We start from the raw sequence: 67,418 nt of genomic DNA on the forward strand, positions 1-67,418 counted from the left end.
CTGAATCTCCCGTTTGTGATGTTTTCAGGCAACCGAATGTGCTGCACCAGGACACCTCATGTTTCAGCCGCTACGATATTCGAGATATTGCGATACATGTGAAAAATATCCCCAAATGAGACCATAACTCGCCTCTCGCACTCAACTCACACTCAACATTATGAATTCTTCCAGAAACTGGTTGTTTTTTCTTGACCTGTTGCTCACATTCACGACATCCCGTTTTATTGCCGTTAACTGAATAAAATAACGCTCAAAAGTTTCATCACATGCATCTATTCATGTGCAGAAAGCTACTAAAAATCGCGGAATACACTCATTCCCACACCAGACTCAGTTCAATCATCGCTGAATCGCTCGTTTGTGATATTCTTCAATTTACTGTGCTGTGCAAAGACCGTTTCACGTTCCATACATAACAAACGGGCATAACGCAAGTGACCATAGTTCGCTAATTTCGTGCATTTTGGATTCAAGTAGAACATAAGGTTGACGGAGACACGGGGACTGCGCCTACCTGATCAGTCCCAGGAAGGGCGAAACCGGTCGTGGGCTGTGGATGGATTTTCAGAAACATTATGAGTAGTACATTACAAAGATAAAACTTGTGAATAGTTTCCTTTGTGAAAATATACTGCGATATCTCGAATATCGTGTTAAATGAATCATGAGTCGGCCTGTGTGCAGCACATTCAGCTGGAGGACATCATAAACGAGAGATTCATTTAAGTCTCCCGTGAAAACCAAATTGATTTGCAAATGAGTGTATTTCTCGAAAACAGTGCAATTTGGGTTCAAGTAGATCATAAGTTTGACGGAAACTCGGGAACTACGCCTACCTGATGAGCCCCAAGAAGGGCGAAACCGGTTGTGGGCTGTTGAAGAGTTTTCAGTAACCTTGTGAGTAGTGTCCTTTAGGAACGTCACTTACCTCATTTTCAATATGGCCTGGGTGGTCGCTTAGATGGCTAGGGATCTTTTCTTTGAAAGCTTACTGGAGTTTGACTGAGTCCCTCAACTACTGTCAACTTTTCGTTCTCTCCTGTGGTCATTCACGCATCACCTTTGACGGGTTGCACTAGTATTCGCTCATGTGTTTGATGTGACGTATATTTGGGGAGGGGGGAATCGGACTTCAGTGGAAGCCAGGTGCGAATATCTGCTTTACCTGGTACGATTGGGCCACATACAAACAACGGAATATTGTACCGGTCAGTCACTATTTTTCTCAGCTGAAATCTCTCCCATTCATTGTTTATTCGACCTGAGGCATGTATCGAAATTAAAAAAAATGATGTATATTCGTAATGCACTACCCAGAAGGTTGTGAAGGCCCTTCGACGGCCCATGACTGGTTTCAATCTTCTTGAGGCTCATCAGGTAGGCGCAATCCCCGAGTTTCCTTATGTTCTACTTGAAACCCAACCGCAAGAAATTAGTGAAATGCACTCATTTGCAAACAAATTTGGTTCTGCGAGAGACTCGCCTGTAAGCCAGCTGAATCTCTCCTTTGTGATGTTTCCGAGCTGGGTTCCGGGTGAGTCTCTCGCAAAAACCAAATTTGTTTGCAAATGAGTGTAGTTCGGTAAAAAAAAGAGATGTCCACTAGCCCAAAATGGAACTTTGTCGTCAATAGAAATTTCTGACGCTAACGTCGTGGCTAGCAAGCCTCCGTCTAAGCAGATGACCATTCGAAATGAAGAAGTTGTCATCGCCACCTACAGGTGCCGTGGTTCGAACTTCAACATTGGTTTACGCTGTCCCGTTATATGGCTGTCCACTACTGAGGTTGTATCAATTTAGCCTTCTTAGTGACCTCATTGTTATTCATAGAGTCCCGCAAAATGCCCTCTGGATCAAACTTATTATGATTTGTGCTACTTCCACCAGACGGCGCCTCACAGTGTGACTGTCTTCTAGGAAAGTTTTCCTCCCCGATCAAACTGTTCCATCCCCCTTAATCGATAGTCACCAGTATCAAGTACCGTTTCACGTACTGACCCACTGTTGCCGAAGACCTACGCCTTACAAGCTCATTGTTGCGAAACAGCGAGTCCAGGATACACTCCATAAGTATACCGTGTGACCGTCTAGCAGCCTTTGGACTTTACCATTCCACATGGCTTCAAAGTCTCTGGAGACTAGCCCCTATGTGGCAAGAGCCAACATCTTAATACTACAACAAATATTCATGCTTTAATATGCACTGTGACTGCCTGTACCGTCTTCAGCAAGGTCGACCTTGTGCTCGCTCAGTAAGGTGTTGACAAGACCGCGGTTCCCCTCAATCCAACTCATTCAAATTTCTCGAAATCACTTTTAGGTTTTAAGGTGCTTCACAAGCCTTCCAACGTCTCATCAAAGAAATAACCAGCAGTCTGATTTCTAGATCCTCCCTAAAGCAACATCTCCTCTTCTCAACCACACAGCATTTTTTTAGGTGCAAGCCACTGTGGGGTGGTTTGCTATTTTTGTCCATCACGTAAGGTTCCGGAAAGAGGTTATGTAGCGCATGAACGTGAGCTGAACATTTCTGTTCCACCCGACTAGCTTTTTTTCTTTTTTGTGCATCCATGTACTTGATCGTGGAAACCCACGTGTCTGTACGTACTTTCCGCAGTCTGAAGCCCACTTTATACATTTTCACTTGACAGTACATTTCCCAAAACGGTCACCGTTGTTCTATCTGTAAACTCCTGCCATATTCGTACGAATATTTGTCAACGCTTAGGAATTAGATTAACAAATGCTCAGGTCCCCAGCGGTGTACACAGCTACAAACGTCCATGACTCCGTGATGCGCTGACGAAGATTCGACTGTCAAAATGTCGCCCACAGAATTCCTCAAAATGACCGAAACTCGACCAACCTGGACGGTTAGTCCTTTGGTCTGACGAAGCTATTGTGTTAAAAAGTGAAATATTGCCCAGTTAGAAACCCGCCGACTGTTTACCAAGCCCCCCGGAAACAATGGCTCCTCAGTCGGTTGCAAATTGAGGAAAATATCGGTTTCACAAATGCACGTTCAAAGATTGCACAATTCCTCAGACGTCCAGATTTAGACGCTTATGTGAATAAGACCTAAAAAAAAGTTAACTTGCACTCTATTGATTGATTCCCCGGATAATTAGATGCTATCAAAGGTGTTTCTTCATAGAATCATGTCGAAAAAGAGACCATAACGTTGTAGGTACTGATTGTGGCGTGAAGCTGTGGTTTTTTGTGGTGCTTGGCAAGTGCCGAAACTGCGCATTTCATTATGCGTTGTTTGTCACAAGGTCAGTTCATTGAAACTTTGGAGTGGAAAACTTGTGTACCACAAACAATAGATCCTGAACTGGCGCTATGGTTTAGGACACCGATCACTTGAGGTATTGTTAGCAAACGTTTTTGTAGCGCTAATCTCAGGAGTCACATGTGAATCTATTCACCAGATTCACCATAGAAATATGATAAATATTTATGGACGTAATACACTACTCTTAAGGTCGCTGAAGTCTCTTCGATAATCCACAACTGGTTTCACCCTTCTTGGGGACCGTCAGGTAGGCGCAGTCCCCAAGTTTTTGTCAAGTTTATGTTCTACTTGAATATGTTGTTTTGAAAAATTGAAGGTTGAATGTAGTCAGCATGCGCTACAATTCATTTTATCTATGGAGACTTCTCCAGCGTGGAAGGATCTTTCCTAGGGAGAAGATTTCATAGTTTTAGGACAGTATAGAACCCACGAAAGCTATTCATCTAACCTGTACACTAATTACATCTTCATAACTTGTGACAAGACAGTTGTAAGTTAGTAGGCTTGTACGAAATTAGTGAACTACACTCATTTGCGGACAGATTTGGTTTTGCGGAAGACTCTCCTAGAACCCAGCTGAATCTCTCGTTTATGATGCCTTTAAGCAACTGAATGTGCTTCACTAGGCCGCCTCATGTTTCAGTCGCTACGATATTGGAGATGTCGCGATCCATGTGAAGCACTACTCATAAGACTGCTAAAAACTCCGACAGTACAAATAAGTAGCCATAAGAATCAGATTTGAACAGCTATCTAGTCAACACCTAAAAGCCGAGGGTTCTCAGACTCTAGAGTATGCTATATGGATCACTGGAGCATATGACTTGGTGGCTATTGGTCTTCTTCTTTATGAGTGTTTGTCTTCTTGCTACATTCCTACGATACGATGGACTGGTTATCCGAAGTTTCCAAGTGGAAACAGCGTGCATCCGTTTCAGCTCTAAGCGGGAAAGTTTTATGACATTTCTAGACATCCACTTTATTGAGAACTGACTTGAACTCTACGTATTCGGAAATGCTTGGGAACCTACCGATTGTTACCAAATGAAACGAAAACGATGACTACCCAAGCGTTTTCAGCTGAGTGGCTTCCACTGAGAAAAAGTTGTATTTGTTACTCCTGACTTGAAAAGGTCAGTTCGAGTCGGACATCATCGAAGTGCGCAGGTTGTGGGTCTTAGACTGAAAGCACAGTATGGGGGAGCTAAATTTGGAAAATCTCTTTTAGAAAAAGGTCGTATTATTGTTTGCTGCCTTCACCAGGGCCACCTTTGTATTCGTTTGTGAAGTCCAGCAAGAAGAGGCCAACCAAGAGACCCAACTAAACCTTTTTCGGTGAACTTGGGAAGGTTCACAGGTGACGCCTGATATCAGCATTCTAAATCACGATGTTGTGTATGTAGGTTCTTCCTCTCGAGATTGTGTACTTGGGACAGGTCACTACATAGAAAAGTTCCTTGAAAGTTGCTTCAGCAGAAGTCAGACAAGCGTGCTAACTAGTCGATCACATACGTTGAAAAGTGCTGCTTGTTAGCTTGCTTAGCTGTCACATTCCTTTGATGCCTAATTGTCATGCCATCCGAAATGACCGACACATTTTGTTGACTCAACCAAGCTGATGAGACCTCACAGTGGTACTCCCTTTGTGAAGGAAGGATTAAGGGCTGTGACTGACCTCCTTACATTTGAATTACAAATGAATACAGGAACCAAAACCGGTGAACAATTATCAGTCAAAATCGAATGAGACAATCGATACAAGACGCAGAACAATTGTGTTGTAAAAAATAAGAGCGTAATCGATACGCACGGGGTTTCGAACCGGTTGGAATAAGGAGGAAAGTTCTGCTAGCCGTAATGGCACCTGCCCTGTCTAAATAAAACTTTTTGGGGATTTAGACTTACCCATATGAAACAAAGGTGGTTAGGGTTGCAGCCCACTGCTTACTGTGGATTCCATGATCACTGTTCAATTGTGCAAATATTGCCAAATATGACCATATCCTGTCATTTTGAGATAAGCACTCGTTTGGAAATTAACTTTGTGTTGATGTGAGACTAAGTTGGATACACTTCGACTGCATAAAGGCCACCTCATGTTTCAACCGGGAAGATATTCAAGACAGTGAATACTACTCAGGTTGACGAAAACTCTGGAATAGCATAGACGACAGATTCAGCTGAATTTCGGTTGAGTTCCCCTTTAACGACAGTATAATTTGCCAGTGAGAGCTCACCACAACTTACGTACACACTGGTTTTCAAGGAAGAAATACGTTTGGTGAAGATTTGGAAGAACGAAACCGGTGATGTTCTGTCCACAATTTCCAACTACGTTACATTCGGCCTATTGGATGATGTACGGTTGCGTGGCTCCTTGTTGTCACATCGCCGTTTTACTCCACAAGCTGACTAGGATCTCTGTTTCTGAAGTCTACACAGACTTCCGTCAGTAGGCACTGGTTCCCTCTGGTTAATGGCATGCCGATCCTGTAAGTGTTCCGTAATTGAGCTGTTGGATTTCCCCCACATCTTTGCTCACTCCAGAAGCTGCTGTAAAAAACGTTTCTTCTGTCTCAACTACTGTTGTAACGATTTTTTTAAAAGTAAAAATGGCTTCAACGTCGCTTATATAACTAGGTTTTTGCCGGGAGGGCAGAAACACTTTTGAGCCAGACGATGTCACTTTCCAATGTTAGCGAGAGTACGCAAGCTCTGAAGGACAACAGCAGATTAATCTAGTTTCAGTAGTTGCGCTTCTCGTCGTTCGTGAGCGACTGTCATATAAAAAAGGTAATTCCTGAATGATAGTGGAAACTATCAGTAGTTGTAGTTGGCTTTCTGTTTGATTTTTCACTAACGGAGAATCATCGACTCGGATAGTGTGACGTGTACTCTAATTCGTTTTGTGACAGAATGCCGGATAAAGCCGAAATGACCACGTTAGTTGTACTTGTCGTATTTTCAGTTGAACACTTTACGTTTTTTTACAAGTCTTCCCCACGAGGTTGATCTCGAGATTGCTTGCTGGTTAAGGTGCCTACTTACTGATCAGAAGTTTCATGGTTCGAACCCAACATTGAAATATCAGTTGATCCAGCGTAGGCTAAGGTAACCTGGCCAGATCTCGGCCCTCGTGGTTCCTTTGGGTAGCGTGCCAGCTAGATTGAACAATTATTATTACTATTATTATTAGTAGTAGTAGCAGTAGTATTGGTGACTACTAGCCTACCACCTTACTTGAACATCATAACTGTGAGACAGATGGAAATACCCCGATCGGCTTAATAATCACAGGGCCTACTCTGCTGTTGTATGTTCACAGCAATACGACACACCGAATCGCGTCCACTTGCTCTGTCGATTTTTATTCAGTCCCGGCTTTTCGAATTCCACCAAACAATCGTGTTCCATATGAACACGATTGCCATTTTACCAGCGTTGCTGCTTTCGTGGCAGTCAATCACGCACTTGGTGAACTTTTCCCCCGGGGGAGATCAGCGAACTGAATCGAGCTGTGATAGAAAAATGAAATCTACAGTTGGTTAAGCTGACTACTGCGATGCAAACGTGTTGGTGGGAGTGAAATTAAATGGGCGCGTCTCTTCCGCAAAGTTCACGATGGTTTTACTTTTCTCTCCCCTGTATGTATGTATGTATGTATGTGTGTGTGTGTGTGTGTGTGCGTTCAAAAGGTAACAAGGTGGATGCTTTTAAAATGCTGGCAAGGAAACATGGATGCCAGATACTTCACATTCATCTATGAGTTGGGTAGGAAGTTCACACTAGCCTACTGCTCTGTTGAACTTCATCCTGATTGTTTCCAAGCCAAGTGCCGAAAGTGACAGTCTGGAATCGTCGAGGTTCTGAAAAAGTTCAACAGCATGGAGTGTGTTTTATATGACTTGACAGAAAATGCTGGGGTAGACTGCATTGAGTGATACAGAATAAAGACACTCCACTGAATCCTGCCAAATACCTCATTCTATAAATCGCAAATTTGCCAGAACTTTTACTTAGTATGTGTGTGCTGTGTATATGTGAAACGTAATCACGAAATACGCTACTCCTGAGGTTGCTGAAAACTTTCCGATAGCCCACGTGCCGTTTAGCCCTTCTTGGGGCTCATCACGTAGGCGCAGTTCACGAGTTTCCGTCTACCCTGAACCCAAATTGCACGAAATTGGTGAACTACACTCATTTGCGGACTAATTTGGCTCTGCGAGAGACTCAACTGGAACCCAGCTGAATCTCTCGTTTATGATGTTCTCATGCAACTGAATGTGCTGCACCAGGCCGCCTGATGTTTCAGTCGCTACGATATTCGAGATATCCCGATCCATATGATGCACTACTCATAAAATTGCTGAAAACTCCGACAGTACAAATAGGTGACCATAAGGGTCAGCTCTGAAATTTGACCAACTTGCCATTGGCATATTAGCGCATACTTATCAACTTGAGAGTGGGGACTGGAGTCTGTTACATATGAATTTGTTAATACAGGGTGCCACGTGTCTATGCGTTGCGAACACTCAGTGTCCCAGCAACCAGACAAATAGCTTTGATTCTACAAAGAGGCATACGGTTTTGCGTGCAGATGAGGAGTGTTCAAAAACGAGAGATTCAGTTCCAGGTGAGTCTCCTGTCAAAACCTAATTGGTGTATAAATGAGTAGTATATTTATCGAAATCTGTCCAATTTGGTTTCAAGTAGAACATAAGGTTGACAGAAACTCGGGGACCGCGCCTACCTGATGAGCCCCAAGAATGGCAAATCCAGTAGTGGACTGTCGAAGGGTTTTCAGCAACCTTGTGAGTAGTGCATCACATCTATACATGTATCGAGATTTCTCGAATATCGTACCTACTGCAACATGATGCAACATGGTGCAGCACATTCAGTTGCTTAGAAACATCATAAGCGAGAGATTCAGCTGGGTTCCAGGTGAGTCTTTCGAAAAAACCAAATTAATCTGCAGATGAATTGTATTCAACTTACAGTTTTAAGGATCGCAAATGATATTGAACAGTTGAACACCACGTTTGACGTTGGATAACTTGAACCCGCTAGCAGGTTGGTAGCCAATTCAAGGAGTGAGATTAGTGGGCGTCAACCGACGTTTCTAACCATAGATAGATCAATGGTAGCGCGAAGAAGTTTCGTAATTTTCGGTTAAGCTATCTTCCTATCAGTGAAGCCAATCTACACTGAAAAGCCTAGAAGCCCCACACAACGGATTCATCCTTATTGGAGTCATCGTCAGTGTGCATCTAACGAAATCCGGAGAGTTTCGAACCCAAGACACTCAACAATTTGGCCACGAGAGGCTGTGATTGGCTCTTGCTCAAACAGGGCAAAGTGTCATTCACTCTGAGTTTCGTGAACTGCACACTGCTGAGGATCTGCAACAAGCGTGAAACAGAGGTACAGTGATTCTCAGATTCTTATAAAGGACCGTATTTGCGTATAGGACGAAACCTCGACTGAAATTGTGTAGAGCAGTCAGGTAGATGCAGTACTCTTGAACATGTTGTACATTGGCAAAAGTTACCAAGGCTTGAACACAGTATATAGATAGTCTGCCATTCATCGTCATACGTATTTTGTCCCAGTTTCTTCGCGCAGGTAGCTCACACAGACTTTTACAAGTTGCAAGAACTCTATCACTACTGCTGAGTTATATGGTTCTCTAGAAGTTTCCATGCTTCCATACTGTGTATATTAACCAACGTCTTCAGCGACCAACTACCGCGTGTCCCTTCTCGGGTGCAGCAAATTCGCTACAATTTCGCTTCTCGCTCGCGTCATTCATTCTTCAATAACATCCAAGTTTGATTCCATCCTACAGGGACCTCACAGAGACCCATAAAATAGACTTATTCTTCTCAAGCACTCATGGAGATTAAAAGAATTATGATGACTTTCGTCACTTTTCTATTGTTTACTTAGGAAAATCGATAAAAAATAAGACTGCTTTCATCAGGAACCACTGTCTACCTATACCGGGGATATCGAACGCGCAGACCTTACTTCGATTTATACACTTACCTGCACACCGATTCGGTTTTGATGAGAGACTAGTCTGGAACTAACCTTACTACTGATCACGAAACCAGCATTTCACATTTATCCGGCACACCGTCAAGTCAGATGTCGTTCGGTTGCTTCACTTGCTTCGTCAAGTGATTGTGTCAACTGTCTCTTTGTAACAATGAGAGTGCAAGTCCGTTGCTTCTTGTTACACACATCAAACCTAGGGACGAATTTGAGTGGTCCGCTAGAGGTTCACATTCTTCGCATTCCGGAGGCATGTTCTCAGACATAATGCTCCATATTCTTTACAATCAAAGCTCGAATGTGTAGATGATTCATTACAGAATGAGGCAGCAAATTAGGACAGTATGGACAGAGGATTGCTCTTTCAGAATTTCTCACAATTGCAAACCGAATGGGCCTTGTGGATTTTCGTGTGCTGGATATTTACTGTGCACGCACTGGTTACACAGCGACAGTAACCGAGCCAAATGTGCCCACAGAAGATGTCCTGATGGCTGTGACAAAAGTGCTCACACAATAATGTGACTTCCTAATACGACAGCGAAGGGCTAAACCAATGTTCACAGCTTGCCTCAAACTCGACAGACTTCTTTCCATTTCGGCCAGCAGTTATTTTATATTATGTGGTGATACCGCTGGGAAAATTAAGCAAAGTACTATTGTATAGCTTTGTAATGCATTACTGGTAAGGCTGCTGAAAACTCCTCGACAGCCCACGACCGGTTTCGCCCTTCTTGGGGCTCATCAGGTAGGCGCAGTCCCCGGGTTTCCGTCAACCCTGTGTTCTACTTGAAACCAAATTGCGCGAAATTAGCGAATATACACTCATTTGCAAACTAATTTGGTTCCTTCGAGAGACTCAACTGGAAGCCAGCTGAATCTCCCGTTTGTGATGTTTTCAGGCAACCGAATGTGCTGCATCAGGCCGCCCCATGTTTCAGTCTCTACGATATTCGAGATATCGCGATGCATGTATATTTTGTATTGTATATTGTATTGTATGTTGTATTGTATATTGTATTGTATATTGTATTGTATTGTATTGTATTGTGTTGTATTGTATTGTATTGTATTGTATTTTATTGTATTGTGTTGTATTGTATAGACCTAACACTGAAAACTAACCTACAACAAACCAATGAGTGATTTCCTTCAATAAAACATACCACGATATCTCCAATGTCATACCAACTGAATATCATGGCAATGTCGTGCACGATGCGAGCACATTCAGGTGAAGAATATCATAAACGAGAGATTCAGCTGGGGCTCGGTTCGGTCGCGCGTTAAGACTCAATTCGTCAAACGGCCAGATTATTCATTGTACCGCACCAACATCCTATTTCATTCACATATTGCCCAATTTTTGCTTCCCCGCTTCGTTATTAGCTCTGGCATATATGCCGATTCAGGTCACCATTTCACGTCTGTTTCAGGTGATAGACCTAACAACTAGGATGGGGTCAGGTGGCATCTGAACTAATCCACTGAAGAATATATAAACGAGAGATTCAGCTGGGGCTCGGTTCGGTCGCGCGTTAAGACTCAATTCGTCAAACGGCCAGATTATTCATTGTACCGCACCAACATCCTATTTCATTCACATATTGCCCAATTTTTGCTTCCCCGCTTCGTTATTAGCTCTGGCATATATGCCGATTCAGGTCACCATTTCACGTCTGTTTCAGGTGATAGACCTAACAACTAGGATGGGGTCAGGTGGCATCTGAACTAATCCACTAGGGAATCAAATAACCTGGTCGATATCTGCTTGGCTCACTGGTTAAGGCGCGAACTTACTGACCGGAAGGCTCGTGGTTCAAACTCGGCCTCTGCATCTCGACTCCCCCTGTCTAGGGTTGCGTAACCCGACAGTATCTCGGCCCAGGTGCATCCTCTGGGTGGCGTGGCAGCTAGGCACCGTAAGCTGGACCCTTATATTGCGCCAACTGATTAGTCTTTGGGTAAACCCGTATTTCCGAACTGACGAAAAAGCGAGTGAACATGGCCTTGAAGGTTGATCGACCAATCTGATGGCGTGAGTTTATGTGACAAAGTGCCCCACCTCATGGAAGTCGTTTCACTGCTTACTGTTACCTCGGTTACTATGGCGGAAGTGTTTACAAGTGCGGTTTTAACTTTGAAGTGTGGGCCCGCTTGAGTCTGCACTTTTTGTCTGTATGGTCTCCTTTCTGAATAGAAATTTTCAGAACAGCAACAATGATGGACGTATGTTGGTGGGGCGATCGATCAGTCGGTTGGCGTATCAACGAGCTCCTATAATGGTTGAGACAAAATTCCTCTGTCAAGTCTAACCAAACCACCTAACTGAAGCTCATCACTGTGTGCGCGTGATAGCATTTGATCTGTCAAAGTCCCACGTTTTCAGGCTCTTCATTGGTGCATATCATAGGGAATCACTTAACAATCGCTGGTTCTCAAAGCACAAGTGTCTCACAGTCTAACTATAGCACATAAGCCGAAAGAGCTCCAGAGAGGGAAATATAATCTGATTCTGGAGTATCGTACCAAGTGAAACATGAAACATTCAGTCGAATATTGCTGTGCACGAAAAATTCAAGTCAACACCAAATGTGCAGACGAGTGTGTTTCGCAAACTGCACCGAATTTCGTTTCAGGTAGAATATAAGGTTGACGGAAACTTGGGGACTGCGCCTACCTGATGAGCCTCAAGAAAAGGTAAATCATTTGTGGGTTGTCGGCGAATAGTGTTCCGTTACAAGAATACACCTCTAATCTTGTTAGTAGTTTCATCGCATTGCACTGCTATCACGTCATTACCTCAACGCATTGTTGGCCAACTTCTGCCATTCTGACACGTCTGATGCAATGCGTGTCATATCGCAACGGTAGCAGTTTGATACGAAGGGCTCATCTGCATTACATCAGCTATGAATCGAACCATGGAACAACAGATTGGTTAGCGTTGAAAATCCGAACTTGGAACAGAGTGAGTTGCCAGGAAACGACGACTAGGGCATGAAGATGAACTTGCTGTGTATTCCCGTGAATATGAATTCATAAGCACTCGTGTTAGATCAGTATCGATCGGCTTCTGGGCTCGATACAAATGCGCATCGATTGGGGATAGAACAGATTTGTTGTTCGTGGCTGGCAGGGTAGCACAGTTCCAGTGGCCATTCTGAGCCATTTTTGAACCGAACTGGTGAAGACAATCACTCATTGGTAATCGATAAGTTTTGAATCAGAAGTACACCAAGACAGTTCAATCAAACGTTCGAACAGTGTAATACATTAGTAGGCATATTCCGTAGAATGATAGACATTTGTTGTGACATCTAACTGTGGATTCTTAGAACAGCAGTGTTCAGTTCCCTCATTGTTTACTATTATGAACCTGTAATCCTTGGCTTACAACATCCCGCAATTTGATGGTATTGGAAATTCAGGGACCAAAAAACTTTCAGAGAGTTAGTTGCAGTAAAGTATTCAGCTTAAAGTTTCATCGGAGCCTACTGTAACGTTCACCGAGCAGAACATTAACAACGCACGCGTAGCCGACCCAGCCCATACCACAAAACCCAAAAAGGACTGCGAATTCTGCGGCATCGTTGTGAGAGTACAGCTGACGAACGTTGGCTTTCGTGGGGGCAGATGGAATGGCCAAACCATCCACCAGGGTGCATACGAGAGGTAGCAACACGGCAGTCAAAAGGAAACTCAATGGATACCTTTGTAATGTACTACTCATAAGGTTGCTGAAAATCCATCGACATCCCACCACTCATTTGCAGACTAATTTGGTTCTTTCGAGACTCACCTGGAACCCAGCTGAATCTCTCACTTATGGTGTTCTCAACCTTATGAGTAGTACAGTATAAAGATATACATGTATCGCGATATTCCAAATATCGTAGCGACTGAAACATGAGGCGGCCTGGTGCAGCACATTCAGTTGCCTGAGAACATCATAAACCGAGAGACTCGCTGGGTTCCAGGTCACCCGTTGAGAGATTTCCCCATTGCCTAACCGGAGCTCTTCGCAAGAGGCGTAGTTAGGTTGCCAATCTCATGGACAGTCTTGATCGGGTTGGGCTGCGGGACATACTGCGCTAGCCGTCAGTTAGCTTCCTTGGAAAGGAGCGTACTATATTGGGAGGAACGACCGTCAAGTCCATATACCAGAAACTAAATTACAGATTGCGGAACAAAATAAAACGGATCAAACTGAACTGGTTTGCTGACAGGATGGTTGTTGACGCCTAAATCTGAATAGACCGACACATCCATGGTTACCTGGACGAGTGATGAGTACGGTTTTGTGGACGACATGGCTAATGGCTGGTCAATTTGGCGATGTGGGAGGTCACATCGTGGCCTAGTTTGTGGTCAGTGGGAGACTAAGGCCTGGTTTGTCTCTGTGTGTGCTTTATCTTTCCGAATTCGAGTGATGTGAACATACATACATACATACATACATACACACACACACGACAGGGCGTATACCAACCAGACAAAGTTGGTTTGGGTTTCGCTGCTTTGCCTTCGCGTCAGTCACACACACACAACACGAAACCTATTCATAGTTTGTTTCAAATATTCCGCTGATGATCATTCGGTATTATCTCTTGTTACAGGTACGTAGATTCGATAACCTGAGGTACACGGGCCATTCGGTCCAAGCTATGAACAGTTGAGTTTTCGCACGTTTGTACAGAGACGTTAGTCTGTATCGGAAAAGGTCCTTTAGTCACCCAGTCACTTTAAACAACGAGCACTTTTGGACTGTGTATTTTGGGCATTTCTAATCGACCCCACCGTACGCTTCAAAGCTCACTTCAACCCAGTGTAGTATCGTTCAGATGTAGCACCCTTTTGGTGCCTAGCTGCCATGCCACCCGAAGGTTTCACGAGGGCTGCCAGGTTGCCCAAGCCTATACGGGAAGTTGAGAGCCAGAGGTCGGCTTCGAACCACGGACCTTCCGGTCAGCAAATTCGCGCTCTAACCACTTGGACCATCTCGCCCCCTCCCAATGTAGTATGCCATTTCTCACCATGCCACCTAACCGCGTTCCTCCACTAGCAAGACATAAAAAACAAGAATCAATTTACCTGCCTGAACACCATTCATGAGGTCAATTAAAACTACTGTTTTTTCCTTCTTAGGACTCATTGGGCAGACAAGGTTTCGAGGAGTTTCCGTCAATTTTATGTTTTACTTCATCACCGAGTTGTACGCAAGTGGAGAAATACAGTCGCTTTCAAGATAAGTTGATGTCAGCGGGAAACGGGGTTAGCTGAATCCCAATGGAGTCGATCGTTTTTGATACTCTTCACTCTATTGTGTTGCACAATGACTGTTTCATGTCTTCTGAAAAAGAGCGCACTGCCGAAGAGTTTCCATCAAGCCTGGGAATAATGTTGGGCTAAGGAACATCCATCGATGGTTTGTGAATGAATGAGAAAATTCACTCCGATACAGTTCGGCTTTCGATTGGGAACTAAGGTTGGTGGGGCTACGCCTACCGGATGGGACTCATTGAGGACAGAACCAGCAGTAGACTGTTGAGGAGTCTTCAGCAACCTTGCATATATAATAACGACACCCTTTTGGATGCCTAGCTGGCATGCCACCATAAGGAAGCTAAGACACTGCCAGCTTATCCAAGCCTAGACGAGCGCACTCTAGATGGGATGGGAACGCGGACATTCTGGTCAGTAGGCTCGGGCCTCAACTACTGAGCTCTGTCTCTCAAGTTCAGCAACCTTATAGGTGATGTCAGGTGATAAAAAAGAGATTTATTTCCCCTGTTCCGTTTAATTTCCACCTGGAAATTTTTAAGAACCAATATCTGGCTTGCTAGCGTCCTGCTACATCATACAATTGCCCGTAGTGTTTCCGTGTTCTCAAATAAAAGCGCACTGGTTCTATTTACTTCTCTAATGGATGTGGAAAAATCTCATCCAGTCTGTCCCTTTGGTGCCAAACTGGCTTCGTTTCGTAATGAAAAGAACTAGCTAGTGTCTAAGGCGAACATATTGTACCGGATGCAAATCGTATCCTGGCCAGCGTGTGTGTGTGTGTGTTTGCTCGTATGCTTCGCTTTGCAAAGAGAAAAATAGTTTTCCAGTTGACTGACAGTGGAACTGTGACTCTGCCACTCACACGCTGTTCGCACAGTAGGGGGCTGGCCAGCAGGGGTTGTCCCACACCGTTTTGACTCTTCTCTGATTGGGAATCAGTCGTACAAGTTTGACGCGATGCGAACATTGTCAGATGGATGGACGGATGGATGTGTGCACACATTCACACGTAATGGGCGATATGCACGTAAAATGAATGATGCGAATACGATAGCATCGTTCAACGTGTGTACGCGTATGCGGACAAGCGTGTGTGCTGTGAGCTATCGGACGGGGAGTGAGAGAGCAACCGAACAGAGAGGTAAGCAGTCAAGCTGTCATGGGCTTAGCAACCTCACCAAAAACATCAGTAATCGAGCTGTGGTTGTAATTTGGCCACGAACACTGAGAAGACCTGTGCCAGTTTGGGGGGTGTTGGTGTCCAAAGTTGACTAATGATTAATGTTGATCACGAAAATCAGTCTCGGCGCCAGCTGGTGGTTGGCCACACGCAAGATCATTAATCATCTTATGTCCTCTATATAGTGCCTGATCAATGCCATAGTCATATTATCGTTCGAGGTCAATAGGAATACTTTTGGATAGACATTAGATTGGCATTAGAGTGAACAACCGATCAATCAAGATTCGGGTATATATGGAACGGGATCCAAAACATGAACGGTGATCTGCGGGACTAACTAGACACATCCTACGTTCAGCATATAATGTACTTTCCTGATAGGGTTACCTGAGGTAAAGCCTTTATTGGATCACAGAACTGTTTGGTGCTCCATAATACAACCAGACAACTCAGAAGTGAGTTATCACGCAGCTCGTTTTCGTTCTGAAAAGCACTACAACATGCGCGACACTAGGTTATGTCTAGGCCGATAAGATGGTGGAGTCAAAACTAATTAAGCAGATATTTTGTCCGTTTCCATTTTCTTCTAACGACAAGCGAATGTGACTTGAGTGGCAATAGAGCTTTCCCGGATGACTTACTAACTCGATTCTCCGGAGGAGCCACACAACGCTAGCCGAACTGCATGAATATAGAAGGCAAGTGGGATCCTCAGCTCATGGACTATGCGCCTGTAGCCTAAGAACATGATTTGATAAGAAAACTACTCTAGGAAGCCAGGAAAATCACGCACCATAGTTGGGGAAGGAAGGCTTGCGGATGGAGGCACTCGTGGGAGCACTTGCCCACCCCCATCCATAAAGCTAGGGGGTCACAGGAACCGAAAAATGTAGTTGTCAAAATGAAGGTGTTTCTGCATTCGCGGTTCAAGAGGGTTAGCAAACCAAGTGAACCTTGAACTAACCTTGCCTCGCTGCACAGTTCAGGCTCGTCTCAACCAGTAAGTGTCACATACGAGGCCAGCTTTCACAAGGTGTTCAGTCATTCTATCTCCTATGTATTTGGTACAAAAACACCAGGAGAAAAAGTCCTTAGTGTGATTGACTGGTAGATGAGTGGGACGACAAAAAGTGAGCATCGTTGGTTATTGATCAGGTGGTTATTGGCTTGTTCACCGACCTTGGCAACTGGCTTGCAGATATTTCTTCACCTTTCGATGAAACATAATCATTGCGCCATCGGATGGGTCACCTGAATGCCACCGAGCTACCAATCATCATCATCGTCATCATCAAAGACGGCAACATCAGTGTTGGCATTGATGCTTCACTGCCGTACAACCATAATGTTCGTCTAGTTATATATGTATATAAATACAAATATAAATATATATAGTTATGTTAATAGCCCTGCAGTGAAAAAAAGAGAAGGAGTGGGTGGGGAGGGGACATAGTGCTAGCCTATGACAAGCATTATGGGGTGCCTACACTTTTAACCACTCAGTCAGATAACCTGGAAAGAAACTGACAGCACGAACACCACTGACATCGATTAGCAACCATTTCTTGCAACGTCTCCAGCCAACCACAAACGGGGTCACGGTGACCCCATCCTGGAAAACGTACAACACCAACAACACCCAAACTCTTCGTGATCTCTTTGACGCCTTTCCGCCATGACAGCTACCAATATTCCAACACGTTACCAAATAGTTAGCACAGAGCACAGATACCACAAACTCGTCCATACTGACTGAGCTACCAAGCTAGTAAGTCTAACCGGCCTGGGGTCATCGGCTGTAAGGAACGTGATGGGTTAAGAGACACAGAAATTACGCACGTTCTGGTTGGCCGTAGCCCGGGGCCTCATGAGTGGAAGAAGCGAACCAATGAGGGTTAGTGTGAGTGGAATGACCTCTGCTAGAATTGATTCACGTGCTGACAAATATAAACTTCGGTCACGGATTGTCATTGTGCAGGCCATCACGAACAGCCATCACACAACGGCCGACTAACAGAAGACAACGGAATAGGTCACTTCTGTGACCCTAGATCATAATCGATCTCGTTGTGAAAATCAAACACACAAGATTCATAGCATTCAGTTAATGGGTTCTGATTAGATCCGGACGATCGGTGCGTCCAAACCCGATGATCACGTTGTCGCTGACCTAAACTTGCCATCCTGACGTGTTGCTCCGGCTTGAGTACTACAATGATTCCGCGGGCTACACTGGTCGAAACTTGGTTCCACAATGTGAAATCTTGACAGGAAAGCAAAAGGTGAACAATCAGGCTAAGAGCAGTGAGATTATGTACCACAAGTAATCATGCTACCAGGCAGTCTGGGGGTAAAGTCATCTGTAATGGGAATGTAAAGGCAGTAAGGTGTTCCCCCTGGGCAACCAGCATGTCTACATTCATAGAAGCAGCGAAGCTGCCTCCCCCCCCCTCCCCGAGGAAGGACGGGATAGAAAATGTCGACCATAAAAACCACCCACTTCGATCACCCAACGATTGACTGTGACCATCGGCGCATTATTCGATACGGTCGAAATACTCTTAAAACCAAAAAGTCTGATGCTGCTCACAGGTTACCCCTTGTGCGCAGCCACATCAGTATCCCTAATCCATCATCATCATCGTCATCGTCATCATCATCATCATTATCATCATCATCATCATCATCATCATCATCATCATCATCATCATCATCATCATCATCCTCATCATCATCATCATCATCAACGGCAGCAGCATCTTCATCATTGTCAACAAGAACACCAACACTACCACCAGCGGCTGCATCAGGAATCGTGGTGCTTATTAACTAAACAAACCATAAGAAACATCAACAGACCGGCGACTTCAAAATTTATTGTGTTAAACCTCTCCATAATGAAGCTTTAGAGTGATCAGGAAATCGATTTTGAGGCAATTTTGTCATTATTCATGGAACGAGCAAAACCAGGACTGGCCGAATCCGTCGTTGCATGTAGTTGTCGGCTTTTTGGACGGGATAATCTACTTCGGTTAGTAAGACACATGAATCTAGAATTCGAGATCATTCGTATAAACAATCCATTGCGCGTCTCTTCAACTCTTCGCTGCCGTCAAGAAGGAATGGTATATAGCGGTGCTCAGACGGCACTTGTGCCTCCTAGCATTTCTGCCAGTTGTGCTGGAAATCTATCTACTTATTTCGCTTTTGCGCACTATGACTGTCGGTCTCCTTTCACAGCCCTTTGAAACAGATTTACTAATTAGGAACAATAGTCTCGGGCGCCTCAAGGACCATTCCTTCATTATTTCATGGTAGACAATTCGGCCGACGATAGTGTGTGGATAGGTCGTAGACCGCGACGGAAACGACCCTGTCATATACAGACATACAAACGCGTATACACTGCACAAAAACTGGTATCAGCACACCAAGCGCTGTCTAAAAGCGCATACTAATGAGGCAAGGGATGCTGACAGACAAAAATTAAGATTTATGCATACAAAGTAACGAGAAAATTGATGAATAGTGGAGTTGGTGTATTACTCACTTTCTCTGTGCGTGTGTCCTTGTTGCATGGGAGGTACGCTGTGTGTATTAGAAATCACGCGACTCGCGTAATTTGTTGTTTTTCAGATAAGATGAGGGTATTTTTAAGTTTTTTTTGAACATTCAACCTGATTACATCTGACATGTAGATCTGCCTTATGTTCCACTGTTTAGATGGAACATTTGACCCAGTATGCTTACGGACGGGTACTGGGATGTTGTCCCAGTTACGAATTTTTATTGAAATGTGCACAGATGATTTCCCATTCATGCAGCTTGCGTCCAGGAGAGAGGCTTTTCATCAAAGTTTCGGACAAAGTGGGGGCTTTGGTCGGTTCACCAGACGGTCTAGTAGACTCAGATTTCGAACTATCAACGGACAGTATGTAGAACAATCTAAGCTTGTAACCGCAGACATGCAATGGGATAATAAAGGGAGATATTGCATACCGGCGGAAGCTTGGTCGGGGGTGTACTGGGTGAGCTGAATTGTGGACATCCATCTGAAGGGCAAATGAACCGGACTCAGTCACCAGCTGCAAGCAGACTGCGGATACCGTCCGTCTCGAACACCCCATTGAGTTCCCTGGCCAAAGTTGGTCAAGCTGTTCTGTTGACCCGTCAGCTTAATCATTCGGACAAGAGTCGAAAGTATACCAATTAACGGCAGTGAGGTTAGCAGGACCCGGCAAGTTGAACCACTACCGAGACAGCAGATTTTGCTTAGTTATGACTTCGGTCCACGCATCCAGTAATAACAGCTCCGAGGCAGTCAAGGACACAGTACACCTTCGAACCAGTGACCTCTCCTAACCAGTGCCACGGAAGAATATTGAAACAATTGCCGAAGATCTGGACGAAAACTTCTTCTTCTGAGATCAAAACTTACCGTAAGACTGCCTTTTGGAAAGGGTTGTAAGAACCGAATTCATTAGACTTGATAACCAGCCTTCGGCGTCCGTCTTCATATTTCGCTATCTCTCCTCAAATTCGTTGCGAACAATAGCATGAAAAGAACAGTAGATGTAGCAACTGGTGATTACGTGGAACTTGGAACCATGTTATCGCGCTGGGCTGGGATCTTCTGGTAATTTGAGCAAATTTTTAAATGTTTTATCGACTGAATCTAATCACATCGGTTTGTGCGGTCCATCATTTAGGTGTGAATTACCTGTGCAGGTCAGTCTTTCAGAGCTACCTCTGCTTGCTTTCACCGACGAACAGGTAGACATTGTGAGTTACTCCAAACTTGGAAGCCACAAGGGACCGTGACTGCGGAGTGAACTTTTGGATTGCGGAACCAAAGGCGGTTATCTTCAGCTTTCGACATGTCTGGCGACGGCCCGACATTGGCCTTCTTTAAAAGGACTACCATGTTGTGCAAATGTTGACCATTCTACATGAGGGAACTACGACGGCTAGCTGCATCGGATCATTACTGCTTAAGAAGCATTTTCTTCAGAAACAGTTTGCAAGTAAGATGTCACGTTTTACATGAGAGTAGCGGGTCACAACGCTACCGTTTAATGCTTCACAGCCAACTGCGTTGCCTGGGCCATGCCTTAAGAATCCAATCTCATTAGCCACTCAGAAGTGATCTACTCGGCTAATTTGACACAGGACAGAAGAGGAATCGTGTGGACAGCCACCAAAATAATGAAACGGCATAGCGAGAAGTACGAAGGTTAAGTTGTCTTCGGCCCAATCAACTCGCCCTTCATGCTCGGGGCGGAAAGATCGTGCATTTTTGTAGTTATAAACATCGGTGGATCTGAAGCAGAACCGAGCCTACTAGTGCGCTTGTTTTTTTTATTTTTAACATAGTGGACTTCGCCCTTTTGAATTCGGTCGCAATGATCCCGGAGGGCGTCGGTGGCTGGAACTCGATCCTGTGTAGTTCACTCTTGCCAGAATTTCTAACGGGAAACAGTGTCACGAAGAGCACCGACTCCGCGTACATTGAGAACCGCATCAGGAAACAGTCTGTGGGTAAGGTCGTACTTTTCGCTGCGACAGGACTTGCGAACGGTAGGGTGATTCTACAAGGTGATCAGAACCGCCATAATTATCGGAGCAGCCATGATGCCAACTTCCGAGGAAGGACAGGTTTGAAAAGGACAACCATGAAAACTGCATACCCCTATAACCTCGCAGCTGACCGGGCTATGGGAGTACTACTCATTACGGTCGAAATATTTTAAAAAATCAAGAAGTCACGTCGAGAAGCACACTTATTTGCAAATCAGTTTGGTTTTCGCGAGAGACTCAACTGAATCTCTCTCGTTTACGATATTCTACGACTGAATGTGCTGCACACAGGCCACCTGATGATTCAGTTGGCACGATATTCAAGATATCGCAGTATATTTTCATGAGGGAAATTAGTGTATTTCTCGAAAACAGTGCAATTTGGGTTCAAGTAGAACACAAGGTTGACGGAAACTCAGAGACTGCGCCTACCTGATGAGCCCCAAGAAGGGCGAAGCCGGCCGTGGGGTGTCGAAGAGTTTTCAGCAACCTTGTGAGTAGTTTCCTTTACAAGAAGTCACCTATTGTGTTCGTTATTGTTAGGAATCAAACTGCTGTTCCCCTCGGGTTAACCCTATCCCTAGCGCTCTGTGATTCAGGCTCTGAGGATAAAGGCCTCGGGGCATTGATAATAAACTTCAATTTCAGGTCAAAACAGTCCTAAAGGCATCAATTTATCTCCAGCTGCACAGATAAACAGGAAAAGAAGTTAGACGCGTGTTCCTTGACTTAGAATCAGGGACATCTGAATGCTTCTGTCCTGGCCTGAAGCTACTATTCTTGCGAAAGAACTTCAACCTCACACCGGAGAGACCTTGATACCCTAATTGGAACGCTTGTGACTGACACAAGGGAGACTGGTTCTCGCCATGCTTTCCACTAAAGTGGAACAGTACGAGGAAACCGACATAAACACAGAGTTGCAGATCACAGGAATCAAAGAAAGATGGATTTATCAAACTGCATCAATCTGAGGATGATGGCCATCCGATTCTGGCAATCAGCTGTAAGATTTGAAACATTTCTTAGTGTTTTTGACCCGCAAACAAGGAACAGAATAAACTCTATGTTGAACCGTCAGGCCTCGTCAGATCTTCTCCCTTAAATGATCCACCTCCTGTTCGCCGATTTCAATTCTCAGGTTGGCATGAACCAGAAATGTTGGAAGAAGGTACCAGGACATCGTGGGATCGGATCGGTGGATGACATAGGTGGATGATTACTCATCATGTGTGCAACACTCGGACTTCTGGCAACAAACGTCTAACTTGGGTCGGATACCGATTGCCATGTGAAGCCGTTTGGGAATAGGACATGGATACTGTGTACGGTGAAGGGAACTGGGCAATGCACCGATCATAAAATGGTGCCTGGGGCTGACCACTAAACGGATTCCCCTTGGGTATGGGCCGGAGTAATTGTCACACTTGGAAATCTATCAGTTTGTGGACCAAAAGTGGCCCATTCAGACTGGAAGTGAGAAAACTGAAGAACTATAGAACTGTATCTGAATTCTGTGAAGTGCTAAGGTTGGTGACTAAACAAGTCTCAAACACAACCAAAGGCCAGCGAATCCAAATACGCACTCATATTCAAGAAGCTGCTATGCATAAAACTGGAGTAAAGCAAGAATTTAGGCAAGGTCGATTTGAAGAGAATGGCCATCGGTATCCACTTTGGCTCGAGAGAAGACTTTGGCGAGTACCAAAACAATTCACTATCCGATAAGTATAACAACCCAACAAAGACAATTCAGGAAGCTCCAGGAGCATGCTCATGAAACAAACAGAAAAAAACTAGAAAATGAATGGGAGACCAAACGAAGCAAAATGCTGTTGTCATGAGAAATATTTGTACCAGACTGAAGATTCATTTTCTTCAATCAAACTGACGGAAAACCCGAGAAGTTTGATTAAATTCTGATAGCTTGGAAACACTGCTTTCCAGTGCTATTCAATGACCTGACGTTGATTTGGTTCACCTACCTGACCGATTTGCCTGAATCCTCAGAAGTGCTGAGGAAGAGTGAAGGGACTGGGATGGTTGTCAGAAAAGATTATGGTCCGTATCGTTTACAATCAGCTAATGGCTAGCATTTTGGGGAACGATACTACTGAACGGCAGCGTGAATACGCTCGCCTCAAATGTCAGGCGCTCAGAGTTCGAACCTCAAAGCGGCCGAGGAATACACGCTGATAAGCTCTAAGAAAAGTGAAGTTCGAATCATATGCACCTTTCTTTTGATGAGGACTCACCAGGACAAGAAGAGGACGCTTCAATCGAGAGTGATGTGCATGTGAACTGTAATTAACTATTGTTTCAAGGGACTGTAAGTCCATGCTGCAAGTTTACTTTTTTTGGCAGCTTGCTTGGGGTAAATTTCGAAAATACATACTAAAGTAGGACAGTCTAGAAGATGAGACTCAAACCGCGCACTGCTAAACAGAGAAAGCAGTTTGCCCGTCCTTTCATGGGGTCTTGTTCAATACTGGTATTGCAGTGGGAGTGAGTCATTCACCGGAAGTGAACAGCAATCTCGTCCCCTGTTTTTTTTCTCCACGTCGTCGTCCCACTCTATTGTCTTCGGCTGCAGTGACGCATCCGAAGCTGGACTCAGCCAACTGTCTCGTTACCGAGTAACAGCAGACAGTCATCATACGACGGGGTGACGACGGTGCATATGAATAAGTGTTTGTTCCCTGTGGAGGTGACACGAATATTCATCCTGGATTCATCGATCTGGAGGATAGGTATTCCTTTTGTGCGTACATGATTGTGTGTGCGTAAGTACAGAATGGCTTGGTCAGAATAAACATGGAACACCCGACGAGAACTAACTACTGTTTCGGATGAGACCGGGAATCCAGAGGCAGATGAATTGGGACATACGTCACCCTATCAAAACCAGGGTAGGACCCTATGACCAGCTAGAGAGATTCAGTGTTGCGTGACTTCAGTCAGAAATAAGTAAACGTGTCTTCCAAGTATTTTTTTCTCGTTTAGATCAGCAAGGCCACTACTTTGTAGTGGACTGATCCAAGTTTTACAACACCATCATCGATCTAAAAGGGTATGGAACGTGTACGAGTGCAAAACTACACCCGACTGGACGGCAAAATTGTCCGCTTTTCCCTGGTATTTCCCAGGGGTCTGGCTATTTGGCTGAATTTCAAGTTGCCTCAACAACGACTCGCAGTTTGGCTTGGCTCGTGATGACATCAAGTGTGGCTTTAGGAGTAAGTATCCCGACAAACTACTCTTTTCAAGGGCTGGGAGAAACAAAGAAGCTGAATTTTTAGCCGGCCAAATGCCAAGAAATCCAAAACAGCTGGACTCATTCAACACCCATTCTTGATCTCGGATTGTCTGCTAACTAAATCTGTTGTAGAGACCACAGATGTTCTATTGGAAACTGACGGTAGACTCGTCACATCCAGACTTATACAGTGTTCTCGCCGAACAGTGTGCACCCCGGGGAACCGGCCTCTATATTTGTGGCAGAGGCATAGAATAACACACTTGCAGTTTTCGTCACACAACTTTACTCATAGGGTGATAAAAAGTCGTCAACAGCCCACTACTGGTCTCCCCTTTCTCAAGGCTCAACAGCTAATCTCAGTCTCCGGGTTTCCATCGGTCTTATTTTTCGCTTGGACACTAAACTGTATCGGAGTTCTACACCTGTTTGAAAAATAAGTTAGTATTATTTCAGAAGAGCTTGGTAAACAATCGGTAGTTTTTATTTGGGCAACGTTTCGCTTTTGACACAAAAGCTTCATCAGGCCAAGAGTTAGAGTCAGCGGGATCGAAACTGAATCAGTAGTTTAGGATAACCTGATAGTCAGATAGTCTGATAACTGAATGTGTTGTACACAGCCCGCCTAATGTTTAATTTGGTACGATAATCGGGACATCGCCATATATTTCCTTGAATGAATACTATTCGTAATGCCGCCGGAAACCTTTCGACAGCTCACGACCGGTTTCGTCCTTCTTCGAGCCCGTCAGCTAGCCCAATCTTCCAGTTCCCATCAACCTTATGTTCTACTTGAACCCAAAATGCACGAACCTAGCGAACTATGGTCACTTGCGCTATGCCCGTTTGTTATGTATGGAACATGAAACGGTCTCTGTACAGCACAGTAAATTGAAGAATATCACAAACGAGCGATTCAGCGATGATTGAACTGAGTCTGGTGTGGGAATGAGTGTATTCCGCGATTTTTAGTAGCTTTCTGTACATGAATAGATGCATGTGATGAAAATTTTGAGCGTTATTTTATTCAGTTAACGGCAATAAAACGGGATGTCGTGAATGTGAGCAACAGGTCAAGAAAAAACAACCAGTTTCTGGAAGAATTCATAATGTTGAGTGTGAGTTGAGTGCGAGAGGCGAGTTATGGTCTCATTTGGGGATATTTTTCACATGTATCGCAATATCTCGAATATCGTAGTGACTGAAACATGAGGTGTCCTGGTGCAGCACCTTCGGTTGCCTGAAAACATCACAAACGGGAGATTCAGATGAGTCTCTCGAAAAACCAAATTAGTTTGCAAATGAGTGTATATTCGCGAATTTCGTGCAATCTTGGTTTCAAGTAGAACATAAGGTTGACGGAAACCCGGGGAATGCGCCTACCTGATGAGCCCCAAGAAGGGCGAAACCGGCCGTAGGCTATTGAAGAGTTTTCAGCAACCTTATGAATAGTACATTACAAAGATATACGAATGTAAAGCCCTTTAGAAGCAGACAATCTCGAAAGTATCCCTCTCTCGGGTTACGCCCGAAATGACACCATTCTTGGGCTAGTACATTTGGGTCAACTGAACCATAACGTTGCAAGCGATCTCCCAGGAACGGCGGTTTTCACTCCGTGTTATCGTCTGCACCTCGTTTTTCTACATATTCCCTTCCCGGAAATCTGCTTACGACCTACCCAGGCAGTCATAACAGTACAAGTCCAACAAACCAACTTTCTTCGCATGATATGAGTTGCACTTATCCAATATCACTACTGAATCTTTGTTCTAGATACGCCTATTTACAAATAGTAGGATCAGTAACCGGGTTCTTCATACCTGGATTATATAGGTCGCGGCTTCGGGGCCTGTTGGTAAGTCAAATCAGTTTGACTGAGCGCAACAAATAGTTGTTCATTCTTTTCAATCCAATGGAGACTCCTGTTGTGCCCATTTAGAGAACTCAAATAGAACATGAGTTTGAGGGAAACTGGGCTCGAGCAAGGTCAAAGATTCTTCAGCAAACTTAAAAAAAATAAATCGTTCAGCTGTAACACCCTTTCGGGTGCCTAGCTACCATGCCACCCGAAGGAAACACGAGGGCTGGGATACTGCCAGGTTGCCCAAGCCTAGACAGGGGAAGTAGAGAGGTGGAGGTCGGATTCGAACCACGGACCTTCCGGTCAGTAAATTCGCGCTCTAACCACTTGGGCCATCTCGCCCCAGCAAACTTACGAATAGTGTATTGCGATATGTCTAATATCGTACGAACTGGGAGAACCGAAACATGTTAAATGAGAGATTCAGCTTGATTCAGTTGTCGAATTCTGTCTTGTTTGGGTTCAGGTGGAACAACAGTTTGAAGGATACTCATGGGCTGCGTCTGCTGGAGGGGGGGGGCGAAACCGGCGATGAAAGGTGAGTAGTGTGTTACGTTTAGATACTGAATCCTACCTGTCGAAAAGAAAACAGGTGCGTTTGGATAGTACTGTGACGTACGATGCAAACGCATCAAGTGAGGGTCTACGGTTTGCCTAGTCACCCAAAATTGGCGTGATTCATCACAACGGATCAATCCCCCGCCACCGAGCTTTACTTTCACCGCAAGTTTTATGAATCTGGTAAGTCAGCTGCCGGAAAAGACGATGAGTGATGTGATGCGACAGCCGCCGGTGTTGTGAGGTTTTTGAGCAGATAGCGTCGGTTCCAAATGACGTTCCTTAAAATGTTTTCCAGGAGATAAAAAATCTCATTTGGTGCTCGTTTGAGTGATGTAATGTATTCAGTTCTGAACAAGAAATCGGCAGACAAAATGTTCTTCCCGACACAAAATGAAATATATGTTTGCAAATGAACAACAAGGGTTGAGGCGGGTTTAGTATTTTTTTTATCCTTCGGTAAAAGTTCACCCGAAACATCACGAAATTTGCCATTTTTCAGACGCATTTTGGTGTCAGAATTGTTACTCTGTTTTCACGGACTAGGATCCCTCATTGTACCGAACATCGACTAGAACTGACCTGTGCCAGCTGAAACAATGAAAAAAAGCTGACCAGCCAGAGTCTAGCGAGGTTTTAGCTGGATAACTTTTTGTGACTCTTTTTTACTGATACGGTGAGTTTTGTATTGACGTAGAGGGCCCTGGAAATGACTGTGGTCGACCTTGTTCAAGTTGATTTCCAATTAAATAAGTGTGATTCTGGTACCAAAATTTGTCCTCTTCCCCCAGTATAGAGCTTGAAATCGTACTTCATGAAGTTTTGCCGTAATATGTATTCACTGAACCAAACCTGTCCGCTTATTTTTATCGATCCGGAGGATCTGGTCTTATGTAGACAGTAACTTGCCTGTCTGTATATTACTCCGGCGACAGAAAATGAGGCCCTATTGGGCTAAGCTGGTAATTAACTGACATTGTATGATCACGCTGTATGTATTATGGGACTTTGAAAGAAAAAATTGCAAGCAATCACGTCAGAGGAAGTCCAATATCCCAGCCTTTTGAAGTCTTATTTGGACACCCCCCCAAAGCCCCTGATTGGGCTGACAGGCTTTTGTTCAATCGCACTTACGTTTTCCAACTGAATAATTTAAGTGCTGAGGTTGTCATGACAACGTGGATTACGCTTCCCTGTAATCTCACTTGTGTGATTAAAAGCATTTGGGATGATAAAATGCAATGGAAAAACGTCCTAATACTACTTTTGGTACCTAATTAGAACAACAGGTGCACAGGCAGTCAAGTTGAAGATGTGCTTGAGACGGTGATCATGCGTAATCGATGCAACTGACCGCGATCTGGGTGACTGTGCGTCTTTCCATAAACCCACCTAAGCTAGGATGAGGTCAACAGTGCGAAGTGTTCGTCTGAACCATGGGCGCTGAGGTTACTCACACTGGATTGAAAACACACACATATCAGTAAAATGTATATCATAAGACTTAAAAATGTGCCTGTCGGTTCATCGTTTGTATACCGTACTTCAGGAATCAGTCCATCTTTTGCCAAATAAGTCAATGGGAGTGCTAGAATCTCGGGTAATTAGCATAGTTCGGAACTCAACAGTGCATTCTGTTGTATGGGGGGTAGTTTCGTAGCATGTGATTCGAAAAAGTCAGTGGTTTTTTTGGTTGGCATGGACAGGGCCCTCCGTTATAGTGATGATGATGATAGGACCATCAGTTACGGAGTCGTCATAACACGGACTAACTGACGGATTTCGTGCATCAGTAACCCTACTGGCTTCCAACAAGGTGACCTATCGCTTACTTGGCAGAAGTGGCCTCTAGCTAAGAATTCTCCAGTTTGATTCCCATTGTTGATCTGTGTTCTATATACAGACCAAAAGTGGGAGAACGAGTCGGGAAGAAGTCGCTAGGTTTTTGTAGCTCCGGCACATGCGTTGTTTCAGTGTGTGTGTGTGTGCCGGTACTAGGCCAGTCACTAAACCAATCTTGAGCAATGTTTTCCCAACCATTCTGAATGATGTAGGGATGAACCGAAAGACAGATTCTACCGTACAAGGAACGGTGGCAGGCACCCACCGCAAACAAAAGAATTATGGGACTACGGCACATGCGTGTTTCAGTGTGTGTGTGTGTGCCGGTACTAGGCCAGTCACTAAACCAATCTTGAGCAATGTTTTCCCAACCATTCTGAATGATGTAGGGATGAACCGAAAGACAGATTCTACCGTACAAGGAACGGTGGCAGGCACCCACCGCAAACAAAAGAATTATGGGACTACATAACGCAAAGGCAGACAAAGAAAAAAGAAACAAACAATCAAGCTGAAGCAAGGAAACTACCAAAAATAGAAGACACCGTCACAACCAAGCAGAATCAAGGAAGGAAGACCACAACGAAACACAAACCGGAAACGGACCAACTGCAAACAGACCCGAAGCACCCCAAAACAACCATCCAACACTTCAATGGAATAAGAGGCACACAGACCACAACGCAGCAAAACACAATCACAGTCTGTCCTACCATGATGCAACGGAAGGCATACACCAACTAACCAACCACATGAGAGGATATTAAATAGTCTACAAAAAACTACATAAACGCAGCTAGGCACTGAGGAAGCACCCATTCAACTGCGCACTGACGATGTCTCCTCGACTGGGGACGAAATGTTTGCAAGCCACTTGCCAAGCTTGGCGAACAGATCAACTGCCATCCGATCAACCACCAGGCACCCACCACTTTCCTCTTTAGCCGCTAACCTTGGGCTATCAACGCACAAATTTTCCCCAAGTTGGTGCGAGTAAATCGACCACCAACAAATGACTGTCAAAGTTGGACACCTTTCCAACCAACCATATAGGCTTATGGCGTTCAAAAAGTTCATGGAATTCGGTCTATATTATCATATCGTTATATTATGGTCGTTACTATCAGTATTATTAGTATCATTAGGATAGAATCTGCTAGTGAGCGGCTTGTACTGTCGATAATTTGTAGACTGTGGTAATACCCAGAACCGAGTGAGTTATATGGATACACTCATACACCTCATTTTTATATCTTTTATCCACACGTGCATACCGACTAAACGAGTATACTTCCGATGCGGTGTTACTAAACTGGGGACCATGCTCAGAGTTGTCATTTCACTACTTGGGACTTTCTAAGAGCACGTCCCATCAGGACCGGATGGAAACACTTGCTCCTCCGTTGAAATATCTCCTCAAAATACTGATTACAGAACGGGTTGATGTATGATACTGTGGTCCTACCCTTTAAATTGGTTTCCGGATGCAAAAATAGCCTTATAAGATAATGGTTTTTGAGTGGAGAGTCATATTGTTCTAACTAACTTATCGATCGTCAGTCCTAGACTTTCGGGAACAGTCCTCAACTGGGGGAACGGCGATATCTTTTCGGGAAGAGAGGGACCTACCACATCAGTAGTATGAAGCAGGTTCTTATGCCTGCAACACATCTCATGAGGGAGCGGTTTCTAGAACAGCTTAACTAGCCGAACGCATCGTCGAACGACACTTTAAAGGTATCGAGTCACAGTTGCATGCGCCAACTTTCAGCTCACTTGTAAAACGTGAACTATATACTGATTTACAAATCCGTTTATACACATTAAGAAAACTACAGTCAAATGGACGGTGTTTTGTTTTGTTTGCTTCGGTTAAATGATCGGTGAAATAGGAATAGTGAAAAACAATGACACCAAGGCGGTGAAGAAACATGCCGACGATGAACGAACTGGTTTTCAGGCGAAGGCTGTAATGCGGACGCAGGGATGCACCTCCCCCTCACACACACAAACTCACGTGTACACAGCCACAAACGTGGAACAAACGTCTTCGTAGGCGTGTGGTCAAAGTGGGATGAACGGTGCGGCACACTTTATCCGCGGTACGACACAGTGTATCCGCTAGGCCAGTCTACTGTCAATCAATTTTACTTGCGCCCACTGCGCAAGTTTGACCTCACTCTTACGACAATGTGCCTTCCGTACATGAACTAGTATTCGCACAATCCATACACAAAGCTGTACTCCTTGCAATTGACACTGGTGTCGACAAAAAGCTCGACTGAATCTCACTTTCATGATATTCTCCAACCGAATATGTTATGTCAAAATTTTGCTTTGGTATTATTTGTTATCGTATTCCGGTAACAACTATCGTGCACCTCGTCGGATTATGTGATCCAACTACTGTGTTTGACATGTTGAGCAGCGGATACACTAAAACAGTAGCAACTAGTCTGAGTTCTCTCGTCATAGCTTCACCACTGTTTGCTTGATGTGCTACAGACAATGTCCGATACGAATATACACTCATTTGCAAACTTATTTGGTTTTTCGAAAGACTCACCTGGAACCCAGCTGAATCTCTCGTTTGTGATGTTTCCGGGCAATGGAATGTGCTGCACCAGGCCGTTTCATGTTTCAATTGGTACGACATTCGAGATATCGCGACACATGTATATATTTGTAATGCACTACTCACAAGGTTGTCGACGGATTTTCAGCAACCTTATGAGTAGTGGATTACGAATGCTCAATACGGTTATTGTGTTAATCGTATGCTTGCCCTCATTCTAGAGGACGGCGTAGCCGGCAGCGTCGGTTCGTGTGGTACCTGTCGTTCTTGGCCGATTTGAATGATCCATCAGCATTTATTCTCGATTCCTGAAGAGACTGGACCTTACCGTAGTTTGACGGTTTGTGTATCTCTGCCACCCACTGAGCTGTATTGGGGGTGTCCCCGCGAGTCTCCCATACCAAGTTGGTCAATGGTTAGAGGTCTGACAAGCACAGTCTCGTGGTCCTCCAGGTTGGTGTTGGCACCCGCCAAACACCGCTACCTTGCGGCTAGGCTTTTGAGCCAAAGGCTTTGGTTGAGGACCCTAATCGTCCTCCTGTCTAGGTGTGGGCGTCCTGACAGCATCTCAGCCCACGTGCAACCATGATTCTTACGTCTAACATTAAACTCATGCCTCGGTGGTGAACATTGATGTCATGCTGCTGATGGTGATGGTCTCCAAATACCATATGTCCGCTCACCCTCACTTACAGTTTTGCCTCCTCCAGGTTATGTGGTTCAGCACACTCATGCTAGCCAAACAGAGTGGATTTGCCCAGGTGGACAGCAGCGGAAAATGAAGCTTAACAGACCTTGCAGAGAAAGGGGGTCTTTGTACTCTGTCAGCGGACTTTCACTGATGTCAGTGAAACCAGCTTTTTGATGCTTTGCTTCAATACAGGACTGAGAACTTGATTGTCCTCCATTTTAGCTTTGATTTCCGTCAGGCGAGTGCAGATTTAGGGCATCTGAGTTCAGCACATGACCTTGTCTAGGTGGTGGAGACAAAACTAATGAAATGTAAGTACTGACCCAATGCAAGACGATAATGGTAACCTGGTGTTCGGATAAGTTTTAGGTCTTCAAAAGCAGTTGAATGTCAGAATTGGAAAGACTACTGTTTGCTGGTGTGGAAAGGTCTGAAAATATCTCCTTACTTCGAGGATTTCTCGGTGGCCGGAGAGCCTACCGAGGATCACTTGAGTACCAAATTTGCTCTGTCTTATAGACTGGCCAACGCAAGATTCCCTAGGACTAAGCCTAGTGAAGTCTTATTAACTGAATCACCAATTTTTTGCCGATATCCAGGAGTACAATCGGTGTAGGTTGGAAATTGTAATATTTCAACACGGCAGGTGAGTTGACTGGTTCTCCGAATACAAAGCCTGGCGAGCAAACAAGTGTACCTGAGTATCGAAATTCGTGTTTCAAATAAGTGTTGAGCTGCAGTATAGACTGCTGGAAATCTTTGACCCGCAGTGCTTGGATCCGTCCGTCCCAGAGCCATCTGTAAACTACCGTATGGCTTGTGCGTACTTTGCAAACGCAGGCCAGAGAGAAACAAGTTTCAATTTCTCGGACTGTGCTTTGGCAACTCTGGAAATTGGAGATAGCCAAGCCATCATCACGATCTTCTGGAACCCTCGAACCCCTACTCAACCGTGCTCGGATTACAGTGCACCATCAAATTGTTTTTTGCGGTAATTAATGAAACACCAGTCTTCAGTCCAATTTATCCATTCATTTGTTTGTTGGCAAACGAAGCTGTTCTTCCCAATCAGGACACCTCACCACATGACTTTAGTGATGCCCTGGCAAAGGAATCATACAGTGTGACCCAGAAAAAGGGGAAGTCGAATCAGGGTCACTTCACTTTCAGCTATGTTATTAGGTGATTTTGGTAACAGCTCTAAACAGCCGGCATTTTCTCTCTTTCTCTCCCTCTTGTCCTGACAACATAATCACAGTTGAATTGCTACAAGGCATGCAATGCTCGAAACCAGTCGGTTACTTGAACGACCGACAAACTCGATCAATAAGTTGGGTCGTATGGTCTAGCCCGTCTCGTCCGTTTCGGTTGTCCCGAGATAAAGCAGTATATTTTCATGAAATTTTGGGGTTACTAAACTCGAGACTTGGGTGTAAACGCATTCCTCGTTGGATAGACAACCAATACGTTCTTAAGTGGTCATTTGTCTTCTTCAGACTGCTGAACCGAAAGACTGCCATTTACCACGCCATCAGTCGTATTTGCCGTGTTGCTTCACTTACTATGACGCACCGCTGGCAACATAGCCTCATACTTCTTACTCACTAGACGAAAAGAACACTTAAAATGATGGTCCTTCTTTTCACTCTGACTCGTACAGTAATTCTAACTTCCCCCTTTCTGAACAAATCTTGGACTGAGCCCACGGGGGGGGGGGGGCTGACCGCACATTGTGCCAGTTAGTTAACGGAGGTTTCAAACGAATATCGAAGCTGACTTTCTAGAATATCCTATCCGTCAATTATTTTATCTGAAGAGACGCCTCTTTCACTAGTGGTATTCGTCTAGCGGTGGACATTTAACACTTCCTTCTTTTCGCCAAGAGCATGCCAGACGATATCAGGCACCACTTGAACTTTGAACCAGTGGAACCGCTGTCACAAACCTGCACGAGTGCATTTTTTTCCACACATCCTAAGGAACCATCTGAAGATCTTCACAATTATTTGGTTGTAACGAAAGAGTCACATGAATCCCGACGGGAATTCTCGTTTATGACACTCGTCAACAGAAACCTTATGAGTAGGTTCAGTGCAAAGACTGGTTTTCCCATGCCTAATGAGGAAACTTTCTTTTCTGTCACGTCATCTTTTTTATGTCTTAAGTCAAAATCTTTAATTCTCTTTGCAAGTGACCAAAATGGACAGCGGCACCGAGCTCACATCATCTTCCAAGACGTAATGACGTAGTAGTGAACCGGATAATTATGTATTCACCTTCATTCTACTTACATTGCAGCATTTGTCTCACACAGGTAATCAGCACCTTTTTCCAGTTAATTAAGGATTCTGAGTGGTCATTCTACTCAATGTTTTTGTGCAGCTGTCTATAGTTTTAGGGAAAATGTTCGTAAAAACGCCACTGTTCGTCAAAAATGCACATCCAGATGGTTTGAATGTTTGTGTGAGAGACTGCCGTATGTACTACCCTAAGTAACTGCTCAACGTAAGCTTTACAGGTATGTTACCGCGTCTGACGTATACTCTTACGGAAGGAAAAGCCAACATACACTCTAATCGATTATTCCATCCGAGCTCATTCCATTTGGGCTGATTCAATAGTAAACTATCTCAGTATGAAGTTGTCAGGCTTACCATGGAACGTAATTATCATATTTCGTGATAGTGCCGGTAACGACCAGGAGGGAGCTCGGATACACAAGCGTCTTGATCAGTTCCACTGCCGAACTAAAACGTTGGGATCTGAGTCATTCCAGTCGACGGCCGTGTGTATCCAACTACACTTAAAAGCTAAATAAAGTTTCGGTTCCATAAAATAATAGTGTGCTTTTAATATTTCCTGCGCCGGGCTCAAATCCAGTGATCTGGTAACCAACAGAAAAGACACCCACGACTGAATCAACGGTTCGTGAACATGGTTGAAGATGAAGTCCATCATGCGATGATGTTGGGATCTCACAAGCGTCTAGGTGTGTTCTGACATTTCGTTTACACCGAATCTGGCAACACTCGGTTTGAATTTTGTTTGGACCAGACGCTGACTTACTCAAACCATTTTGCGACTGAACATGCTTATCGGCTGGCATAGTAGAGTGGCTTGTTTCGATGAGTCCAAAACTAGAATACAACTGTTTTTACGTCACCAACCATGCTCAAGGTGTAAAAAGTAATCCAAATTTAAGAGGAACAAGGACGTCTAAACGACCTCAGACAAACGAATCAGACACAGCCAACTAAAGATACGCGGCGCCCAAGTATCAGCTGTGACCCATGGCCACGGTGATCATGCAAAGTTTGAACAAACCATAAAAGACAGGTGAATAATGTCACAGCAAAACAAGGAAGGTGGACCACAAAAGAACTGAGATGGATAAGAGGGGATACCAAGAAACAGACAACCGGAACCATTCAAAACCAGTCTAACAGTCTAAATGTCATAATTGTGAGAAGCTAATGGTTATCAGTTTTGGTATAGTTTTTGTGTCAGACTGGATTATAGAACAGACGTAATCAGATCCTGATAACTTCCACCACACATGGTTTTTCATCCCCAAATCAGTCACATCAACTGAATGTGAAGAATTCGGCTATGAGGCCATTTTGGTAGCGGTTTCGGGCTACTGACCATGGAAATATGTCGCCACCGACCGGTTCGCGCAACGGAGCGATTCAAATTAGGCAATTGCCGATTACGTACCAAACTTTTCTCAAACACTAGGTACAAATGTTGTCCTAACTATCTATTGACCTAGTCATATTGCGTGTGTGATAAGTCAGACAATTCTGTCTAAGTGGTTATCGATCCTCGTAGAACTGATGACTGCCCAATCAGAGGCTTGGAACACCAGCCAGTATTGGCCGTGCGGTTTGAATGAGCCAACAGCCGATTAGAGATTGGTTCGTGCTTAATTCAAATCCTTTAGGTATTTGAACCATCCGTCGTGCGTCTCGTTTCACAATAGCCTAGGGGGAACAAAAATGGAATCTGAGCCAAATGCCATCTAAAGGTGTGGCCCATTTTCAGTTATTTGAGTAGGTCTTGTCTTCAGAATCCTGGAACCCCACTCAAAGAGCTCCACCTTCTCAAACGTCGGTTTCTGCTTTTGTTTGGGCACTGTGTATTGATGCCTTCACTGTTCTGGTATACTCGGTGAACGTGAGCCTCACACGCAAGAGGCCTTCCTCCCAAAATTCTTCTGTATCCATTTTGTAAATATTACACGTACAATCTCTATAATCAAGTACCACAGTTATGAATTCGCCTACCAGGCTGTCAGAAAGGATTCAGTTACAAAATTACCAATCTCCTCACATCACAACCAGTCAATAAGTAGCTCAGCGGAAGAATAACTTTACAAGATGAGTCAAGTTTCCTCCAGAGAAGTCATCACTCCATGAGTCAGTCACCACGTGACCACACGATGTGGTTTCCCTGATTGAAGAATGAGATATACCATATCCTGTCTGAGTGTCCGTTTACCACAAAGCTGAACAGTCGCTCAAGGTCGAACGAGCTTGAGCTCGAGTTTCGTGAGATGAGTACTGTTGACGATACCGAACAAGAATGAAACAGTGCATCTCGGGTTTTCAGCAGAGCTCAAATTCAATTACAGAACGAAATTTCAATGAAAGATTACAAAATCTCCTCGCATCACCATCGATTAGTGGTTGGAAATGTTTATCAAGGGCTGCGTCTAACGCGAAAATAATTACTACGTCAATAGGTCTCAGTTCTCGGACGAAACGAATTGAATCGTCAAGGCTACAGCACACGTGCGACGATGTACTGCCAATATGCAAGCAAGAAAACAGCTGTTCTGCAGTTTCAGCCAAAATGCAAGTTCAAAGCAGTTTTGGTTGTTTGCGTCTGACTGTCTAGTTGGCTCATGTGCTGCTTTATGGAACGCGGTTGTCCTGTCGACGGGTGTGTTTGTGTGCACACGCGCAAGCAACTGCGCATGGACAGACGCTGTTTCCTCTGTCTTCATTCTTTGTTTTGTCTGCTTGGTCGCGTGCGCCGCTACCTCTGGGAAGTCCCTCTTTGTGCAGTGTGACAAAGATAATCACGCTGAGACAGAAACAGCAAAAAAGAGCGAAAGTACGCTCCGTTTCCGATAAAATCTGTTGACTCGTGGTTCTTGGTACACCTTCGCTTGTGGAAAGAACAGTCGCACACAGTGGAATACGATGAATAATTTATGACCTGCCCATCTTGTGGGGCTTGGGAACGCACAGTAGAACTGCTCAAACATATCTTAGTTCAGTGTGAATTAGTAGTAAGTATCTGCCCCACTTCCAAGCGTTCGCGAGGTTAGCGAGCTTCAACTGAACTGTTCGATTTCAATCGGGACCTAGACTTAGAATGATGATCACCAGTTGAACGCTGAGTTCGTTGATGTCTAGGCTTGTATAACCTGCTATCGTCACAGCTACCATAAGGTCTTCCGACAGCTTGGCAACTCAACCTGTTGATATAATATTGTCTTTTATGTTCCAGCTTATGAGCGCAATGAACGGACTGTTATCGCCGGATGAATAGCATAGAAATACAATTCATTAGCTTACCTCATCGAGTGAACATCCCCCCTCAGACAGGATGACTGTAGTTGGTTCCGATTGCAGTCAACGCCCGGAGATTAAGTAACCCGGCAAAGCTTAACGGGTATGGTAGCTGACCCAGTTACTTGGTGGTTGACATCGTGTAGTTACCTTCGTGCTATATTTTTGACAAGTGATCCCTAGACAAGAAAATCCGAACTTCTGCTGGCAACCTCATTCGCACGAGTCGATAGCAAGGTATATGGTGGGCTGCATTCCGCTTCCGAATTTGCCCGTCATATCGAACTACGTCGGTAGACCCCAGTGTAAATCACTCGTCACGAAGGGACTGGACTTTACGGTCGGGTGACGATTGTGCGCCTTTGTGACCCAGTGAATTATACTGGAGACTGTCCCTGTGACATTCTCAGAGTATCTCACACCATTCTGGCCAATCAGTATAGGTTGGACTAGCCTACTCTTCTGTCCATACAGGCTGATGATTGGAAAATATGTGGTGACATGTTCCATAGGCCAACGATTGATGCATTATAGTCGGGCTTTTGATCCGGTCTTTGGTCGAGGGTCCCAAACGTCATCCTGTCTAGGTTTTAGTACTCTGTCAGCCCAGCTGCAAAGATGAACGGCACGAATACAAATCATTTCGCGCCACATCAGCGGTCGCCGTGTTACCAGCATGGTTATCTCACTTGGTGCATACAGCGGGGCGTGTAGGCGACGACGGGCTACTACTGATACCTCCTATCCTCCTTCTATCCCCATCACATCACTTTTCTGTTCATCTGAGTCACAGATGGGCAAAACCTGTCTTCAAATAAATGAGTAAAGATAAGACAGCGCCCAAGTCTGCTGCGTCGCATCCACTTCTCAGACCTCATAGGCGGTTTTTTCATGACTTTGAATGTGTGAACTCTGTAGCAAATGGGTCAATAAGCTGCTCTGGCGTGCATTCTCAACACTTCATCGACAGAAGTTTGCTGCACTGCCGAAACTCACATACAATATTCATGTATGGCAATCGGTATCTTCGTTATCTAGACGCTACCGTCAATGAACTTCAGGCCTGAATTGTGAATTTACTGCAGCCGGTTATTCTGGCGTTGGTGTGATTCTCAGCTCCACAAACTGGTTGGGGTGTACTCTCCAAAGGAGATCGAATCTGGAGGAAAGTGGGTGGATTTATATTATGCGAATGACATTGTTCTGTTATTATGTGTCCGCACAAACGAAATGGGGGATGCGGCCCCATTTCAGAGACTACCCAATCGGTCCCAAACACTTTCCAATTGACTGAAGTGGTCCCCTGTTTCCGCATGAAGTGTGCACCTTCACAAAGCAAGCTCGTGCATCATGATTGCATATTCAGGTGTAACTCTTTGAAACTTCTGTTGATATGTACCTAATTATCTTGGAGCGAGTGGCTAGAGAGCGAATCTAGTGACCGGAAGGTCCGTGGTTCGAACCCGACCTCTGCCACTCGACTTGCCCTGTCTAGGCCTGGGCGACGTGGCAGTATCACAGCCCTCGTGCTTCATCCGTGTGGCATGGCAGCTAGGCACCGGAAGGGTGTTACAGCTGAACGATTATTATTATTATTATTATTATTATTATTATTATCTTCGCAGCTGCATAAACGGTGGGTGCACTGTGACTGGTGAAGCTGGTGCACATATCACCAAGGGGGAAGCAGTATGTTCCAACCTGCGTCACCTTTGATATCAGAAACAAAACTCACTGAGGTTGATGGACCGCACGTTGAAAACAATCGTTGGAGCGGTCCTCCTCTGTGGCAGGGACATTTTGATTCCCCTGATGGAGGTCTCCGAACGTCTTCCGATTTCTCCTAATCGACGGTCCATAAACAAGCACCATGTTATGAGTTGGATTCGCCCGAGTAGGGGATAGAGCCCATTGGCTGAGGCTGGTTGTGTGTCTACTGTCTACTGAAAAACTCGGAACATCTATTAGCTAAAGGAAAGCGAGGACGGGCCTTGAAGCTGCAACGCGGCTACTGCCATTTCGAGTGCCGTGGTGTCTTCGAGCCTTCTTGGGTAGAGATCACCCGTCTTTCCCTGAACGAGGTTAGCTACCCCACAAGACCATCATGGCCGGTTTGTGGAGCTGGCACTTGTCTGTCGCTGTGTGCTGGGCTTGTGCTGAGTGAGGTTCGCAAAGGAAATTGGGTCAACTCCGCTGGAGGCATCCTGCTCCAACATGACGCTCAGTTAGCTTTAGAAAACTTTGTCACCTCACTGAGCCTTTTTACGACAAGCCCCATCCCTAGTTTACTTTCCCGCACATCACTACGGCCTTCTTCCCCCATAGTTCTGTCAGTTGGGCACTAGTTTCCAGTAGCAGCGTATTACTGATCATGGCGATGACGACGACTGATGTTATTGGCGACGTTTGTGTGCTCAAGTTAGGTGGTCACATAGCTTGCTCTGAGCTGTCTGAAACCGACAGAACGCTCTGTACCTGTTGTGAACTTGAGGGAATAATGCCGAGGAGTGAAAAGAATGGTGAGGTTTTAAGACCAACGGTAGCCCAAAATTTTCAAATCATGCAGAGACAATCGAACATTTGAAACTCACACTGCATCACCGCATCAGCCAAAAGAGGCATCCGCGAGACACACGTCAGACAGAATAGCTAGGCGCCAGCCATCATTTCGCTTTGCCTGTGCGACGATGGTCTCAGACAGTCATCTTTGAAGGATTATCACTCCGAAATATCCTGTTTTAGGGAAGGCAGTTTGCATATGCACGCATGAAATATAATGCATAGAAAATAAGTTTCGGGTAACAAACAGACAACCCACCAACCTGAACTACAGTCGTCCAGCGGTGAATTAGTCAAGGCTCGTGCGAGTAGTCTCCTTTGTGAAAATATACTGCGATATCCTTCCAGCTGAAACATGCGGCGGTCTTTGTGCCGCGCATTTGGGTGAAGAATACCATCAAAACGATAGATTGAGTTGGCGTTCGATCGAGTGGCTCATTAAAAGCAAACTGGTGTACAGATGAGTGCAGCTCGCGAGTTTCGTAAATTTGGGCCGACGTAGGACGTACGGTTGGCGAAAACACGGAGACTGCGCTCACTTGGTGATCTTCAGGAATGGCGAAAGCGGTTGTGGATTGCCGAAGAGTTCTTAACAACCTTCTGAATAATTTTACTTCAAGAAATCTCGTATAGATTTGGGCGGTGCTACTTACCTGGACTACAGTGAGGAATGTCTTTGTAATATACTACTCATATGGCTGCTGAAAATCCGTCGACAGCCCGCGACCGGTTTCGCCCTTTTTGGGACTCAAAATATCACAAACGAGTGATTCAGCTGGGTTCCAGGTGAAAATCAAATTAGTTTGCAAATGAGTGTATACAGTGAGGAATGTTTACGGACAGACATGACAGACTTTGTTCCTTTTCAACACCTGATTATGTCAATGAAAGGCCATCCAAACCAAAAGACGAAATATACAGAATAGGTCGGAAGAATGTATAGTCCAGTTAAGACCTTTAGATGAGTTATGTTTTCTGTAATACACGCGGGGTAGAAACCACGCACTTCCAACGGAGACCCATCCGAAAAGAAGCCATCCTTCTGGAAAACCTGAAACAGCCATCCTCTTCAATCGCAAGTAAGCCTATGATTCCCCCGGACACAGAATATTCAAAATTCGAATCGAAATCCATTAACAGGTAGGTCATCTCTTGTTTACATTTATTACCCGTGATGTAGAAAAGCGATATTCGACAAATACAATTATTTGAAAATGAATTTGGTTTTCACGAAAGATTCAACTGAGTGTCTCGTTTATTATAATATTTTTCAATTGACTGTGCTGCACAAAGGCCACCCCATGATCCATTTGGCACGATATTCGAGATATCGCAGTATATTTTCGTAAAGGAAACTACTCACAAGGTTGCTGAAAACTCTTCGACAGCCCACGACCGGTTTTGCCCTTCTTGGGGCTCATCAGGTAGGCGCAGTGCCCGAGTTTCCGTCAACCTTATGTTCTGTTTGAACCCAAATTGGACTGTTTTCGACAAATACTGCGATATCTCGAATATCGTGCCAACTGAAACATGACGAGGCCTGTGTGCAGCACATTCAGTTGTAGAATATCATAAACGAGGGAGAGATTCAGTTGAGTCTCTCTTGCGAACCGATTTGATTTGCAAATGAGTGTATACAGTGAGGAATGTTTACGGACAGACATGACAGACTTTGTTCCTTTTCAACACCTGATTATGTCAATGAAAGGCCATCCAAACCAAAAGACGAAATATACAGAATAGGTCGGAAGAATGTATAGTCCAGTTAAGACCTTTAGATGAGTTATGTTTTCTGTAATACACGAAAAGCGATAATTTTGTAAACGTCTTACACAATCGCACTTCATCCCTCTCGAGGGCGTGCACACACACACACACACACACACCACTTTCCGAACATCTCGTGTCTTGGTGTTGATTGAAAAAAAATGATAAGGTCAGGGTTTGAACAAACCTGCTCATGGGCTCGAGTAGATTTGGTTCAACCAGACACCGTGTAAATACAGTACGATACAATCAGAGACCGACAGACACGACAGTGCACGAAACTATAACCTCTTGCAAAAACGCCAGGTCGACCATGCTACCAGTGACTGGGGGCGTTCCAATGGAAGAATACTCCATGCTCATTTGCAAACCAATTTGGTTTTGTGGAAGACTCACCTGGAACCAGGTGAGAAACCTCACGGTAAGTGTTGGTGTTTTTTGAGCGAATTTCGTGAGAATGATGATACCTTAAAAAGTTTTGTTACTTTAACAAGTGGAGGAGGACTTGTTAGAAAGGGCACAAGTAGCTTTTTTGATGATTTCTTGGGGAGTCGAACTCAGGTTGTCCGGATACCGATCCATAATTCCAGTGATTCGAGCAGCCTTGTCGGAAACGATAGGTCTGCTAACTTTCCGTAAGCTTGGGTGATTTGTAGATATTTTTGGATTGATACGGCTTGTCCACCTGTAAATTGGAGAGGGTGTGCGAGTCCAAAAAACTGTTAGAGGCCTCAGAACAATAAGACAAAGTTAGCGTCTGAATGTCGATGTAGTGAGACATTGCGCATCAATCAAAACCGAGCAAAATCTTTTGCGTTTGTGATGCTCAATTAAAAGTTCTCAACTTTTTTGGAATACTCAGTCGGTATGTCCTCCTGTAATCTCTCGTTTCATTTGACGAATCGGCTTACGAAAGTATTGGAGATCGACGAACTTAGTGCTCGAAAAGACGAGGACTCTGACGGCCAAGTGCGCTTTCCGAATGTGCCATCGCTTTGTGTTCGCTTGTGTGGGAGGGGCATAGAGTGATTACCACATTTGTAAGTGGACGTCAGTAAATCGGTTTCAAACTAGCAATGATGAATGAAGACACTCATCATCATCATGTTTGCCAGATATCCACAGCGGCAACCCGAGGGCGTACGATTTTTAAATTCATCTTTAAATTAGCCATTATACACTTATTTGCAAACTAATTCGGATTTTTTCGAGAGACTCACCTGGAACTCAGCTGGATTTCTCATTTGTGATGTTTTCAGGCAACCGAATGTGCTGCACCAGGCCGCCCCATGTTTCAGTCGCTACGATATTCGAGATATCGCGATACATGTATATCTTTGTAATGTACTACTCATAAGGTTGTCGACGGATTTTCAGCAACCTTGTGAGTAGTGCATTACAAAGATATTCATCTTTAAATTCATTTCGTGATCAGCTTACTTACTTTACCTTAAAGTATTGATTGTTTTCAGCAATCAGGTTCATGGACCACGTTGAGTTAAGCGGAATACTCCAGAAGTTAAATCGCTCAAACAGAAATTTATTGACAAGTTCGGTACTATGAGTATAACAACAAAATAATAAAATTGTGCACAGTTCGAACCGTATGGGATTATCCCGGGTTCTATATGCCGGTTAGGGAACTGCTGATTTCAGATGGGATCTTGCAAAAATAGGTAGGTAGGAGACACTAAGTTTACCCGAATTTCACACCGGCTCAAGGCAAAGTAGCCACGTGGTTGACGTGCCTCGACAAGGTCAAAGAGCAGTTTACGTTCAGATTCAAACTAGGAAGGCGGTACATGTGTAAAACAAGAGAAACCGGGGAATCACGTTGTACACGATAAGAATGGAAGAAAAGAATCAACATAAGGTGCATTGGATCCATGGGCTCCATAAGGTATCTCAGCAAAGGATTAATCCTATTGTGGTGCCAAAGCGTACTCAGTATTGCGGGAGTCGGTTCTCGGCCATCGGTGATCACTTTAGATCAAACGGTAACTGGATATTAGGTGACCACTACTCCCCTACAGAGAATTATGGGCCATGGACAGCTATAGAGTCGAATAATCTGCGTCCAAAACTCGAGATTCGCGTCTGGAGCACTATGTCCCACCTATGTATTGGCTTGGATCTTTCAAAATCGCCTCTGGCACAGAGGATCGCCTTCCTGTATGCTAGTAGCCAAGGTGATCAACTAGAGCTTCTTCTGTCACAAATACCACTCACTGACTCATGTTTTATGGTAGACCTGAATCTAATCGATCAATAACAAACGTATTGTTGAGTAACCTTTCTGTCAAAGGCTATGTGAACCACTGATCTACGGACTGCTGGTTGCAGTGTTGGACATGTGAATACCCGCATGCACGCATATCATCAGCTGATTACCAAATTAAAACCTATCACTGGAGCTGGCATATTCCCACATAAAGGTTGTCTGTTACTAGAAACTTTGGCCAACATCGTGTGTATGAATTGATTCTCTAGAGTCGGTATTGATCTTTTGAGGTTCATTACCAGTGACGCAAAGGTAATCTTTCCGAATGGGATGATTGCTCATCTCACAGGTTGATCGATGAGGGTAGTGGTCAGACCATATGGATAATTAATCCAGGATGGATCATCTCTCACCAGGTGTGTTAAGGACCACCATCCAGGTGCTATTCTTTACACTTAATACACAGGAACCCAGGTCCTCTTGCACTTAGAAATGGCAACAATCCCATTGTGGTTTTTGGGCACCTTGTAGGTCTGACGATGTACGCTAATGTCTCAAAATAACCGCATCTCTTCCCCCACTCCTGCGCATAAGATGCCTTCATTCGACTAAAATTAAAAGTTTCAAACACCTTCCCAGTCTCCCTAACTGACCAACTGTCGAACAGCGAAATAGCCTTGTGTCTCAGAGGAACGCTGCATTTTACTGGTGAAAACGATTGACAGGATAATCCACACCACTGTCCAGGAGGAACCAATTTCCGTTTGTGACAAATGAACCACCTGCATTCTAAATATCTTACCCTAAGACCTAGTCTAATAGCTGAAGCACAGTCATGCACAAGCCAGTACCTGGCCTTCGATCTTTTCACAAGGGACTTTTGAACTAGCTGTGTGAACGTGGACAAACACTCAGAGGGGGGTCTCAACATTCAGTTGCTCCTGAATAGTACGTCATCATCGAGGAAATGTGTTTATAAGGTTCCGTTTCTGACTACGGTGCAGCACAAAGACATGAAAGCCAAGTAGGAGTCACCCTCACGTTTCGCTATGTCTTGGGGAGCTGATTTAGGAATAGGAAACATGTGAAAGAAGTGAACCTACTTTGAAAAACGATAATTATATGCTCCTCTCCCTATCACTTGCGATTGCGTCGTTACCAGAAGCCGGAGTATCGGAATTATCGATTAGGCGAGCTCAAATGGTCAATTTCGCGCCCTGTAATTAACAAACCGTGTGTTGTTTCGTGCTTGATATATTTTTTTATCAAAGTTTTTGCTTCTTGTTTGTAGCGCAAAGCTTTGGACTGAGTTCACTCATTCCTTACCCACTCTTTGGCGCTCAAGACGACTGATATTCTGGTGGAATTGGTCCTTCCAAAAACCGCTTTCGGACCGTGGAAACCGGGTAATTTCGCTGGCTGTTTATTGAATGTCAGAAAGTTCTACCGGGCGAAGTGAACTCAAAATCACATCACTTTAAAATAATTTGAAGATATGGCTGTGCCTGCTGCACTTTTCCGAAAAATTAAGATGCAAATGCACTGCACCCAGTAAAACTTCGTTGTAAAAGAACGTTCCAGAACAGGATGCCTCGAAATTAGGCAGTGTTTATGCTCCCCACTACCACTGACAAGGATGGCGGACTTTTACAATCCACTTTAAAGAGCGAGACCCAGGAGGGCAGAGGTCATCGGTCGGGAAATTGCGCGAAGTGGATCAGATCGAAAGCCTGGAAAAATACTTTTCCAGGACTAAGACGTTTCTTATCTAGTCATCGCAGTTTTCAGAAAATGGAAAGCCTTTAAAAGTGAAGTTGGCTTAGAACAGTATGGTAGGCATGCTGAACAGTTAAACCACGGAACATAATCGAGGTGGATAGACCAGTCCTGTCCGCTTAGTGGTGATGAGCTGAGATGTTTCTGGACTACTGACCTAAACAAAAATCTAGCAATTCGCTTAGGTATGGAACGAATATATTAAATGCGTGGTCTTCAAATCTTACTGTGTTGCTCATCCTCTACTCATCATCTTTGAGGTTTCGTTTGGAAGAAGACTGTCAAAATGGACTGCGGTCCTCCCACTTTGTAAGAAAATACGGGAAATGCTAACGGGACATCTTCACAACAGTGAGTATTCTTTGTAGGGGTCTGTTTTGGAGAAATACCGCAATATTTCAGCTTCATGTAGATGAGAAGCATTTTTGAAAAACTCGACCATGTTAGGAGCAGACTTGCACGGGTACCTGTGTATCTGCTGTGTGCCAAAACACGAATTTCCCATTTTAGGCTTTGCTGGGCAAACAGGGAGTAGTCTCCGTTTGGAGTTGAGAGGACGAACGCTCAGAAAGTGTCAGTTACACACCTTATTTCACCGGATCTGCCTAAACTGGTCGTAAATGGGAGGTGTGTAGTCTCGGATGAACTCATTAAGGGGACTGCTGTATAGGCCAAGTGAATTTATCTGTTTTTCCTGAGACTATCACTTTTCTGGTCTCCACAGTAATTCCCAGTTTTGATGCGGGCGATCTAACATCCCAGTCACACACAGGCAAGTTTGGTTCACTCTGTCTTCACATCAACGTGACAACGCCGTAGCAACACCTCGGGGCACGCTGTTTAGCCGTCGAAGCTCAAAAACGGCTTTCCATCTGTTGCTAGCTTGCTTCGCATGCCGGGCTCGTAATATTTTTTTTGCGGTTTGACGTCACGACTGTTCCTATAGCTTACATAGTGCTGGGCGCTACATTACTGCAATGGAAGTCACGTGAGCACGGGTCGGCCACACAAGGACTACAGGATTCACTGAAGCGTACCAATACCGACAGCCTGGAAGCTCGGCGGTGTTTGGTGACGCGGATTGGTGCAAGGCGTTAAGACAATGATGGTAATGTGATACCAAGCTCAGCGAGACTAGATCAAACTTTTCGGTGACCCGGATACGCACCTATCGCTGGGGTTATGTTCCTAGTCCGTTATCGTGGTTTAATCAGTCGTTATCAAAAGTCCGCGTCAAAAGAATGGAGAGAGGTGGGCTTATCGTAGCACGCTGATGTAATCTACGACATTTTTAGCTACCAACGTTGTCAATGGTCGGCGCATTTATTCACATGCTTCTGTCCGTAAGCTATTATTACAGCGGCTTACTATCTGAACCCATAAATGTAGGATCTCCAGCTCGTAAGTTTTCCGAGGACTGTCTGGGGCACTGAAAACGGCCAACCTACTGTGTCCAATGCAGTGGAGGTGGAAGATGGTCCAATCTAAAAAACTATCTTAAAGAGCTTTAGTCGTGCATACCATAGTGGAATCTACTCAGAAACTGTGATGACTCCTGGTTCCGACTCCGCTCGAATTCTTCCGAGTAAGCAAAATGACCTGCAAGGCAACAAGGTAGATATGGACATGTTCGGGAATTATAGCCCCATCTGCTCAACCCCATTGATTTATTTTTATGTGAACTCATTGTTAAGCCTTACAAGTCTCGGACACCATCAGCGGATCGGATACACCTGGTGGAGCAGAACCGCTGTGGCCACGATTCCCATCTGGGACTCAGGTGGAGACAAAAATCGAGTTTTCTGTTTCGCACCCTTTTATTTCAAATGAACCCAGGATACTCTCTTGGGTAGAACAGTTTTCCTGATGTTCTTAACTAGCGAGAACGTCATAGATTGTGCAGTTGCCTAGGTCACGTTGTCTATACCTCAGTCAGAGAACAGGCACCAGTGATCCAGTCTACAAGATCGAGTTAATCAGCACACCAAAGCAAAATGAATATTCTCTGATTCGGGTGTATTCGTGTTACAAAATCATGCTAACATTCACCTACAAGTAGCTAGCCATATTTTATCGCTGTGGTGTGGTTGAAGGTGCACTTGCGCACATGTATGGTTGTGCTGTTTACCACTGCCGTATGCCTGCGCATACACAAATTTTATGCTCTACCCTTCAGTGACCCTAATGACTCGACATTGCTTGCTGCTACCAGGGTTGCCTTCTTTGTTACTTTGTTTGGTCTGTTTGTCGGGTAACGAGTTGCACATTCAGTGGATGTGATTAGAATGCACGCGAATACACGCACGTAATCCAAACTGTTCCAATCAACCTGCTACTGAGGAACAGTTTAGACAGTTATGAAGAGAAGAGCGCTAAAAAAACCCACCAATTTAGTCCGTTTTGGTTTTGCTTCGTTCATCTTGGAAATATCATCATACGTGAATTGTAGTCAGTCGAGTGAATTGAGTTCATACTGAGTAAATCTTGTGAGGATCAGAAGGACCACATTACAAAAATTGCACTCTGTTGGATTAGGCTGGATGCTTGCGGTTGCTATTCTAAGGAGAATCCGCTCATGGCAAAGAGTACTACTCAAAAGGTCGCTGAAAACTCTTTGGTAACCCATGACTTGCTTCTGTGTGGGGAGCACTTTCCGAGTTCCCGCTAACGGTATGTTCTGCTTGAAAACCAAATTGCATGCAAGTGATGAAGTACGCTCATTTGCAGCGTAAGTTAGTGGTACGGAAGGAGGTTCAGCTGAATCCGGCTGAATCTCTCGTTTATGGTATTCTGCAACTGAAAGTTCTGCACAAAGGCAACACATTCAGTTAGGACTATATGCTAGTTATTGTTTTATGTATTATTAAGAGAATATAGTATCTTACGCAGCCCACACAGTTGAAGAGCATCATAGACGCGACCTTCAGTGGGGTCACCCGTCAACATGGGTTCTGTTTTAAATGTTGGAAGGAGAGCAGTCTTGTCGAAGTTCAGAATCATCCCTGCTGTGAAAAGTCAGGTTACGGGTATCCTGCAGGTAATGAGTACTTTCATAGACTGTATCAGGGTAGGTTGACCACACTACTGAGTAACCATTCGTGGCACGATCCTTTCCAGTGGCTACAGGTTCTAACTAATATTCGTGAGATGTACCATTTCGATGAGTCCTAAAGACTTTGGCATCACTAGGCCGATAAAGCACTACACTGAGCCTATCAACCACAGAAGTGAAGAGGTCCATATGGAACCGAGCCATCTAATACCTCGGCTGCCAGGAAGGGGGTTCGCCTGCAAATTCGTCCCACGTTATGAAAATCCCTTTTGAGCATAAAGAAACCTCAGCACTTCAAATTTTTTGCCACTGGTTGACCGTAGTTCCAGTATATAATCCGGCTTTGGAGCGCGAAAGTTATTCGTGAGTTACAAAAACTTATCTACTCATCAACGAAAGCTTTTGACAGGCCGTACAGCCTTTTCCCAGAAAAGTTGTCAACCTGAGGGAGGCAGTCAACAATAAACTGCGTGATGTGTACTGCTCGGATGAAAGACAGTGGTGCTCGGACAAATATACTCACTTGTAAACCAATTGGTTTTCACAGGAAACTCGCCTGAATCCGGCTGACCCTTTCGTTCATGGTGCTTTTCAGCTGAATGTGCTGCACCAGGCTGCCTGATGTTGAGGTTCGCACGATATTGCAGTGCATTCATGGACGTAGCAAACTGCCCATAAGGCTTCTGACAACCCTTCGGCAACCCACGGCTCTTTCGTCCGTCTGCTTCGGGCTCATCAAGTATGCGCAGTCCCCAAGTTTCCGTTGGGCAGTTTTCACGCGCCTTACAAGCAGTATGTCACGTCTATACGGTGCATTGCGATATCTCACATATCGTGCTAGCTGTAACATGACCTGGCACAACACATTCAGATGGATAATACGATAAATGAGAGACTCAGCTGGGTTTCAGGTTAGTCTTACGTGAAAACCGAATCGGTATGCAAATGAACGTGCCTGTCGAATTTTGTGCATTTTGGGTTCAAGCAGAACGTAAGTTTTGCGGAAAATCGAAGACTGACCCCAGGAGCCTCAAGAAGTTCGAGACCAGTCGTGGGTCATCGGCGATTTTTCAGCAACCTTGTGAGTAGTTTCGCCTGCGATAGTGCTGCCTGTTCTGCCTTACTGCAAGTTAAGAACATCATCCATCAGTGGATCGTAACCGACTGGTATGGTATTCAACTACTAATCAGAAGGTTCGAATCACCTTAGAGGTTCACGAAGAGCGTGCAGCTGATGGTTCTGAAATATGTTATCATCGTCTGCTTTCAGATACAGATCATCTTCATTTTCAGGATAAAAAACATGTCGAACCACAAATTACCGAAAAATGGGCATTGAAAGGCGAGTTTCGAAGTAACTTCAATCAAAATGAGCGTCGTAAACTTATGGTTCAGGACTGTGGCTTTCTGGTTACCAAGATTTGGCTATCAAACTCTGCTGAATAATGAACTGTCCATGGAAGTTTCTCAGCCGAATGAACTGAGCTGAAGTAGACGGGACTGCCGAATGGACGAACTTCAGACGATAACAGCAACTTCAAGCAACAGAAATGAAGCTACGGTGATGGGAAAGATCACCCAGATCACCATAACCAAGTGATTTTCACTTGAGGAAAACTACTTAGCGGTTCTAGGACATTGAACGTTGGACTGCTAATTGTGACTGCAAGTGTGGAGTCCAAATGCACCAGTAGCAAGGCACAATGTGGATAGGAATTTGTGAGAACACAGATCGCAAGCGAGACGTCAGTTCAGTCCCATCTCTCTCAATTTTATGCATGCTTACCAAAACGACAAACTCACTTATGATGACCACAATCTGTCCATACTTACGAGACTTAGGTCACAAGGGGTGCATCAAAAAAGGTCGCATTATTTGATTGTGGTTCAGGAAAACAATTCGTGCCTTGATGGTAGTGTGAGGATTTTGTCCTCTAAATAAAACCCGACCACTTGGCTCTTGCCGCTGATGAGTAGTATGATTACATGCTTTACCTAGCATTGACAGTCAGGTCCAAGGTATGTCAGTATTCGATTCGAAGTGTACCGTATAGTAAGACTGCCTTACAACACGGATTAATAAATGTTAGAAAATGGCCGTCCAAGTGACGGGATTCCGGTATTGACGAAACGGGCGAACAGATCTATTAAGTCGGTGGTTTCCAGCGCAATGTCCTTTTGATTTCTCTCCTCACTCCTGGTTGTGGGCTTGGGGGGATCAGTAGGTGACCTTCACACTTAGTGTGGAGCCGTTCACTTGTAGAAGATTGTCTTGTCTGCTATGTGAACTTCAAATCGAAATCTTAGCCCGCTTGTTAGCTCAGTTTGTCAGTTTTTCCTGGGAAGATTCCGGAAGACAATAAACAAAACTACACTTTCACCGCAGATGCTTTGTCTGTTCAACCAACAAAGTAGTAGTAGATGGAGAAACCAATCAGCGAACAGCTTTGTTCGTTGCGTCAATGCCAAGTGTTTTCAATTCGTCGGTTGGTGCGACCAGGTTGGTTTTGCGACAGACATGTAAGCTGAGATAGGTCATAAGGGTAGCGCCGGGATTAGAGCTTTGTTTAGACCACCTCACGTGGTGACTCATCTTGAAGCTGACAGGTTGTGGGCTTGGGGGATCAGTAGGTGACCTTCACACTTAGTGTGGAGCCGTTCACTTGTAGAAGATTGTCTTGTCTGCTATGTGAACTTCAAATCGAAATCTTAGCCCGCTTGTTAGCTCAGTTTGTCAGTTTTTCCTGGGAAGATTCCGGAAGACAATAAACAAAACTACACTTTCACCGCAGATGCTTTGTCTGTTCAACCAACAAAGTAGTAGTAGATGGAGAAACCAATCAGCGAACAGCTTTGTTCGTTGCGTCAATGCCAAGTGTTTTCAATTCGTCGGTTGGTGCGACCAGGTTGGTTTTGCGACAGACATGTAAGCTGAGATAGGTCATAAGGGTAGCGCCGGGATTAGAGCTTTGTTTAGACCACCTCACGTGGTGACTCATCTTGAAGCTGACAACCACACAGCCCGACTTACCCGACTGGTGACCTCCATATTCTCAGTAGGTCAACCATCCACATCAAGACCCGGTAGATTCCCATAACCCAATCTAATAGCTACCCCGTTGTGAATCGGCGGTCCAGCAGCAAAACGACCTGTTCTGCTTCTGGTGATCAGAGTACAGGTCCCGAGGTTGTCAGACGTTTGCCAGTGCCCGATATTCATCTACGCTTCTCGATAGCCCCCCTACCTTGTGGTTTTATTCAGGCCACCCGTAGCTTCGTAGCCTTTTAATTGGGTCCTGTGTACTCAGTCACCATTTCTATGAACCAGGATCGGATCATTGTAGTACATCTGAAACACCTCCCACCCACTGTTCGGATGACTTTAGGTGTTCCTAATACAGACCTGTTGTTCTATACTAGGACACCCTATCTTACAACAGAACGACAGTTTGGTGACTGTTTACTGGTGTCAGCAGACGAGCATTGTGGTCCTATCGAGCAGGAGTCATTTTTGTCAAAGACAATTGACGGATAACTCATTTGAATGACATCTGTCTCTGTTGTCCTATGCTGTCCGGTTGTAGCTGGCTTGAGGTCAGGCGATGATTTCTAAGTAAACGCTGGTCGAAATTCCCATCCAGTTCCATGAAAACAGCGGGTAACGCAGCTGCTCTCCTTGAAGAGGTCATCCAAAAACTACACCCCCCCCCCAAAAAAAAAGAACACTTGAAGCCCTTCTGCTTTGTAGTGTCTTCCCAGGAGAAACCGTGCATTAAACGGAACTATCTTTGGTAAGATAAGCGAATTGAATAGGTTTCGTTTGTGAATAGCATTCAGCGGATGTTCATGCGATCCATTCATTAGGTGTGTAGTAACACTAAGTGAAATCACATTACAGATACTTGACTTTATTGGTTGTCTAGCTTCATCAACTCCGTTCGGTTGTTTCGTCTCATATTACTCAAAAATGACCAACGAGCTTCCAAAAACGGCGTCGAGACAACAGCATGGAAAAATCGCTTTCTCCGCCATCACTGCGAACAATGTGACACTACTTTCGGATGCCGTGCACACATTTTCGTGGGTAGACCCTCCCGTGTATTCCATAGATATTGTCTTTGACAAGCTTTGTTGCTTTGTAGCCTACCAGGTCTTTACTGTTTTACAAACCGGTAAACAACGTAGACGGGCTTCCTCTAAATCAGGTCAAAGGTTAAGTGGCAGACAAAGACAAGAAACGAACAAACGGGCGAAATGACGGTTCGGGCGAATCAACAAATAAAACACACACAAACGAGTGTGGACTGTCTGCCAGGCCAGCGGCGAGCGCGTTGTCACACAGCTTCAGCTAGTCGCGTGAGCTATGGAAATCACAAGCTAGGAGACATTGGCGCGTGCACAGAACAGAGAGCGACCATCCAATAGCGCGAACACACACATATACGTTGATGGACGGGTATTTTGACTGGCACACGAATTGCTTCGAAAGACTATGCTTAGGTAGGTAGGCTGACTGTCGGTGTGTGTGTAAGTCCCGTTTTGGTCCCCACAGACAGCTCAGTGAAACACACCTGTCTGGTTCGAAGTGCTTGACCAAATGGCCGGTGAAATACGAAAAGCGGCAAAAGTGGAATAGCACGGCTTTCGGAGAGCAAGATGAAGCATGATCACAGAGCATATTGAATTTAGCTATTTGACCAACAGCCTCATACAGTCAATTTGAAGGTCAATGTTGCAAAAATTAGCGGCTTTATATGTGGACTAACATGCGTACAGGTTATCCGAGGGTAGAAGCAGCAGTCAGTTCAAACGGTGACACAGATGAGAAGGGTGAAGTAAATTACAGTCGAATGATGTATTCTGTAGACTGGAAATATTTGTTCCATCTTCAGTTGTTAATCTACATCGAACTTGCGCTAAGCACACTCCGCCAAGTTTACCCAAGGATGTTCAATTCGCTGTTGCAGCTTGGCTTCCTCGGGCTAGATTCCTTCATTGTTTATGTTTCATGTCATGTGGATGGACCGTCCATCATTGCATCTGGGTAAATACTGAAGCACTTCCGAACTAGAACCAGCCGGATGAGTAAACTTGAGGGCATGTTGGAAGCGGGCGTTTTTAGGATAACTATCCTCACTTCAGTCATATCCAAAGAGTTCACCTGTCCTGTCCAGCTCCGTTGTCATCCGCTGTTGTCCTAGCAACGACATTGTGTATTCAGACGCATAAACTGCATCGCGTCAGGGAATGCTCGAAAAGCGTGTGACTCATAAGCCCTGTCATCACCATTGCTCAGAGAGGCTGTCTACATACGGTTAGTGAATTCACCGTATACGTGTTCACCCATCAGGGGAGGCTTAACTGCTGACAGACAGTGAGGCTGGCACTACCACTAAGGAAAACGATAACGCAATTCAGACGGACCACCAGCACGCTTTTGCTGAAGCCGAAAAACTGGCAGTACATTCAGCTTAGTCGGTACTTAACCGCATCCATTTTTCTGCTCGAGAGCTGCGCTCTATCCTGGACTTCGCCGCTTACTTTGTTCCACAGTATTGAACAAATCGGCCACGACTGTAATTCTTTTGTTTTGTTTTTACTTACATCAATGCCCTTTGCAGTGTTGCCAGATGGCTTCTGCTCCAAGAGAGTGTACAGGAAGTTTTCTAGCCTCATCTGGTCCATTCGATAAACTCGAAATTCCTCTTCACTCTTGTTTTATACGGGCCTTCCTCAATCTGCTGTTGCCCCCTTTTTATTGAACTCGTCCACACATGGTCCTCGCATCTAAGTAGCTGGTAACTGGATGCTGATATTTAAGTCTCGGGATTCATGCAGGATGGAGCGATCTCTCCTACTCATTGAAACATTTGTCCGGTCACTTGAATATCCTTCTGATGAATTCTGTGCTTTCGCTGTTCCTAATGTTCGGTTCCTCCGTAATCTCGGTGCAGAAACCTGAGTATCGTTCTTTTCAATAGTTCCAGCCGGTCTATCCATATACAAACGACTTTACGAAAGTTCAACTTTTTACTTCTGGTGCTTTTGGACCACTGGTTATCATACATTGTGTGCTACGACCCCATTTCTCAGTCATCAGGTGATCGGCAACTTGCTAAGTTTCAACCGGTTGTTTCAACCGATTATTTAAAATAATTTGTTTTTCTAGTAGCCGACAGGCTTTGTGGTAAACTATTTATTGCCGAAAACTTCTTCGCAGCCTACAACCGGTATTCACCTTTTTCGGGCTCGTAGGCGCGGTTTCCGAGTTACCGTCAGCCTCGTGTTTTAATTGGGCGGTGAACTGTGCGCTGGACTCATCTGTGGATTAAGTTGGTGTTAACGGCAGCCTCAACTGAATTCCAAATGATTCTCTCGTTTGTGGCGAGTTTCCAGCAACCTCACGAATTGTGTTCCATCAATAAAATACACTGTGATATGTCGAATATCATACCATTTGCAATACAAAGCGGCCTATTTGCAGTACGCTACAGTGAAGGATATCAAGAAAGAGGTAGTCAGCTGGGATTCAGCCTAGTTGCCCGTTACCACCAGCGTAATTGGCCAATGAGTACCTTTCGCGAACGACTATCTGTCAACCAGTGTTATTTGCGAACGCACCGTTTACCACTAGATACACTATTCGCCCGATTCTAGCTCTAAACTCCTTCAAAACTGTCACCGCATTATAGCTGAATCTCAAAAAAAGGAAGTCTCCAGATACAGGACGATCTTTAGTCTAAATTCACACAAGGGAGCTTCGTGACGATGCTCATCAGCCTGGCAGTATCATCAACATCTGGCATGTACCTGCTCGGCCCCAGCACTTGGAAGCACTCATCTTACAGCAAGATTGTATCAAACAGCAACTCCTTATTTGAACTTCCCTCATGCATTCCATTTCTCACCATGGAAGCATAGCCCTTTTCGTGTTTCCTTCTAAAATAAGGTTTAGGATCCACTGCAATTTTGTAAATCACCTGTGGGGATTTCACTCCAATCTGGATATATAGAACCGTTATTTACTTTAATTTACATGAGCTCTGACCACAGTTTCATTCCTATTTGTGTTCATGAACAGTGTATCTTCTTAGCGAAATACACTCATTTGCAAACTAATTTGGATTTGCGGGAGACTCACCGGGAACCCAGCTGAATCTCTCGTTTGTGATGTTTCCAGGCAACTGAATGTGCTGTACCAGGCCGCCTCATCTGTTGCTCAAATCCAAGCAAATACTACACAGTGACTCCACAAATTCCGCAACATATCTCTCTTTTCAAGAGATGCAAAAGCGAAGTTACAAGAGGAAAACATATTACTCGCATACTTCCCTCATCAGTAGTATCTCCGTTACATTAGGAACGAAAAACTTTCGACATTCGTGTTTTTGGGACCAGATTTAATGAAAAAATACCTGTGTATCCAAATAATTCATATCAAATCTTGTATTTACTATCTCAGCAGTTTCGTTGGCATCTACTTTGGAGGGAAATTCATATAAATTGACATTGATGGACTCGCTTGACGGGTTCAAAATATGGCGCGTAATATGGGGAAATTGACTTGCTGACTGGAAAACTGGTTCTCTCAGGGTTCAATGGTAGTAGGTTCACACACTGTATGCCATAACTCTCCGTGACTTGATATAGGCTGCTGAATCTGCCGAACTGGCGTTCACTGCAAATCAAGATATACCGAGATTTTCTGCAATCACATAAGAATACCGCTTCATAGGAATTCGCCAGTCATCTTGATACGCCATCAAGATACCGAGTTAGTGTTGGCATCAATCACCTAGTTCTTCAACGGCCACTTCTTCTGCAACCTCTCAATCACTTAGAAATCACTGCTAACAGTTTCAGGATACTCTTGTCACTAAGTACGAAAGAGATGGAACTCGTTGAATCAGTGCTTTCGAATTCACCTAGATGCTATAATCGAGTCAGAGTGGTAATTTGCTTTGAGCAGAACTGTGGAAGAAGAGAAGACCGGAAAACTGCATGTCGGAAGCAATGATCCTTCTTTTGGGGTTTATGATTCTTGTAGCAAACTACATGTGCATTGGTATTCCGAATTTCACAAAGGCAACACACTGGTTCACACCCAAATGGATTGAGCCAGTGTATATTGATATATTGATTGACTGATTGGTTGGTTATGCCGACGATGAACGACGAATCCATACATTCAAGCACCTGTCGAAAGTGAATCTTGTTTTCCGCAAGAGACACCGGTAGTGCTGACCAGCTGATTACAGAAAAAGCTTGACAGTAGTTCACAACCTTAAGGCCTTTTGCACACGTGAGACCCTTTCAGATATCAAGAATGACAGTGCACTGACAAGACTTTAGATGATCGGCTCAAAGGCACTGAACGCAGACACACTCACATTGGCTCTCGGTATCCTTATGCACAAGACGAGAATTTCTCTGAAACGCTGAAGGACGCTGTCTACTTGTCATTGTCGTATGAAAACGCTTCTCACTCTGAGAATTCACAGCCCAAAATCTCACATCTAAACTATACAGGGAAGAATTCTCATCAAGATGGACATCTAACACGCCGATCGACATTGTGTTACAAAACATTGGTCAGGTTGCGGTGTGTATAATGTAATTGGCTAATTTTTCATTCCATATGTGGGTTGTATTGATTAGATAGATACATCTTGAGGACACCGGTTAGCCGATTCCAAGTTCTGTTGTTTCTTCTCATTCCACTGATGTTTCTTTACCTAGTTTAGATAGTCAACTGAGTACAAGCACAGTCAGAAAATGAAAAGGTTTACAAACATACCTGTTTCTGTGTGCATACAGGTTGTGATGAACGTAGTGGTTGACATTAATTGGATCGAAACTAAATACTTTCACGGGAGACTCACCTGGATCTCCCGTTTATGATGTCTTTCAACTGAATGTGCTGCATCAGACCGCCTCATACTACAGCAGGTATCACAATACATTGTCTAGACGTAACTTACTACTCATAAGGTTGTTGAACACTTTCCGAAGGGGACCTCAAGCTGCGCGTACCTGATAAGCTCGAGACTGAGGGATGTAATCGGTCGTGAGCTGTCAGAGTTTTCAGCCAGCTTATGAGTAGTGTACTGCGCCTGTACAATGGTTTTTACTTTTTCTACGTTGCAATTCATCACTACGAGTTTCGGCAGTGATTGCCTTGGAAACTGCTTGCTTGTCCGCATATTAAGTGGTGTATACAGGCTACATATGTTCCTTCTCTAGACAGTGTGTTGCTACTGAGCCGTCCTCTGGCTTACGTGGCTTTCTGATTTAACGATCAGTTTATGCCTCCTCCTGATCCATCGTTACCGCCTAACTCCTTGATTTATTTAATCTAGGATAAATTTTGACCAAAAACCACCACCGACCACTTGCGTCTATTCAACCAAGATCAAGTATCTGCCATGTTCGAGATCTCGAAGTTATGCAAAGGCGTCGTTCCAACAAAGTTCCAAGCTACTGTGACCGGAATATGGGTACTAGTGAAATGATACTGCACATTTTCCAACCCAAATTTTACTAAGCATCTATCTGCATCCATCAACAATGTCTGTTTGACCCGAGGAAGTTCATTTAGCCCCCCCCCCCCAAAGCTGTCCAGTCTACGAGATGGTAGCTGAATTATTCTGGTTAACCAAACCGAAGAGGGGAAACACTGGACGCTAGTTTTGCCCTCTTCATAGTTCATCAACGGCACAGATCCTTAATCATACAGGAACTTGATCCCAGGACACCTGACATAAAAGACACTAATTTATCGGCGCACACTGGGCGTAATTGAATCGTCATAAACGAACGCGTTCGAGCTTGGACGGTGTAAGTGATGACAACCATTTGTGAAACAAAGTGCACTTCAAGAGGGACTCCCTTAAATTTTTTCGAACATATGAAGGCATATGACGGTTGTCAATTCCGCCCTTTTTTCGTCTATCGATTATCAACAATTCGTACGATGTGCAGGAACTATCCTCGCCACAGTGGGACTGCCCCCCCCCCCAAGCTATGCAAGCAGAATACAGTCGAACAAATCTAGCTGGTTAGTTTCTTCGGCGACTGCACGATATGCAAAGTGTGGATAGTCGGTTGAATAGGTTTGGACAATGGAAAACTGGAGATGATTACTTAGAGGGCATTTTGCCCACACGCGGTTGTATCCTGATGTGAACCGTTAGACTGGCCATTTACGAGAATGCGTGGAGACAGGGCAACCTATTACTTGTTTCAGTTAAATATATCACTGCTAATTCGGGCAGACCATAGCCGCGAAACCCTATTCGGGAATCGCCTACTACGGAAACCTGTGTTGAGCACTACGTGACGTTGCGGTTGTGCCAAGTAGGCCATTGGTACATGGGCTTGAAACCTCGCACCATCTTTCCCGTCAGTAGACATCATCGTACAGGTCGAATTGGCCAAAGGATAAATGCTCCACTCAGTACCTTCATCTCAGCTAAGCCGTCAAAGCACGACGAAAAGGGCTTGGAAACCACAGCAGCTCGGTCATAGTGAGCCGCTTGACCCTCTGCGTCCTGTTAGAAGATAGGGTGTTCCCGGGCTGGTTGTGTCGTGTCCACTATGCAGACAAGGTTGTATGTGGTCCACTTGGTCTCCAGCCTACGTTTTGTTTGGTAGCCTGGATACGGCACACAAACCTGCAACCTGCGCTACAGAAAACACGCTAAACTGGTTTGTACAAGGGTGATTCACAGATAATAACGAGGGCACGGAGTTTGTTTCCTTTTTTGCCCTTACAAACACGACCCATATCCGGGCTACCTAACCAGACAAAGCAGGTGTGCCGTCGAATGACTCATTTGGGAGGTACGGGGATTGCTCACCACGTGTTTGGGCCTTAATTATGCCACTCAATGTTCACATTTGAGCGAGACCACACCTGCTAAACGCAATATTGTGTGAAAACGCACGTTGGCATGACAACCAAATGGAGTTTTTATTCGGCCCGGCCACAAACTATCAACACGCCCTAACATATGCGTTGGGTAGGCCACGAGGCCTTGGGAAACCGCATAAGCCTTAAAAGTGGGCCTCTTCGTACAAAGCGAGAAGCAATACACAGCTGTTCAATCAACACTGCCGAGCACACAGAGCGAATTGAACTTGTGATGCCATCGACGTTTGTCTCCCACGTGGGGGCTTGTAACAGTGACACATAAATGGTGCTTGCAAGGTGCAGCAAGTAAACCGCACTGGTAGCGAGAACGTGGATGAAGCCTGGCAAAATGTGAAACGAGCTGTGCTAGCAGCGTTCAGTGCAGTCTGTGTGACCACTAGATATCGTCGAGATGGCTGGTCCCAACTGAGGCTAGGAGGTACGTACCAACAGGTAACGAGTAGAGCGACGCACCCAAATCCCTCAAAAGCGAAATAGTGAAGATCCTACGGAAAGACTGGGCATCAAAATCTAGGGTGATGGGAAAGCCTTCTAGTGCCGGAAACAGCCGCGTCCCATATCAACTGATACGATCGACTGATCCTAGGGGTCAGCAGTTAGTAAAACGATAGGTGAAAAAGAAGGCTCAGTAGTTCACTGACAAAGACGCTGACTGGAAAATGGGCCAAACACTTCGAAGAACAGTTTAGCTGGCTCCCTACAACACAGCCACCGAAGAGAAAACATACGGGCGGATGGAATGTAAACCCTAATCACACCAAGCTCATTGGTTCGATATGGAGTGAAGAGAAAATGCCTGCAGAATGGGTACGCGGACTATGTGTGAAAAACAACGTGACACCAGCCTCGCAGCTTTGCTATCGGAGGTGTTTTCTGGTCTTATCCTCCAAAGGTTGACTGAACACAGAGAGAGAGAGAGAGAGACAGATCCACCTGATGTGTCGCAAGAAGGGCGAAACCGATCGTGGGTTGTCGAAGAGTTTTCAGCGACCTTATGAGTAGTGTATTACGCCCAACCATCATGATTACTTTTATTATTTATGCTCACTTGTTCACCTCATTTATGTGGCCTCAGCTTTAGGAGCTGTGGCATTATTATTATTATTATTATTATTATTATTATTATTATATTTCTTACTCTTGTATATTAATAACAATATGAGCAACAGATCACTGTCGTCTCATTATCCTTCATTGACCGAACATGTTCAGGAATATTTGACACGCACAGCGAAACAATGATCGTGTGACCAGCTGCATCGATTGTGGAATCTCTCCTGATTACAAATCATTCAGTTGACTCTGTTCAGTTGACCACAGTTCTGGTAAGCAGGCTAGTAAACGGAAAGCCGGTATGCAGCTTACCAGTATCTGTCAAGATGAGATGGTTGCGCAAAGAGTTTGAAACATAGCACCAACTCCAAAATGGCCCTTCTTTTTGGGTGTTTGCACGCGTCTTGTGTTTGGCGTTAATTCTGTGCTGTCCGCCTACACACACTGTGTTTTCCTTGGAGAGCAATGATAGCAAAATAGTTATCAGCACCTTACCAGCTTTTCTTTCCGCTCGGTGAAACTAAATAGGAGACTGGGGAAACCAACTGCTTTGGAGATCCCAATTCTGTTCTGACGCCTAAAGGCCCTCAAGGACATAGGTTACAGCGACATTGTACGCTCCATACCTGTTTATGCATCAGAAATTCAGCTGATGCGTACAGAAAGTGCAAGGCAGCCATGGATGTTTGAACGCTGGCGTCTTCGGAGTATTGCAGGGTCTGCTACGAAGATCGGCTGGTTACACTCCATTAACTATGAGGATTCGAACTTGTGCTTCGTAAGTCTGAGTATCATCTGCTCCACAAAACCACCTTACTGAGTAACTTGAACTGACTAAAGGCTCTTCTATGGCCCTACGACTTGGTAACGAAGTACGAATGACGTGCATAACAAAACTCTGTCTTGCGGATGGGGACCTTGGAGTGGGAAACTTCAACGGCTAGCGACATAGATAGGTATGTCATAGTGACGCTCAGGCATCGATGTCCCGATCTTGGGAGAACGACTCAACTTGATGAACTCGTTTCTGACTATCCTCCCATCAACATCCCCTGTTTCGGTGAACGGAACTGTAGCTGACTGAACCAAAGTATCCCGATAGGCGGTCTATAACTAACCCGATCAATCTCATCTGTCTTGCGGAAAAACGCTAATGAACGTCCAGAGGTTGGGTGAACACCTTAGCGCCCAACTGCAGTGTGATTTACCGGTGTTTTTCATAAATATTTCACCAGGTTTGTACTCATTATCCTCCGTCAAATGCGTTTTTCCCCCAGTGGAATGCCTTCTTTGGTTAGAGTCAGAAACTGAAATAAAGCAACTTCTCAGGTGATTATTACTGCCGTCTGTGTACTATTATCTCGCTACAAATCTAGACTGCTTCAAACACCTTTTTTCTCAAGGTCTGGCCATTTTACACGGGATTTCTACCACTCACCTGTCCAGCCCAGCGACCTTTCAGTTGACTAACAAGATTAATAACAGTCTGAAATTGGGAATCACTGTCTGGGTGACTGAGTTGTGGTCGAACACCATAGTGCTGGTGTTAATAATATAGTGACAGTTTCATAAGTGCTTCTCTAGGGCGGGGTACAGTTGAAGTACAGTAACAATTTATCTTGTGTTCTCTCTCTCTCTCCCATTTAGTGATTATTCTCGGATTTAGTAGAACAAAAAATGTCACATTTATAACTCGATTGTATAGTCTTGCTACTAATATCACTGACCTCACAGATTCGCTTATCTTCAGATCTTTTGAACAAACGAACTCACTTTCAGGCATATCTTTAATGTGTTCTGCTTGTTGCAAACATTCAGTCACACTTCCACGTGTTCTTCCGGAAATTCTAATCCCCATTCTATTTGCTGCTTTTATAGAACAGTGAGGCATCAGTGCCAACACTGATGTTGCTGTCTTTGTTGATGATGATGATGATGATGATGATGATGATGGTGATGATGATGATGAGAACAAAGTCGCACATGGGACGGACCTTATGCGGCGCAGTTACTTGAAGGATATTACAAACGAGAAGTCCGGGTGAATTCCACCTGGGTCTCTCATCCATACCAACTTTATTTTTGCCTTTTTATCTCTGAAACGACATTTCTACAGATTATGACGACGGCGCCTGGCAACCAAATTGTGATTGCAAGTCAGAAGATGAATTAACGCCGACGTTAAATGGGAGTCACCGGCGACTGTTTAGAGCAGTAGCTATGGGAAACGAGCCACATGTTAGCCATGTCTTAGCTAATGGTCACGCGCCAGTAAGAGTACCATACACTTGCAAGTCATTGACCCATATGTCGTCGAGACTGGCCTGATGTCGATTTTGGAAACAAATACTGTTTGACAATAAAAGGTGGTTACGAATTCCTTGCCCTTGTTTTGAGATCCTCATCTAGTGTTCAGATCAGCTTACATGCTCAGTGTCTCCCTTTGTATCGACGTATCTTTATGCATTCTGGTCTTTCACTGAACGGAGGACCCGCGTCACTGTATGCTTGGTCTGATTTATGCACAGTACGATCACAGCTCATGTTCTCTTGTGTTTTCCTCTTATCGGCTAGCATCAGTAGCCTTCGTGGGTACCCTGGTACAATACTGATGAGGATTTCATTTCGCACATCTAAAATGCAGATGTTGAGTCGGAGACTTCAACCAGGCTCTGGGGAGATAAAAATGATCAAGAGGTGAGCCTGACGAGCTGTTGATCAGCGGCCAAATAGGCCGTAACTCAAGAGGCCTGGAGTGTTTACTAGACAGAGAAGTATCAAATTACAAATAAACCGCTTTTAATCACACAAATTTGGATCCTATAGGGGAATGACAACTGCTGCTTTAACTCTTGAGACTTTGTGTCGACAAAAGGCACTGCGTGAATGGCGTGAGAGGGTGGGCAAATCACTTCCCCGGAACTAAAGAAAGCAAACCTTGTCTTGCATCCCAAGCCATGACAACACTTGGTGATGAGGAACAGCACCATGGTACACGGAAAGAATAAGCAAACCTGTCTTGCATCCCAAGCCATGACAACACTTGGTGATGAGGAACAGCACCATGGTACACGGAAAGAATCAGACTAAAATGGTGGGGGTTTGTAAAATACCACCCGTTGTACCAAATCAATATAACGTCCACCTGCTTCTGAGAGTGGTCCTGATCAACCAGGCACTCAATATAATACAAATTGTATTATCTAGATTCTTCTCTTTTGCATGTCACGCGCTTGCATGTCCCAAAGTGACCTAGCGGTTGTCCACAAACGAGAGATGAAAGGTACCCTATGACCCCAGTTGGTATGGGTTTGGTTTGGTCTCTCGCATGACTCTCCCACCATACGACTGCTTAAGTTGTCTGTTCTGCTTTACAACGAAGTCAAATATGATCTGACTGCCTCACACACTTGGCATATGATAGCGTAAGAGACCTAAAACATCAGTTCGCTCCATAAATAACAGTCTCTTTGGGGCTTGAGAAGGACTCAATGAGTGACAACTGCACTCATTTGTATATCAAGTCGGTTTTTCAATTGAATGTGCTGCACAAAGGCACGCTCATGTTCTAGTTGGCACGATATTCGGGACATCGCAGTATATTTTCATAAAGGAAACTACTCACAAGGCTGCTGAAAACTCTTCGACAGCCCACGACCGGTTTCACCCTTCTTGAGGCTCATCAGGTAGAGGCAGTCGCCGAGTTTCCGTCAATCTTATGTTCCACTTGAACCCAAATCGGACTGATTTCGAGAAATACACTCATTTGCAAATCAATTTGGTTTTCACGAGAGACCCAACTGAATCTCTCTCTCGTTTATGATATTCTACAACTGAATGTGCTGCACACAGGCCTCGTCATGTTTCAGTTGGCATAATATTCGAGATAACGCAGTATATTTTCATAAGAGAAACTACTCACGCGATTACTGAAAACTGTTTATCGAAGAGTTCTCAGCAAACTTCTGAGTAGTTTCCTTTATGTAAACATCACTGAGTGCTTATTGCTCTAGGTACCTAATATTCGCTTGCTCAGAGTACACTTTGAGGGAAAAATATCATAAAAAGTTGACGCATTTCGCGTTACGTTCCACTGAAATGATCGAGCGGGATAATTGAGTGGATCCTTTCTTGGAACTTGTGCCTAGTAGGATTCATGTTAATCGCTGCTACAAAATAACGGGGGGAGAGAGAGAAGGTTACATCAGTGCATCCTTTTTGCCAAGTGAATCAGCTGTTTTCCGAGTAGAAAAACGTGGCCTCTTCACCAGCTGTCAGTTCATCGGATGTCAGTCGATCTATTAAATGTTTCACGAGATACATTTCACCGGAACCTACACTAATCTTCCATCACTAGATCCGAAGCAACACACGGACTGAAGACAGAAATGTAATATTTAAGAACTGACACCTTCGACAGTCAGACTATGTAAGCACGTATTTTCATAGTGATGGGTGAACAGGTGACCGACGGGTGCCGACATCGTGGTATCATCGCTGGTAGGGTTCTGGTATCTGGCAGTGTGTTGCTCGGGTCTGTTCGTGCAGACCACATTGGAAAACATCAAAGTTTACCTCACCATCCATTAACACAGCAGAGAGTGATGAGGGTGTCAAATATCACAAACAAAGATATTGCACGTGAGGCCAGTATTTCAACGAATCATGATGTGATTGCTGATGAGATCAGAGGCAAATGTAGCACAACAAGCCTTCTGTATTAATTACTTGACAGAAAACCCGGATACAAGTGCAAGTCCGTAAAACGCCATTTGAAGGAGCCCTACCGTTTCCCTGTCTCTTAAAAATAGTCGCTCCTTCGTATAGTATTGCAAATCTGTCCTCCTAAAGGCGGAACGGTAAGACGAAGTTCACCGACGTTCAGACCCGAATGACAGCAGTAAGGTAAAAAGTAAACGTCTAAATTTTTCTGTTGACGAGTCGGATACAATATGCTATGAATCTCTTTTAAACTACAAGAATAATAAACTGCCTATAAGAAGAGTGAACTTCTGTGAAGGTACAATCTAGCTAATATTCGAATAGCTTATGATCGGCGTAAAATGCTAGAAGATCTTGGTCGGTATTGTAAACATCTCGAAAACAAAGGTGTGCAGCACATTTAGTTGTAGAATATCATAAACGAGAGACAGAGATTCAGTTGAGTCTCTCGTGAAAACCAAATTGATTTGCAAATGAGTGTAGTTCTCGAAAGCAGTCCAATTCGGGTTCAAGTGGAACATAAGGTTGACGGAAACTCGGGGACTGTGCCTACTTGATGAGCTCCAAGAAGGGCGAAACCGGTCGTGGACTGTCGAAGAGTTTTCAGCAGCCTTGTGAGTAGTTTCCTAGATGAAATCTCGGTGTAATCACGAGGAAATTCCCCGTATTCCACATGGTGTACAGCTCGCAGGCTGTCTCGAAGTTCCGTTGTGAAGATATTCAGTGGGCGTACCGTGGTTTCCATTTTTGTAAGTGATATGAAGAGATCAAATAAAATCTGCAAACGACACTGTTTGGGACCCATCATGTAGGCACAAACCGTCACAGCAATTCCCCATAGTGTGGAGACAAAAATCTACTGACGATCGAATTGCAGTTCAAGGTATGGATTGGGTGTCGCCAATTCTGGGGACTCGCCTAACTGCTAATTCCCAGTGAGTCTGCGTTTGTTTCAACAGTTTTCTGACTTGTGATGATCCACTTGCTGACGGCAAGTTTGACCAATGTGACGAATTTTAGTCCTATATTAGTTCTTCCTCTATTCTTTACATTATGGACTGACCGCACAGTGCTGTCGTCTAGTTTGATGTCCTATGATATACGCAAGTTTAGTCTGTGAGTTATTCTTCAGGCAATTGCTACAGTTGTTGCTACGATTGCTCCAGGACTTATAGATCCAGTTTTAAAGAACTCAACCATACCGTTACCGAATTGTCAGGTGGGAATTTATCCCGATAAACTCAGCCTTGCGGCAAACTTCTTTGGCTTTAAATGGGTCCGCGATTCCTCAGGTATCGGCGATAGATTAATGTAATATCATCCAGCTTGGTGACATAATCTGAATTCAAAGTAAGCTTCCGACAGGTCTTTGCTGAATACTCAATCAGTTTCTCACTCTTAGCCATGCTATGGACCAATCATGATTCTACTGACAAGTTAATCGTCAAATACATGGCGTTTTTTTACCAGGCTGTGCATGAAAACCGGCGTAAGGTGACCGAAACATCACGAAAACTAGATTTTCCCCTTTTCGAAAAAGTTTGGTGACAATCGGTAGATTTATTG

The 67,418-nt window shown here is 44.5% G+C and overlaps 1 protein-coding gene across 1 annotated transcript; it reads right to left on the minus strand.

The window, feature by feature from the left end:
- Positions 1-8,198: 8,198 nt before the first annotated feature.
- T265_12910 (hypothetical protein) lies at positions 8,199-14,513 on the minus strand (the record flags this gene model as incomplete). Its single annotated transcript, XM_009166218.1, is given in 9 exon segments — positions 8,199-8,273; positions 10,196-10,465; positions 11,159-11,271; positions 11,280-11,388; positions 11,450-11,550; positions 13,161-13,299; positions 13,489-13,528; positions 14,178-14,274; positions 14,453-14,513. Coding segments are annotated over 9 exon segments (1,005 nt in total).
- Positions 14,514-67,418: the final 52,905 nt, after the last annotated feature.

This window comes from Opisthorchis viverrini (genome assembly GCF_000715545.1).
Source record: "Opisthorchis viverrini unplaced genomic scaffold opera_v5_23, whole genome shotgun sequence".
In the NCBI taxonomy this organism is placed as follows: Eukaryota; Metazoa; Platyhelminthes; class Trematoda; order Opisthorchiida; family Opisthorchiidae; genus Opisthorchis; species Opisthorchis viverrini.